The following is a 72,089-nucleotide window of genomic DNA, read 5'->3' on the forward strand; positions in this document are numbered from 1 at the left end:
ATTATGTTGTGTAATGTTACATGACTCAATCATTTTTTTTTTTTTTCTAAGTAAAACTAAACTATTATATTACAGCAAGAGCAGAGTTACATTGTGAAAATTACAACGGGGCCGCGGCCCTGTAAAATTTGTCCGAGGACAGACAGTAGACACCTGAGAATTCATGCCAGAATTACATAGGACACATGGATAAAGACTTAGAGCCACACTAATGTAGCTGACACATGGACATAAACACTTGAAGAACATCGACACAGAACAGAGATAACATAGAACCGACACAATTACATAGAGACAGAGTGACAAACTCATATATAACCGCATAGGAAGCTGACTGAGAAAAATTCTTGCTGTAAGACCTGGAGCGCGAGCTGGGCATGTCAATCTTCATCAGTGGTCTGCGGATCATCTTCTGCCTTGCAGCGTGGAGGCTGTAGGATAGCTTTACCAAGGTTACGCGCTCCACGGTCGCTTGGGCCAGCGCCTGAGCCACAAACAGGCTCTCTCAGGCTCGCTCCCGGGTCATGTAAGGGCCGCATCATCTCAACAGCAGGGAATTCCATATCGACCGTAGGAACAATCCCAGGAACACGCGGAGGGTTGGCCTGTGGGTTGTCATCCTCATCTTCCCAGGGATTGCTGCAATGCTCCACAGGAACAGTCACAAAGAAAGTAGAATTGGCTAAGGTGCAGGGGAGGCGGTATCTCACCATTGGGTGTTTCGTATGCCCACAATCCATGCGCGCAAAAGGTTCCCCCAATCTTCCTCTGCCCGGGGGCCTTCCCCTCGGCCTTCTGCATTCAGAGGTTTCCTCAATTGAGGAAGAGGTCGAGGGGGCTCTACCACTATAACCTCCCCTACCACTGCTGCCCCTTCCGCGATTGCGATGCATGCTGGTCGTATGAGCAGAGCACTCAATTCCACAATGTAACAACGTTGTCGGCACAGAAATACTGCCAGACCAGGTCTTTGTTTCCCAATTGCCAAGAGCAGTGGCCGCAGAGCCTTGACCCTCTTTCTTAATGCTTGATTGAGAGCTGAGACTCTGTGCCTCCACACCTTCTAACGAAGCCAGAACAGGAGCTGACAATAGACGCGGATAAGAGCTGAAACTCTGTGCCCCCACACCTTCTAACGAAGCCAGAACAGGAGCTAACGAAAGACGCAGACAGATAGGCGTTGCCAAATTCTCAGAGGCGCAATTGGCTTGCTTGTGAGCTTGCCAATTGCCCCACTCTTCAGCAGCAACACACCCACAATCACATTCTGGGCAAGAATGGCAGTCGGAGTTCAGAACCTCCGTCACCTCCGGCGAGAACAAAACAGTTGCAGAAAGGAATGGCGGAAGAATGTCCGAGAGAATGCGGTTATGAAACGCCATGATGCGCTTCTCAAGACTCGCCTTGAATGTCGACAAGACGCCTCTGTCAATCTTCTTTACTCCCCTCCTTAAATGCTGCAGGTTGGTGGAATGATGGTGTGTCCTCCCGTCATGCTTGGCTCGTCCGGGCGGACACCTGCCCTTTGGACGAGCCTTGAATGCCAATTGTCTAGCGACCACCCGCATCCGGGGACATGACTCAATCATTAATATACAGATAGTTGGGGTTTTTAGTGAGATGCTTTCCCAGGGATACATACTGTGTCAATGTGTGAATGTTCTTGATGTTTTATTGTTATTGATGCTGCTATATTGATGATCAACGTAGAGGAGCTTATGTATTGTGTATGTTTTCCGCAATAGTATATGATCAGGATAATCTCCATTGAATATGTGTTAAATTATTCAAAATTTCTACATTTTTGTGGTATGTAACATTTCATTGCACTTTAATAATATATAATTATTTCAATCATATTATATAATGGTTTTTAAATAATCCCTTCATTTATAATTGACATTAATCCATCTCTTGCATGCCTTCAAACAAAGGTTAAATTTGCATGTCTAGTTTGTGGTCCTAAGATGAAATATTGTCAATCAACAAGTTTATGAAAGGAGGCGTTTGATGAGTATAAGCACTTCCTATCTAAGAACCATAGGTATTGTGCTACCGAAAATCATATTTTCAATGGGAAAGAAGAGTCTGGATTAAAACCACGAAGAATGACACCTCATCTATGGAAGTTGGAATATAAAAGAAATCATCGTGAAGGACATGATGAACTTCCATGGGGAATCAAAAGTTATCCCGCTTAATTATTGAGGTTTCCTTACTATGAGCACCTAAGAATAATCCATTCGTTTGAGACAATGCATAACAGGAAGAATGTGATATTTTTTTTATGGTGGATCGTAGATTGCAGGAAGGATAAAGAAAAAATCCTCAAAATTTGTAATGACATTGTGGAAGCCAATCATACAATGAGAAGTGGGGGATACGATCAAATCATATTATCCAAAATAATTGGAATACTATATTTTTTTTTCCATATAGTTCTTTAAATAGACTCATTTTGTCCTCATAGCCATTGTTATAGAAGAATTCTGCCAAAGGTAGGTAGTATCCCCACTTCTTGGTCCGATGTATAGCATATATCCTTAACCTATCCTCCAACATGTTGTTCACCCTTTCTATTTTTCCATCATTCTTTTAGGATGATAGGTTGTACTAAATGCCAATTGTGTCCCAAAACCCGCAAAGAATATTTCCAAAAATTTGGAGTGAAATTGGCTTCTCGATGCAACCTAAAAAATTTCTTCATAAATAATGGGCAATATCCATTGCTTTATAGGTGGACTTCACAAGGATAAAGTTAGGTTTCTTGCTCAATTTATCCACCGCCACCATGAATTCATCGTGCTGCATGGTAGCCCTTGGTAGACCAGTGATAAAGTCTATAGATATGACTTTCCACTTACATTTTATTATTTGTATTTGTTGCAACAACCTTGTTGGATGCTTATGTTCAACTTTAACATATTGACATTCCAAACATTTAACAATGTGTTATCACTCAGGTTTTCCCCAAAGTTGTAAGAAAGGGAAGGATGCCGAGGTAACTACAGACCATTCTTTTAGAGCCAATCTGTATCTAGAGAGGGCTCTCTCTTTATGATTTAGCTTTGTTTTTTAAAGTTATTAGGCTAGTTATGAAGTTCAAGGGTTTTGATTGAGTTTGGGTGGTGAGATTCGATAGAACAGAGAGGTAAAACTGAGTAGTTCAGTCCATTGGGCTAATGGAGTCAAAGGAGATGGCTTTCTGGATTTAGTTTCTTAATAGAGGATGGCTTCACAGAGCAAGGTAGTCAAACAGGGAACAAATAGAGACTGGAAACAGATGGAATGGGCTCAAATTGGGTGAAGGGTAGTTAAGAATCCTTCAACCTATTTAAAGAGGGAAAATGGATGATTACTGGTAAGGAGCAGTTAAGTATTCTTTAGCAAATAAACAACATGAAATAATTAGGAAACAGGAGCAATTAAGATTTCACTGCTTATTCTAATTCTAAAGAAAACATAGAGAACAATAAAGATTGAAAACAGAGTGCAAACAAGCATATTCTGAAATTAACCTTTTCTTTATCATTCAGATTATGAAACACAGAGGATATATTAAACAAAAAAACTGTAAAACGCAAGATATAGAGGACTTATTGATCCAGTGGTTGATTCAAGAAGTTTGTGACAAGTCCTCTGCTTCAATTCTTAATCCAGTAGGCCATACAACAATTGATTTCAATGGCTCTTTATTCCAAAATTTCAATATTACAACAGAGTCTAGGAAATCCACACACCACCTCAATACTCTAATGGAGGGGGTATTTATACAACAAAATATGTACAACCTATATCTCATAATAGCTATGAGTTAATATCTAGGTTTAACCTAAAATAGTTAACAAGTGAAGATAGAAACAAATAGGAAAAGATATCTGATGTTGTGTTGGATGTAGGCCTTTTAATTCAGCTAGCAACTGTCTTCTGTAGTAACTCTGTGCCGGCTACCTGTCTTAACTATGCTCTTTAATTCTGATCTACTTTCTTTAATTCTGCTCTGACATCTTTATCGCTGATATGATACACTTTAATGCTGAACTGATACACTTTAATGCTATTTTGACTCCTTCTCATCGCTGTCCATTGCGTTCTAGTGAAACAAAAACAGCTAATGTGTCTTCTAATCATCTTTCCTCTGGCAATTTGTGTCTCTAAAGGTTCATTGGTTAGAGTAGCAATCTCCCTGTATATCTTTTTATTTCTCTCTTCTACAAGCTCGGAAGTCCCTTTGTTTGGTTTAAACTGTATTTAAAGAGGAAGAAACTGTAAAATGGCAATTTGGTTGAGGCCGCGAGCTCGTTGCTGGAGCTTTTCTGGTCAGGTAGTGGCGGAAACTGGAGCAGACAGTTTTTCACGAGAGCACGATTATGCAGAAAAATATAGTAAAAATGGCATTTTTACCCTTTTTATTTGACAAAATGGAGTTTTGGCGGGATTTTATGATTTGAAGGACGGATGACATCAGCGGAAGTATGGGGTAGGTGATGTGGCAGGTGACATCATTAAAGGGACAGATGACATTAGCGAAGGGTGACATGGCGGGTGATGTCAACAAAAGAACGGTGGTAAGCAGTTTTTCCCGCATCGCTTTTGGGGCTGGGCGGTTTTGAGCGAAGGGCGAGTGATTAGGCTGAGAGTGCGACACATGTCCTTGGTACGGCGGTAAAACCACAGCCCAATCGCGCGTTAACATTCGGCGGTTAGGGGGTCACGATATGGTTATCAACTGTTGGATGCATAGGTGGAGATCTACCGATGGACGGGCTTTGAACTTGGAGGGAGGTTAACCTGCGGGGCCGACACAATAAAATGTGTTTTTAATGGTTTCCAGGTGCAATTTTATTGGTCCGCGGGGTGTTTGGTTATTAATTAACCGGGGTTTAATTAATCACATTATCGAGCGGCAGGGAGGGTTTTATCAAGTTTCAAATAAACTTATCAATCCCGATTCTTACTGTGATATGGTCATATTTCGACCGGGGAGGGGATATTTAAAATATCGGGGTTTTTTAATGTATTTATATACAATACGGGATTGGGTAATTAATTTACATGGGATTTATATAATAAAAGTTAATGGTTAATATGAAATCGAAATGAAAGTGCTAAGTATAGTGTTAGAAATTTTACATTAAAACTTAGGCTAAAAGAAAAAAAGGGGGTTTATAAAAGAAATATGGCCATTTTCCTAAGTAAAATAGGAATTTACTTAGGCAATTGATGAAATGGAAGGAGTGGCTTTTTAGTGATATTAAGAACAGATTCTTAATATTTTAGGGGGGAATTAGTAAATGATTTAGGGAAAAATATGAAGGGGAGTTAGTTATGAAACCTTGCCTCGCTTGAGCTGCTTCAAGTATAATGTCTGCAATTGCACTTGTGATAGAGATAAATATTAACACTTTTTTAGAGACAAAAGTATATCACAAGTATCATTCTGCAACACCAATCTACCTACCCTGCCTACTTTGGCCTAGCATTTTTTCTTCTCTTTACTTGGGTGCACTTGGACTAGCAAATCCTCATCAACTTTTCTTTTCTTTGCATGGTAAGCCTATTGAGAATGCAACAAGATGATGGAGCTTAGTGGAAAGAAGTTTCCTTCACTAAGTGGACCCACAGGGTATTTTTGGCGCAAAGTCTATTTTTAGACTATGTCTATTTTTAGACATATGGATCATGGTCTATGAGTAACAGGATGTTGTTTATGGATGATTGGTCATGTTGGGAAAAATAGATGGACTTCTATTTTTGGTTCACAGCAGAGTGATCAGAGTCTATTTTTAGACTGCCAGGCTAAAAATAGAAACAGTCAAATATTATTAGCCCTTAGTAATATTTGGACTCTAAACATTATCTTATTCTCTTGGAGCACTTCAGTTCGAGCTACGGATGTGGCACATGCAGCTGATAGAAGGAATCACGTGGTTTCTTATGTGTTAGTTGAGCTATTGCATGGAGGACTTTAGTTAAAACTCATGCATGTGAGTTCTGTGGAGTTGGGTGTGGAGTTGATGGAGTTGTGTTCAGTTTGACTTAGTTGAACTAGTTGTATTTAGTCTAACTAAAGAATATGTTGGGTCCCTATAATACTAGTGATTACCCCATTACTATTGCATTTATACCCCTTATTAATATTGTTGTGCCCCTATTGCCCCCACATTGTTATTATTGTGCCCCATAGAATCCCTCTATTGTTATTTTTGTGGCCTTATATTATTATTGTTAGGTCGACTGGATTATATTGTGACTCCTTATACTCCTATATATAGAAAGGAAGTTTTGTCATTTATTTCATCCAAGAATTGTTCATTTATGTAATGTAAAGGAGGTTGCCCCCTCGAAGAGGTTGAATTCTAAGGCGTTGATCTATCTTTTCTATCTTTTCTTGAGCTGGTTTCATAACATTTGGTATCAGAGCTTTGGATTCTAGGGTTTCGGTGCTCCAAACAGGTCATCGTGGCATTTTCGCTATAACTTTTTTTCTGACATTTCAAAAGTTGCAAAAAAAACCCATTTGAGAAGAAATCGCTCTGAACCTCGGGTCCAAATTTCAGAGCTTTTCGTGCTAAATTTGTGGAGATATGATCTAAGGAAGTTGGTCTTTTTGCAGACTCCTGAATTACATTCCAAACAAGTGACCTGGGGAAAATCGTCATAACTTTCTCTCTGGGGATCGGATTGAAATTTCGTAAGAAGGTACAAAAACAGAATGGAATTTAGTTTCTTGAATGCATTTTTCAAATTCAAAGGTCGAAATAGTGACTCGTGGCACGTCATACAAGTTCGCTCTACTGAACTAGTCTATAATCAAGTCACTGTGGGAGATTTCACATAACTCTTCCTTGGAGAATCCAATTTGGGTCAGACTTGTGGCATTGGAAAGAGGACACAAAGAGCTACTACAGATCACAAATTCAGAACTAGATGATTGGAAAGTATAGAGATACATTACAGGCAATATCGAGCTCCTACAAAGAAGGTGTGTAGATTTTTTTTAATTTTTGCTTAAGCTTGGTTTGAAAATTTATTTTGAAGGAATTCAAAGGGCATAGTAGAGCATTATTATCGGTAACTGATGCCCCGAGGAAAGAAAATGCAAACACCTAGTAAGGAACCTGAAAGCTCTAGCATGACTCATGAAGAAGAGGAAGAAATGCTACATGATATATCAAAATTACAAGGACAAGTGCAACAAATGTCACGCTCACAAAATTTAACAGAAGCTAAGATAAATGGCGTGGAAGCTAAGATGAATGGCATGGAAGCTAAGATGGACAATTTGAAGATGGATTTGAACACAAATTTGAAGACAGGCATGGCAGGTTTGAAGACAATTTGACAAATTTTCTGCAAGAATACTTACTAATGGTGAAAAGGTAGTAAAGGAAACTCATGATGAGAACAAAAGAAATGTTAATCATGATTCCATAGACGCTAATGTTGGATCGAAGACTCACCATATTCCAAAAATCGATATGAGGAAGTTTGATGGCAAGGATCCCGCCACATGGATATTACAGATGGAGCAATTCTTCGATCTCAATAATGTGCAAAACACACAAAAGGTACGTATGGCAACTTTATATTTGGAACCAAATCAGTTCGTATGGTATCAATGGCTTTGCTCTCGTAAACAATTTATCACTTGGGCAATTTTTAGGGAAGAATTGGTAGCACATTATGAGGATACAAAACGCAACACTTTTTTTAGCCAATTGATAAGTCTCAAACAAAAGGGTTCAATAATGGAGCACATTGAGGAGTTCCAAAAATTGAACATAAGGGTAAAAGATATTCCAGAGGAGCATAGGATTGATGTGTTCATAGGGTCTTTAAAGGATAATATCCAACATGATGTTTGCCTTTGGGAACCTGATTCATTAGAGAAGGCATTCAGGTTAGCAAGAAAAATGGAAAGCAAAATTATGGCAACTAGGAAGCATACCACTTGTTACACAAAAATATTGTCACCATGACTATTTGCAGTCAGTATGGGTATATCATCACTTGTACTGTCCTCCTAAGCAAGTCTCAGACCTCAGCTCTTCAAGTCAAGCTTTGAAAATGAGAGAAAGACATTGAAAATCAACAAAGCTCTGGTTTCGCACTTTCTCTCACTGTTTCCTGCGGTCTCGCACCTCCTGTTTACAAAAACTGCAGACCTGCCCGCTCTGTCCCTAAAGGAGTGGGTGCGAACCCTTGTGAAAGTCAAAAAGGCACAAGTTTATTCTAAAAAACTCACTTTGTGTTAATTCTAGATGATTCTAGAAGAAATTTTAATGTGGATTGGTCGGTCTTAGGTGGTTCATGCATCCCAAAAGAGAAGGAGCTAATCCCTTGATGAGAGGAGCTATCCCTTTGAAGGAGGGCTTTATCCCTTTGAAGGAGGACCTAGTAACTTCCCTCCATTGCACTATAAATTAAGGCATTGGGCTGGTTACTAGGGAGGTTAGAAGCTGAACATTTTTTAGAGTAAATGCTAGTGGAATTGAGACTTCCTAGTTAAGCTTGAGAGGAGAGATCACATACCTTTTTGGCTTCATTGGGAAGAGAGTGAAACTTGTCAAAGTAGAGGAGACTTCTTGTTGGACCCTGGGAGGAGCTTGTACAGTGTCAAGGCACATGTTGTAAAGTTCTTCTTTGATTTGAATTAATACAATCAGATTCATTTTTCTCAACAAACTGTCTTATGTCATTTGTTTCAATTCCTTGATCTTCATGTTAAATATGTTTTATGATATTGGCTTTTCAGGTGCTATTTAATTTGTTTGCTTGTTTGTGTTTGCAGATTCACAACAAGGGAGCTCACTTGGAACAAAGGAGTGAGGCTTCCACAAACTTGCATTGGACCCAAGGTAGGCCTAAAACACTTGTTTGCCTTTGTTTATAAATGCATATTTAGAGAAAGATAGTTTTTGATTGGCTTGCTTGTCACTAGGTCCCTTTAGATTCTAGGAAGGTCTATCTTGTCTGCAAGATTGACTCATTCTGTGTGAAAAAATGGCGACTCCACTGGGGACTTGATTTTTTCCTTGTTTTTACTTTGACCTGAGAAACTATGTTTTTGTTTCTGTTTTTGGCTTGTTGTGTGTGGAATTGGGTAGGATTAGTAGATCCAGGGTTATTTTTTTTTTTTCATAACTTTGGGAGAGGACTGCACCCTAAGATTTTGACACAGTGCGTACCTATCCGCGCTTTTTCTTTTAGCACAGAGCGGTACCGCACCTGTGTTAACTGTGGGCCTGCGAACCCTGTCAAAATTTTGGAAAACCTAAGATTTCTCTATTAGTCAGCTTAGTTTTTGTTTAGAAGTTATTATTCCCTGCCCAAACCTGCATATAACCTGTCAGAAGCTTTCCTTAGGTTGATTTCATTGGTGTTAGGGTTTTAGGTGAAATTCCTAGAAGTTTTGCTTGTTGGGCTTGATTTTCATCTTGGTCTTGTAGTAGCTCTAAGCTTAGAAGTTGTAGGAACCTCAGATCACCTTGGTTTTTACCAGCCTTCTTATGAGTCTGACCATTTGCGAAATCTGCCTTTGTTGAGGAATCTGCCTTGTGTTTTCTCTTTACAAAACTTCGAAAAGCTTGTGTTTAAAAGTTTGGATTTCATTTTTAAAAAAGAAAACAAAAATTGGTTGTTTTTTGACTGATTTGTGATTCTGCATAAATTGGTCCTTAGTTTACATCTAGCTAAGTAAAACATCCTTAAAAAATACATCTTGTAGGCTTTGACTTCAAATAGGTTTTTATAGTTTATAGATATCAAAGTTAGTTGTTTCCATAGTTTTGAGTGTTTTATAAAAAATAAAAAAATCTCTTTTGGAAAAAGTTTGTTTTTGTAGTGGTTGAGTGTTTTGAAAGAAAAGGGAAATTTTTGTGAAAATAACTAGTTGTCTCGTTTTGAGTGCATTGGAAAGGACAAAAAGCTCTTCTTTTAATTTTTTTTGTTAAGAAAGATTTGTGTTTACAAGTATTTGCATTCTCAAACTCTTTCCTAGCTAGAAGTTCATTGAAGGGAAAAGATTGTTTAATCATCTTAAGTGCATTTTTTAGTGATTTTGAGTCGAGTCTTCATACCACAAGTTTCATCTCCGCATCTCTTGACTTAAACAAAAACCAATAAAAATAATGCTTAAAGTAAAATTCATCTAGTAATATTTTTATTTCTAGGGATCTGATACACCAACATAGCTTAGGCTAGTGTCTTGGAGTAGGAGAGTAATTAACTCTCCAAGAGAGTAAAACAAACAAGTAGTTGTATCTTGTGGTAGGGAAGAAATCCAATTGTTGCATTTATGCTCTGGGAATGCTCCTCTTAAAGGAGAAGCACAAGATCGTGTCCGAACCAATGTGGGAATCAATCCTTCCTCATTGGGAATGACGCCAGATATTCACGTATTAAAAACAGTAAACCTCGGATTAACCATTGTCAAGGAGCCTGGGGTCACTTGTTGGTAAACCTTGGATTATGTCAAGGAGCCTTCAAGGGGATTGAGCTTGCTACTTTGCCCTTGCGTGCGTATCGGATCGTAGACTGTTCCCCCAGGTATATTTGTTTCAGTTGGTAACCTTAGTGACCATATTCTTTAGGATTCTTCCTAAGGTGACAGTGGTGGGAAGATCCCACTGTACCTGGAGCAGACGTCGGCTAGACCCACTTGGATTTTCTGGGGGGTTCTCTTCACTCGAGACGGTTAAGTGGAGGAACTTGTGCCAGTCTATTCATTAAGTAGGTTGTCGGGGTAACTTTTCCAACCGCCATTTCTGTATTGAACTCTGCGATGTTGGGCTTCATCACCAACTAGTGTTTTCAGTACGGAAACTTACTGTTTGTGTGTGTTTGATCTCCTAGATTTTTTAGGCATGTGATTCAAATTTGTTTGGTTCTTTAGAGGATTTAGGTGGTTTTCATTGAGATTTTACTTTCTTTGCGTGTGAAGTAGTTAAAAATTTTTAATCGTGGCTGAATTACCGAGGAAGTCCCGTAGACTTCGGGGCCAACCTCCTCAGTTTTCACCGAGCCAACCTGAAGGGTTAAGAGCCCTTGTAACTCCTAGAGACAGTAGAGTTGGGTCACCTGAAGAAGGAGAGTCTTCTTTGGTGGTACATCATGATTTTCAAGCTTTAGTAGCAGACTATAATCCACAATTAGTGTCTGTTTCCGAAGTTACTGGCAGCTTTTCGTCTACTAGTGATATAGGTGAGGAACCTGAAATATCCGAACCTGAAAGTGAATTTGCTGCTACTCCAACATCGGGGTTTGCTTCTCCAGCTTCTAGTGGTCCTGGTTCACCTAGGGTAGAAAGAATAATTACCCAAAATCTTCCTTCTGGACTTATAGCTATCGAAGAACTTGCTACTCTGGAAGAAGAAGTAGGCATCCCTATCCCTGAAAATCAACCTGATATTGAACTAAGGGAGCGTGAATCAATTTTTTACAGTCCACCTAGGAGCAGTGCTTGGTATCTTTCTTTGACTAATTTCTTAGAAAACCCAGGGTTAAGTTTTTCACCACCTTGTGTTCCTTATCACCCAACACCTAGAGGTTACTATCCTCCGTTAAATATGTCAAGGCAGTCGTCCATGTTTACTCAATCGCCAGAATCCTTTTTGTACGGCAGTCCTTCTGTTCCCTCTGGGTATCAGTCACTTTCTGGTACTTTTTCGGGAGCATCTCCTCAACCCATTGAACAAGGGTTATTAACTGGAAGCAATGGTACTAAGCCGTTGAGTGTAGAAGATATTCTCATGATGTCAGGTACTATTCCTAATCCTCAACCTCAAGGTGGCCAGTTACCGCCTGGGGGGCAGCTTCAAAATCCTCAATTATCACCTGGGGGGCAATCTCAAGGTACCCAATTTGCGCTTGGGGGGCAACCTCAAGGACAGTACATACCTACGGGACAGTAAGTTCCTCAAGGTCAACCCCAGACTCAATATGTACCCCAAGGTCAACCTCAGTATCAATATGTACCTCAAGGTCAACCCCAGTATCAGTACGTGCCTCAAGGGTATCAACCCCAAGGTCAGTACTCGAACCAAGGTTTCCAACCACACTCCCGTCAATCATATGTTCAAGGAACGGGAAATGTACCTTTAAATTATCAATCCTATCCTCAACCCGGTTATGGTCCTCAATATTCTCAACCTGTTATGGGTCCGTACCCCGGAATGAATTTAGTGTGGGATCCATCGCAAACTCAACAGGTCTTGCAACCGAATGTACAGTTGTCATCTCAAACTGGACAACCCTTAGTTTCTAGTACACCCCAGCAACCTGTCCAGTCTACTATTCAAACTTCTATACCTTCGGTAGTTTCTCAGCCTGGGCCTAGTACACCTCGTACTCTGCCTCAAATGACTACTGCAACTGCCGCAACATCTGTTCAATCTACCCCACCTACTTCTGGAGTATCGACAACTCTGATTTCTACTATTCCTGTATCTACTCCTCAGACATCTTTACCTCTGTCTGGATCCACGATTCAAACTTCGGTTCAGATGCCTGTAGGACAACCTGGTTCAAGTACGGTTGTCACAAGTCAACCACAATTTACTTATCAACCGTACCAGGGACAGTACCAATTCGGTCCTACTGTGCAGCAGCCAGTCTATCAGTATCAACCGTACCCTGGGTACACATATCAACAACCTCAACAACCCCAGTACGGTCCGGTTAATCTTGGTTTTCCGGGAGGATATAATATCCCAAATGCAATTCATATTCCTAGTTATCCTGGATATCCTCCTCCTGGGGCTGGTCTCATGACCCAGAGTTTTAGGGACCCTAATTGTCAGTTACCATTTATCGCAACTTTGGACTTGCTTGACTTGTTGCGCCTAACGAACGATCCCATTAATTATCTTCCGTTTTGGCCGCCAATGCCGAATAAGTTGCCTAGTGATATTCCTAAGTTTGAAGGCAAATCAGGAGAGGACCTGTCAAACCATGTGATGACTTATCACCTCTGGTGTGCGTCTAACTCCATTTCAGATGATTCAATCCGTCTAAGGCTTTTCTAGCGCACTCTAATTGGTCTCGCGGCCAAGTGGTACATTGAGTTACCGTGAGGCACTTTTTATAATTTTAGTCAGTTAGCTACCTCGTTTTTAACTCATTTTCAGTTGCCAGTCAGATATGACAATGGCACGGAATTACTAACTTCATTAAAGCAATCAACGTCCACTTACATTTCAGATCACATTCATGAATGGAGACGTCGACAACGTTTAGTGAAGGTTTTTATTCCGGATCAGATCTTGGCTGAATGGTTTGTAAAATCTTTGTTGCCAAAGATCACTGAAGATGTAGCTAAGGCCAGAGTCGTTACTGAGGAGCAAGTAATTGCTCAAGCACAGTACCTTGACTTGGTCTATACTCAGTCAGGTACATTACACGAGAAAATCCCCTATCTTCCCAAGCAAAATCAAATCGCTGCAGCTCCTTCAGGGTCTCATGCCACTGATGGTATGATTGGTACGGTTAACACTAAAAGTAAGAAGAAGTCTTCCAAGAATTCTTCTCCTATCATAACCTTGCCTGATTCCCTGACAGGAGATTCTTCCGCAGAGATTTCCACCGATATTCACGTTGTAGAGTCATCTACAGCCAAATCAAAATCCGGTGGCAAGAAGAAAGGGAAGAAGAAGAATAAAACGGACAAAAATTCAAAAGAGAAACCTGAAAAATCGGAATCCAATGATGAAAAACGCAAACCTCGTTATCCTTGTCTCATTTGTGATGAAGAACATTTTACAAGAGACTGCCCTCATCGTGCAGAGGTTGCGAAGATTGTCAAAGGTTCCCAAACGCCTGCTGTTTTGAAGGATCCTTTTCCAAGTCAAGATAGTAAGATGATAGGTTCTTCCTCGAGTGCTAATGAAGAACCCATACTGATGATGTCCCATGTGAGGATTGCGACTCGATCGCATGATTATGGTAGTAAAATTCCTGTTGATGGTAAAGAAGTAGAATCTTCTCATTCTAACCCATCAACCTCAACTCCCGGTTCCGATCCACTACATATCGAGAAACCTAATCCAGACTTGGTAATCAAACCGCCCGCCAAGGGTATACTTCGAAAGTCAGCTTTCAATCCAAATGCGAGAGCGGCTCAGAACTATAATATTGTTGAGGATTTAGCTATTTCACCCTCAGCAATGTCGGCTTTGGAAGTGCTGCAATCATGTCCAGCACAGCGTAAATTAATTTTGTTGGCTATAGGAGCTGTTGACGTTCAGGACTCGAACCTAATAATTTTCGATCTAGAAAATAGTACACCGCGCTTACCTCATCAAATGGCTTTCCAGATTCCAGTGATAGTAAAAAACAGGCCTATTCATAGGACTGTGATTGATGAGGGAGCCTCAACGTGTATTATGTCGATACAGTGTTGGAGATCGCTTGGTTCTCCTTCGCTAAATCAATCCCCGATGATTCTAAAGGCCTTTGATGGCCGTGGGTTTCATCCTTTTGGCATTCTACAGGATTTACCTATAGGGTTTGAAGGAAAAACCGTTAATCTAGATGTGGAGGTGGTTGATGCCCCTCTAGATTACAACGTTCTCTTGGGTCATAGTTGGTCTTACGCTATGACAGCTGTCGTTTCATCAGTCTTTCAGGTTATAAAGTTTCCTCGTAATGGAAAGATCGTAACAATAGACCAGCTGGCTTACTTTTTATCTGACCCAGCTTCTTCTGAAATTATTCAGCATGTCGGTAAAACGACTATCCCGTATAAGGATGTTGGAGTAGGACTAGTTAAAGATGCCGGTTTACTGGGAAATTTTCCTTTTCCTCCGATCAACGCATCGTCTCCATTTGCAACCATTCATATGATTTCGTCAAACACCATTGTTTATGATGATCCTTGGATCGTTCCTTCTGAATCTGAGATAGACTCATTTCGTGATGTTATGCCTTTGAGTCCATATGAAATTGCGTATGAGGCCATGCAATCGTTTACCGACCCACCTTCAACCAAAATTGACTTAATGAATGTGGTCCGTGAGGAATCACTTTTCACATCAAGCTCAGATTCAATCATGTTTTCTGAACTTGTTCACTCTGATGAGCAAATTCGTGAAATCCTATGTGTAGATGATTTACCATGGGAAGATCTCCATCACAGATCTTTGTTCTTACCCGAGAATGATCATTTTGAAAATGATTTTTCATCAATTTTTACGACTGAATATGTCAAGGAACCTCAGAATCCAATGAAAAATCCTGATTCAGAGTTAAATTTGGGAAACATCTCTCGAATTATTCCTATTGACATTTCGGTTAAACCTGGAATTGTTGAGAACATTCATATAGGTTCCTCGTGTACAAAAGACAAAATTCAAATATATAAGGCCCTATTTCAAGAATTCCGCGACGTGTTTGCCTGGTCCTATGAGGAAATGCCAGGAATTGATCCCGCGATTGTTGTCCATGAAATCAAGACTTACCCAGACGCTAAACCTGTCTGGCAACGTTTGCGTCAGATTCACCCAAGAAAAGCTGCTGCTATTAAAGCAGGAGTTGAAAAATTACTTAAAGCAGGTTTCATTTATCCGATCCCGTTAACGGATTGGGTATCGAATATTGTTCTGGTTAACAAAAAGCAAGGGACAATAAGAATATGTATCGATTATAGGGACATTAATCGAGCCTGTCCAAAGGACAATTACCCAACTCCCTATATCGATCAAATCATTGATGATTGTGCCGGCAGTGAAATATTCTCCTTCATGGATGGTTTTTCTGGATACAATCAAATCAATATTCTACCTGCCGATCAACCAAAAACAACTTTCATTTGTCCATGGGGGACATTTGCTTATTGCAAATTACCTTTTGGGCTCAAGAATGCCGGAGCAACTTTTCAAAGGGCCATGTCTTATGCGTTTCATGAAATCAAGCACATTGTGCAACCCTATCTTGATGATTTTCCTGCTCATTCATTACATCGAGCTGATCATCTCATCCATTTACGAGCAATATTTATGAGGTGTAGGCATTATCGGATTCGGTTGAATCCACACAAGTGTGTTTTCTGTTTAGAAACGGGTCGATTGCTGGGGTTTGTTGTTTCAAAAGCTGGTATTCGCGTCGATCCCTCGAAGGTCGAAGCTATTGTCAAATTGCCTCCTCCTTCGAGTCTTCGCCAAATCCAAAGTTTGCAAGGGAAAGCAAACTTTTTATGACAATTCATTCCTAACTACGCCGAGGTTACCAAGGGTTTTATTCGGTTGTTGAAACAGAATACTCCATTCTATTGGGATGAGATAGCTCAGAAATCTTTTGATGCACTAAAACACGCGTTGACCCATGCACCGTTATTGCATCCTCCCAACTACAACCAGGACTACTTCTTGTATCTGGCCGCCTCTCATTCCACCATTGGAATGGTCTTAGTCCAGGAAGATGCATTCGGGACTGAACATGTGATATATTACCTTAGTCGAACTTTAAATCCAACTGAGCTAAAATACTCACATGTGGAGAACTTGGCATTGGCAGCTGTTCAAGCTGTCCAACGTTTTCGTCACTACATTTTACTACGTAAAACTACAGTAATTTCTTATTGCAACCCTATGATCTACATTTGGACCAAGCAATTGCTAGGGGGCAAGTACTCTAAATGGATTGTTATCCTGCAGGAGTTCGACTTGGAATTTGAAAGATCTAAGTCTAAGAAATCTTTAGCTCTTGCGGAGTTAATGTGTGACTTCCCGCGTGCTGACACGAAAACTGTGGTGGAAGAAGCCCATTGCGGACGAATCCTTGTTTCTAATTAGGGATATCATCATTTATCTCCAGACCCAATCCTTTCGGCCAGAAATTTCAAGGTCAGAACGTCGAAAAATACGATTCCAGTCCCAACAATTCAGGATTATTGGAGATACTCTTTATCGTCATGGGGCAGACTCCATTTTTCGACATTGTTTAACTCACGAGGAAGCTGAAAGGGTTCTAAATGACTGTCACTCTGGAGCGTGTGGCGGTCATATGTCTGGGTATGCCACAGCCCAAAATATATTGCGCACTGGCTACTTCTGGCCGTCTTTGTTTAAAGATTGTATTAACGCGGTCCGAAAATGCCACCACTGCCAAATTTTTGATCGAAAGATGCGCGCTCCACCTGCTCCTCTCCACCCTATAACTTCCGTTGGTCCTTTTGCCAAATGGGGTATCGATTTTATTACATGTAACCCTCACTCGGCCAGGGGGCATGCGTATATCATCCTTGCGGTAGATTATTTTACCAAGTGGGCCGAGGCGATGCCTACATTTGAGGCAGACGGCAAGACAGCTGCAATTTTCATGTTCAATCATATAATTGCTAGGTTTGATGTTCCACAAGCGATTATCACTGATCATGGGCATCATTTTCGAAACGTTATGATGACCGAACTTACAGGCCAGCTTGGTTTGCGTCACGATAGTTCAACTCCTTATTATCCACAAGCTAATGGTCTGGTTGAATCCATCAACAAAGTTTTAGTCATCATGATCCAACGAATCATTGGGATTCATCAGTCGAATTGGCATAACATTCTATTTTCAGCGCTTTGGGCGTATCGAACCTCAGTAAAAACATCAACAGGGTTCACTCCTTTCCAACTAGTTTATGGTCTGGAAGTTGTGTTACCCATTGAATGCGAAATCCCATCATTGCAAATGGCCATCGAATTACTTCCAGCTACTTCTGAAGAGGAAAACGTTTTTTATACCTGGCCCAATTAGATGAGAATCGACGTGATGCTGCATTGGCGATCGAAACTCACGCAAAACGTATGAAAGCTCAGTATGATCGAAATGTGACCCCTCGAAATTTTTCGGAAGGAGATCTAGTCTTAGTGTACGATCAAGCTAATGATAAATTAGGCACTGGAAAATTCATTCCTATGTGGCATGGTCCCTATGTTGTCAAGCGAAAGCTAGCAAAAGGGGCCTATGAATTGGTAGACTTTGACGGGGACTCTTTAGGTAAACCCAGAAATGGTCTTTACCTGAAGAGGTATTATGCATAAAGAATGGGTATGGAGATTTTTAGTTAGGATAGTTTTTCTTTCTAGCTGGTGTGTTTTACTTTAAAAAGTGTGAGAGTGTTTTTCGTCATCATTCCTACTTATCATGGTTTTACTCTTGGTATTGCAGATGTCGATGCCTCTCCAAACATACATTGGTTTCACTGATGGTGCTTGTCGTAATACATAGAACATTTCTTCCGCAGCTTGGGCTATCTATTTACCCTCTGACGAGTTGGTATCTATGCATGGGGTAAGCCTCGGTCAAACAACGAACAACATTGCCGAGTATAGTGCAGTGATTGAGTTATTATCTGAATATATTTCATTTGGGATTCGGAGTTTGATAGTGAGGTTAGATTCTGAACTCGTTGTATTACAACTTAATAGAGTGTATGCCATTAGAAATCCAGTGTTATTGAGATTATTTTTGAGAGTGTGTCTCTTGGAACGTGAATTTGATTATATTGAATATCAGCATATTCCAAGATCTTTAAATACATTAGCAGATGCAATTTCTTCTCGAATGTTAAGTAGACATTTGCAATAATCATACATGTAAATTTAAAACCATTCCATAACATGATTGACAAGATAAGCTGGTAATAGTGATATATATATAGGAGTGTGTCAAAAATACATCGTCCTCGATCATAGGTTGAAAAACACCTTATGATCGGCAAAAATGATAAGTACAAAAAGCAAAAATTTCATATGTGCCTACAATAGGCGATCATCCTATCACTGGTGATGATCTCGATAAGAAACCACTGCACGGGCCACCTTGCAAAGGAACCTCCTAAAAGGTCCTGGGACCCCAATCACATAGCGCTAAAGTCGACGAGGAATGTCATTTATGCTGGTCTCTGGAATATCTCCTGTCAAGCGCTCTAGATGACTCTCCAACTCGGCCAAAGTCTCTGTTGATTCGTCTTGTGGGGCTAGCGCGGCTGCAACTGGTTGTTTCCTCTCGTAAGGCCGGAGAGTGGCTGGTCACTGTGGACCCACATCTGCATTTGAAACTTTTACTATCAGTTTTGGGACGATAGAAAAATAAAATAAAAAATAAAAATAGGAAAATGTTGAAAATGGTTTTACCTGAGTCATCCCATTGCTCTCCTGGTGGAAGAGCCATGTCTGGGTCACCACGAAAATCTACCCCAGTGTAAGGGAAGTCCTGAATAGAAAAAACCTAGTTTTCCAACCATTGGAAATACTCAGGTTTGAATCGAACAACCTCTGTCCCCTCGTCCAGATGACGGGCCATAACTGCAACCCATCGCATCAGTTTGGGCTCTCGAGGAAGCCCAGCTCCAACAGTAAGGTGCTGCGGGATCAACATTGGAACCCTCTCCAGACCAAAGCTCACAACCAAAGCCCCATAACCAAAGGTCTTCAGTTGTCCGTTCTTGGTTCTAGTCAGTTGGCCTTTTACATTGGCCAACACAGCATCACACCAGTTGAAGATGGTGCCTTGAAAGTAGTCAACTGCCATCCGCATCTGGGATCCGGTGGCAATATGTAATGCATAACTCCCACAAACTCTGGTGACAGTAAACGCGATCACCATGAGTTCAGGACATATATTGTTTTAATGTCTATCCCTTTGTCTCTAGCATGGTTGTTGCAGAACTCTAGCCGGAGGCTATCGACAGACTGGCCACCTGGCCTAGTCCCAAATAGAGTCAAGTCTTCACCTCTCTTAGGAAAACCGGTCAAGAAGCCGGCTTGATTTCGAGTTGGTAGCCACCAATGAAGAAGCACTAGTCCTGTATGCTCCATCTGTCAACCAGCCACTGCAAGAAATCCACCTAGGCCCTCATGCCAGGTATGGCCCAGAATTTGTACAAGCCGCATGCCTTCAATGCATCAATCGAAGGTTGGTGATTCAACGTGGCAAGATCCACATCCTCATGCTCTCGTTCACGCCAATCTAGCATGATGTACTCTCTACATCCAATAAAAAGACAAATTAGAATGCTAGAAATTAAATTGTTTGGAGCAAATTTGAGAATTTTTGGGTTAAAAACCCTTGCTATGAGGAACGCACCCTCTGTGTTAGAGACAGTGCGTGGGTCTGCACCTTGCCTACATGGAAGGTGCGGACCCCTGACTTTTTCCTCATTGAGAAAAAGTCGGGATCCGCGGGCTGCCAATGTTACGTCTGCGGGCCCCCGTGCGCGGGTTTTTAGCCTAGAAACCCTCCAAAAAATGAAATAAAAACCTAAAACAAAAAATGAAACGGTTAAAAATGAAGAGTAGGATGATGTGGATTACCTGGAGAAGACGGCGTTCGATTCCGACGGTTGGATTTTCCGCAATATTCACGGGAAGTTTCTGAACAAAAGCACTATTTTCTCACCCAAATCTCAAACGGTAAAAATGAATTGACGAAAGCCCTTTTTATAAGTTTTTTGAGTAAATAAATTGCAAATTTGTTTATGTTTCACTTTGGAAAGGTAATTTTTGCAGAATTTTTATCCATTTCAAACAGGTATGAGTAATGTTTGCATTTTTGTTTAGGATAATGGATTATTCAAGAAAAATCTATCATTTTCGACGAAAAAACATTTAGAGTCACCTTTAAGCTCTTTTCTGACTCCTAAAACATGAAAAGATCGCCGAGTTTTTCTTTTTAAACTCGTTAAAACGGAACTAAAAATACGGTCCACTTACAGCTCTTTTCTGACCGTAAAAACATGAAAATATTGCCGGATATTTTTCGTTTCAAATTCGATATTGGTTATAAAACGACGTGTCGTTGATCGCTTTTTTACTTTTTCAGATCAGGGGCACTAATTACGAAAAGTACTCCTTGGTCGTAAATATCAAGCGGTTCTCTCAAGTATTATTTTATACTTTTTCGGGCTTGGGAGACACAAATTTATGAAAAAGGTCAACCCTGGAGTCTTCTTAAGTTTTTTCAGACTCTCTAAAATTGAAAAACGCCGAGTTTCTCCTATACTGGACTCGTTAAAATTTTACAGTAAAGGACCTGTTCATTTACAAACAGGAACAAACCACTCCTTCTTAGGGTTCGAATTTAAACTAAGTTGGACTCATCCGAAGGATGAGCTTATAATCAAGCAAATGTTATCCTCCTCAAGCTTGTAAAAAATAAAGAGGTACTTGCCAGAAATGGTGGGGGAAAAGAGAGAAAAATGAGCCTGTTTGTCGTACTTTGTAACCACTCTTGAACACGACACTTTTATTCACCTGGGTTGGGAAATTCGTTGCCTAACAGTTGATCAAACCGCATTGAAAGTCTTCAGCCGATTTCTGGGTATTAACTTGGGGTCAATTGTCACCAAAGCATCTGTTGTGTCGTTATGTGTTCAAGAGGTCACTGCCATTAAGCCATTCATCTGCAAAATATCTGTCATCCATCTTGACTATCCCTGAGTCAGTCCTTGCAACTAAATTTCTTCAACTTGATCTATGATTTCGTGTTGTAGGCTTGCCTGTGACGGATCGCTTTCTATCGACTTCAGCTCATTATCTAGAAAGATGATCTAGAAATCGTCAGTACCTTGGGATCTGCATGCCTCAATGGTAGGTTTCTCACCTTTGACGACATGTTGCATCATTGACCTTCGATCAAAGGATTCCATGACATGTTCGACATCAACACATTTATCCACATCTCATGGATTGTACTGGGTACTTTGAGAGCCATTGACATCACTGGTGGTTTCTCTCACACTTGTTAACAGTTTACATCATTGACTGGTAATCAAGTGGTTTCTACCATGTTCGACATCAACACGTTCATTCACATGGATAGAATCATACTGTTTTGAGAAGTAGAAATGAAGACCCTGGATCTAGTTTCTGCAATCCAGGTTGCGAGGAATTTTGTATTCATTATATGATGGACTATTCATAAACAGATGGCTGCGTCCATACTGTGTCCACATGAGTCTATACTTGTGATGTATTACAAGATCATTCCTGTATTAGAGCAGTAGATAGTTTTCTAAATCAATTTTGATCTGAGTATGGGAATGCCTACCTCAGCAATGATATGATCTCATATATATATCTTGCATTGAATGTTTTTACAGGTTCCGACCGGGCTCTCCACAAGATGATCCTCGAAATGATAAAGTACTTCACTCTTCCTAAATGATGAATGAAATCCTCATCTACTACAGACTTCGCACTTTAGGGGGCAATCTGTTACACAAAAATATCGTCACCATGACTATTTGCAGTCAGTATGGGTATATCATCACTTGTACTGTCCTCCTAAGCAAGTCTCAGACCTCAGCTCTTCAAGTCAAGCTTTGAAAATGAGAGAAAGACATTGAAAATCAACAAAGCTTAGGTTCCGCACTTTCTCTTACTGTTTCCTGCGGTCCCGCACCTCCTGTTTACAAAAATTGCGGACCTGCCCGTTCTGTCCCTAAAGGAGTGGGTGCAGACCCCTGTGAAAGTCAAAAAGGCACAAGTTTATTCTAAAAAACTCACTTTGGGTTAATTCTAGATGATTCTAGAAGGAATTATGACGTGGATTGGTCGCTCTTAGGTGGTTCATGCATCCCAAAAGAGAAGGAGCTAATCCCTTGATGAGAGGAGCTATCCCTTTGAAGGAGGGCTTTATCCCTTTGAAGGAGGACCTAGTAACTTCCCTCCATTGCACTATAAATTAAGGCATTGGGCTAGTTGCTAGGGAGGTTAGAAGCTGAACATTTTTTAGGGTAAATGCTGGTGGAATTGAGACTTCCTAGTTAAGCTTGAGAGGAGAGATCACATACATTTTTGGTTTCATTGGGAAGAGAGTGAAACTTGTCAAAGTAGAGGAGACTTCTTGTTGGACCTTGGGAGGAGCTTGTACAACATCAAGGCACAGGTTGTAAAGTTATTCTTTGATTTGAATTAATACAATCAGATTCATTTTTTCTCAACAAATTGTCTTATGTCATTTGTTTCATGAATTCCTTGATCTTCATGTTAAATATGTTTTATGATATTGGCTTTTCAGGTGCTATTTAATTTGTTTGCTTGTTTGTGTTTGCAGATTCGCAACAAGGGAGCTCACTTGGATCAAAGGAGCGAGGCTTCCACAAACTTGCATTGGACCCAAGGTAGGCCTAAAACACTTGTTTGCCTTTGTTTATAAATGCATATTTAAAGAAAGATAGTTTTTGATTGGCTTGCTTGTCACTAGGTCTCTTTAGATTCTAGGAAGGTCTATCTTGTCCGCAAGATCGACTCATTCCGTGTGACACCACTCACAACTATAAAGATGGAAGTGTTGTTGCCCCTAGTATTCAACAACCTATAAGGTTGACACCACAACAATTGGAAGAAAAAAGAGCAAAAGGGATTTGTTACAGTTGTGATAGCAAATACACTAAAGGTCATAAGTGTGCTGAGAAGAAATTATTCTACATAGATTGTGAAGAGGAAGAAGAAAAGGAGCAAGAAAGGTCAAAAGAAAAGGATATACTCCAGGAACAAAGCCTAGATGAAGAACAAATAAATCCGACCATATCTTGTAATTCATTGGCGGGAATTACCACTCCTCAAACCATCAAGATAGAAGGACAAATCAAGAAGAAAAAGGTAATAGTGTTGATTGATTCAGGAAACACCCACAATTTTATTCATTGTAAGGTAGCAAAAGAATTGAATTGCTTCTTATATCCAGCACCAGAGTGTCAAGTGATGATTGCAAATGAAGGAACAATAAATTGTTCTGGAAAGTGCCATAATATCAAGATATCCATGGGAGAATATGTAATGACTAGCCCAATGCTTTCCATTCCAATGGGAGGTGCTGATGTTGTACTAGGAGTCCAATGGCTACAATCCTTGGGTACAATAGCTTTTAATTTTCAAGAACTTTTCATCAAATTTTCTACGGAAGGAAAGGAAGTTGAATTAAGGGGTATTGCAGGGAAAACAACATTTAGAACTCATGAGGGACATTATGAATTTTTGGTCATGCCTTTTGGCCTTACCAATGCACCTTCAACATTTCAAGGTTTGATGAATTCAATTTTCAAACCATTCCTTAGAAAATTTGTGTTAGTATTTTTTGATGATATACTAATCTACAGCAAGTCTTGGAAGGATCATGTTGAACATGTTGAAAGGGTGCTACAACTATTGGAGGAGAAACAATTATATGCAAAAAGATCCAAATGTTTCTTTGGAGTCCAGGAGGTGGAATATTTTGGTCATATTGTATCTCATGAAGGAGTTGAGGTGGAATATTTTGGTCATATTGTATCTCATGAAGGAGTTAAGGTAGACCCTAGCAAAATTAAAGCCATTAAGGAATGGAAAATCCCCACATCCATAAAGCATCTGCGAGGATTTCTCGGGTTGACAGGGTATTATCGCAAGTTTATTAAGAATTATGGGAGAATAGCAGCACCTCTAACAACATTATTGAAGAAAGATGCATTTTCTTGGACACTGGAAGCAAAAAAGGCCTTTGAACATCTTAAAGAGGCAATGTGCCAAGCACTGGTCTTAGCTACACCAGACTTCACAAAAACCTTTATTGTGGAATGTGATGCTTCAGGAAATTGAATTGGTGTTGTTCTAATGCAAGATAAAAGACCCATTGCTTTTGAAAGTTGTCCAATCAAGGGAAAGTTTTTAAACAAAGCTATTTATGAGAAGGAAATGTTGGCAATACTCCATGCACTTAAGAAATGGCGACCCTACCTAATGGGAAGACACTTCAAGGTAAAAACAGATCATGATAGCCTTAAATACTTTTTAGAACAAAGATTATCCTCTGAAGAGAAACAAAAGTGGGTCACAAAGATGTTGGGTTATGACTTTGAAATCATCTACAAAAAAGGGAAGCAAAATGTGGTGGCAGATGCACTCTCAAGAAAGGATGAGGATGTGGAAGCATTGTTGTGCGTCATTTCTATTATCCAACCAGATTGGATAAACAAAGCAAGGGAGGAATGGAAGAATGACGAAGAAGTGTGGGCACTTATTCAAAAGTTACAACAAGATTCCAGTATGTCTGATACATTTAGATGGAAAAATGATTCGTTATGGTACACAGATCGCTTATACCTCTGTAAGAATTCCCAGCTAAAACAAAATATTCTTATGGAATTGCACACTTCTCCCTTAGGAGGGCACTCAGGATTTTTAAAAACTTACCACAGGGTTAAGAAGGAATTTTTTTGGGATGGTCTTAAATCAGATATTCAAAAGTTTGTGGCGGAATGTTTGGTTTTCCAACAAAATAAAGTTGAAACAATTAAGAGACCGGGTCTATTACAACCTTTATCCATTCCAAGCCAACGTTGGCAGGAGGTTTCAATGGATTTTATCGTAGGTTTACCCAAGTCTGAGAGAAAGAGTGTCATCATGGTGGTAGTTAACAGAATTACCAAGTATGCACACTTTTGTTCATTATCACATCCATTTAAAGCCAATACAGTTTCTACTGCATTTATGGAAACAATTCAAAAGCTACATGGAAACCCAAAGATTATTGTAAGTGACAGAGATCCCATTTTCACTGGAAATTTTTGGACAGAATTATTTTCTTGTCTTGGTACTCAGTTAGCTCATAGCTCATCTTATCATCCTCAATCTGATGGGCAAACTGAGATAGTAAACAAATGTTTGGAAGGATATCTTCGTTGCTTTGTATCTGATAAACAAACACAATGGGTCAAATGGTTGCCTCTGGCTAAATGGTTGTATAACACTTCCTTCCATACAGCAACAAAAATGACCCCATTTATGGCACTTTATGGGTATCAACCACCATCCATCACATCATATTTAAGAGAAAATTATAAGGTTCAGGCAGTGGAACATCACATCGAACATCAACAACAAGTCCTCCAACTCTTAAAGGATAACCTCGTGTTGGCACAGAATAGAATGAAACAACAGGCAGATCAACATCGCAGTGAAAGAAGTTTTGATGTAGGTGATTGGGTATTCCTACGGCTATAACCATATAAGAAAATGTCCCTCAAGCAAGCTAAGAAGGATAATAAATTATCACCAAAGTATTATGGTCCGTACAAGGTGTTGCAAAATATTGGTACTATGGCATACAAATTGGAGCTTCCTGTAGCTTCTTGATTGCACCTAGTTTTCCATGTTTCATGTTTAAAGAAGGTTATAGGCAACAAGCTCCCAGTTCAAAGAATATTGCCAGAACTTGACGAGGTAGGAAAAATTATATTGGAACCGGAAGCAGTCACAAAAACAAGAACTCGACAGCTACGAAATCGATCAATTTCAGAGTATCTTATCAAGTGGAAGAACTTATCCGCTGAAGATTCCACATGGGAGGATGAGAATTTTATTCAGAAGTATCCAGAACTACTCAAGCGTTGAGGAAAACACTTTTTTGAAGGAGAGGGGCATGTTGGGTCCCTATAATACTAGTGATTACCCCATTACTATTGCAGTTATACCCCTTATTAATATTGTTGTGCCCCTATTGCCCCCATATTGTTATTATTGTGCCCCATAGAATCCCTCTATTGTTATTTTTGTGGCTTTATATTATTATTGTTAGGTCAGCTGGATTATATTGTGACTCCTTATACTCTTATATATAGAAAGGAGGTTTTGTCATTTGAATCATCCAAGAATTGTTCATTTATGTAATGTAAAGGAGGTTGCCCCCTCGAAGAGGTTGAATTCTAAGGCGTTGATCTATCTTTTCTATATTTTCTTGAGCTGGTTTCATAATAGAATACACTAGTGATGAGTTGTGTGAATTAAATATTAATTAATTCACTAATTATTAACTCATAAAGGAACTAAATAATACATCAGTTAACTCAGTGCATGGACAGTTCAACAGAGACAGGTGTTAGAGGTAAGTGAAAGGGTGAGTTGTGACTATCAGTTGTGCATGAGACTTTGCACATGCATGGGATTGAGTTATGGCAATGAGGACTGTGCAGTGTGGGCCAATACCAAGGGAATTGTAACTTGTGTTCACGTGATTCTCTTGCAGGATTGTGCAGTGGAGGCAGGCAAAGCAGCGGAGGAGATTTGAACCTGTGACTTGTTCGGATCTGAGCTAGTTTTGTGTGTAACAGGTGGAGATAGTACTGATTACTTATGAAGAGTATTGTACTATGTATTGTTAGATGTTCTCAATCATTATAATATATAGATAGTGTGGGGTTTTCAGCTGTATGCTTTCCCCAAGTTACATACTGTGTTAATGTGTGCATGTGATTGATGTTTCATTGTTTTTTATGTTGCTAAATTCATGATCAACGTAGAGGAGATTATGTATTGTGCATGTATTCTGCAATAGTGTATAATCGAGATAATCTCTGTGAATAAGTGTTTAATTATTCAAAATTTCTACAAAGCCTACCTAAATCTGCACTTATTACTTCCAAGGGCTCAGATTAAACTGTTGAGCTTCTTTGCTTCTCTACCTATCTACTTATCTGCCAAGATTAAACAGTTTGGTCAGATTTTATTCTCTATCTCTAAAACAGGAAATTCAAATATGAGCTAGCCAAGATTAAGTTGTTTGGACATTCATCAATTGTGGCAAAAGTTTAACAAGCTGCACACAATGCTTTATTTACAGAAAATGAAAAAGTAGTGGCATTTTGGACTTGCACACTTTCCTAGTCTTTCTTTGTTTGGGGTTCATTTCTTTCACTTTTTTTTCTTTTTGACCATTATATTCTTTTTACCCTTTGATTTTTCTTTTAGGGTATTCCCTCTTTACATTTTTTACATTTTTTGATTTTTTGATAATATGGAAACCTTTACAGCAAGGAAAGGAAAGAACATATTACAGAGCTCATCAAGCCACATGAAATATGACACCTACTGGTATAGGAGCATAACAGTGGCTCCATTTGGGGATGGATTTCCCTGGTGGAAAGTCAAGAACAGTAGGTCAGATGGCCTTCTGCATAACTTGGACTGTGTTCTGAAATCTTCCTTTGCTGGTTGCTTTATTGCATATATGACAGCACACTTGTGAAGCTTAGGGCCTTCTCTTCGGGCTTCAACTGCAGCAAGTTACTATCCAATCCAAACTGTGACATTATCAAGGATATAGTATGTACATGTTAGAGTCAGAATTCATTAAAAAATTGGATCAAAGTAATGTTTCAGCATTCGACCATTCACTGGTCCTTCTTCTGTTTCTGTACCATCCAGGCTCTTTAGAAAGTAAGTATTGTTCCCTTGCAATGCATGGATGATAAATGGCCCTTTCCACAGGAAGTCAAACTTCCCATGTTTTCCTTTGTCTTCTCTCCTGGAATCCCACCTTAGAACTTTGTCTCCAAGGTAGAAGTCTTCTGCTTTGGTCCTTTTATCAAATATTTTCTTGAGTTTTTCTTGTAACACTTGGGATCTTTGGTGCACTTCTTCTCTGGTCTGTTGCAAATGGATGGTCTGATTTATTCTCCTTTGAATGTCATTGGGTTCCACCTGAGCTTCTAAACTAAATCATAAGGGCTAGTTCCAATAGGTCTCTTTGTAGTAAGTCTGTCTGCCCATAGTGCATTTATGAGTTTCTTGTGCCAGTTTTCTTGTTCTCTTCCAAAAATTTCTTAATAATATTAATCAGGATTTTATTGGAAGACTCAGCTAGACCATTACCTTGAGGGTAATAGGTTGTGAAATGGCCTAAAGTGATATGGTAATTGTTACAGAAATTTATCATTTTCTTGGATTTGAAGGCAGCAGCATTATCGATTATGATCTTTTCAGGACAACCAAATCTAGACAATATGTTGGTTTCTAAGAATTCTATAATCACTGTATCATTGGCTTGTCTGGAAGGAATGGCTTCTATCCATTTGGTGAAATAGACTGTAGCAGTAAGAATCCATTTATGTTGGCCAGAAGAGGAAGGGTGTATTTCTCCAATGAAGTCCAAACCCCATTGTTGAAAGTGCTTTTAAGTGGAAATTGGTCTCAAGGGTAGGGGTAACAGTTTCCTTTTGCCTTCAAAAATTTGGCATTTGTGGCAAGCAGTGACAAACTTCTTTACATTAGCAAACAAGGTTGGCCAGTAAAATCTAGCCCTTAGGATTTTATTTGCAGTTAATTTCCAGTAAAGGTGTCCACAACAGTCCCCTGCATGAAATTCTTTGAGAACTTTGTCAGCTTCTTCTTTTATTAAACAATTCAATAGAATACATTCATGATTTTTCCAAAAAAGAGCATTATCTAAAATACAGAAATTTGAAGCTTTCATCTTTAAAAAACCTTTTCTTTGTTCTCAATAAGCCTGGAGGAGCTTGCAAGTTAAATAATACATGAATTATATCAGCATACCAAGGTGATTCTAAGAAGGCCTGGCTGATTTGTGGAGTCGCCATCTTCTGTTCATTATCCAGTTCATTAATATCCAGGGCTTAAAAGTTTGTTTCAGTCATGAGTTTAGCCAACCCCTGTCCTTTTATAAGCTTTGTAGGTTTTATCTCAATATCATACTCCAATATATTAGCTATCCATTTACCTCGTTTGCCTTCAATTCCATCCTGAGTCAGGATGTCTTTAACAACAAAATTTGGTACATAAGCTACTACATGGGAGTACAATATATAGACTCTGAAGTCTTGAATAGCTTTCACAAGTGCAAAAGCTTGTTTTTCCATGATTTTGTGATTCAGAGGTGCATCTCTAAGTGCTTTACTAAAAAAGGCTATGGGTTTTTCACATCCTTGATCATCTTTTTGCAGTAAAACAACTGCTATAGTGTGTTCTGATGCAAATGAGAAAATTATGAAGTCTCTATCGAACTTTGGACTTGTGAGGACTAGTGTTCTAGTCAAAGCCATTTTAATTTATTCAAATGATTTTTTGGCTTCTACTATCCATTTAACCTTTAAATCATTTTTTAACATATTATTCAGCAATCTGATTAATTCAGCCAAATTAGATATGAATCTTCTCAAAAAGTTAATCTTTCCTAGGAAAGATTTTAGTTCTTTGACATTTCTGGGGTGGGGTATTTGCAGAATAGCTTCTACTCTAGCAGGATCAATTCTGATGCCATCTTTGGAGATGATATGGCCTAACAGTTTGCCTTCTTCTAGACCAAACAAAGACTTTTTAGGATTTAATGAAATACCATACTTTCTGCATTTTAGGAACACTTTTCTCAAATGATCTAAATGTTGCTGATATGATCTAGAAAACACAGTGAGGTCATCTAGATATACAACTAGAAAATCGTGAATTTCTTTTGCAAAAGCTATGTCCATTGCTCGCTGAAAGGTTGCCCCTGCATTCTTAAGTCCGAATGACATTTTAACATATTTGAATGTACCCCATGGTGTTGTAAATGCAGTCTTTTCTTGGTCATCAGGATGAACCAGATTTTGATTAAAACCTGAAAACCCATCCAAAAGTGAAATCCTAGAAGCACCTACTACTCTTTGTAAAATATGATCCATCTTAGGTAAAGGGTAATTGTATTTCAAAGAAACCTTGTTTACATTCCTTAAGTCAACACATAATCTGATTTCTCCTGTTTTATTCCTGGTGGGCACTAAATTAGACACCCACTCTGAAAATTTGATTGGAGCAATTATCCCTGCATCATGCATTCGTTTGATTTATGTTTCAATTAAAGGAAGCAGTATAGGGTTGACTCTTATAAGATTTTGTTTGAATGGTTTTTGATTTTCCTTGAGGGGTATCGTATGTTGAATTACAGAGGTGTCATAAGATTTCAGGTCTTCATAGCTCCAGGCAAAAAAATCTTGGAATTCTTTGATTAGTTCAACGAATTTAAGTTTTTGATCAGGGGGCAAAGATTTGGATAATTTTAACATTTTTGGATTCTCTTTAGTTCCTATGTTGTAGTCTTCAATGTCTGCTTTTAGAGGTTCCATCTGGGGTTTCTTTGGAATATCGTTGAAATCGAAGAGATCTTCCAAAGGAGTTAATCCTTTGGGAAAATGATTGTCTTTCAAATTGATAATTTCATATTCTCCTTCAATAATCTCATCAACATCTATTTATTTAAGATCCTGTATTTCCTCTTTGGTAAATTTCGTTGGATGAAGCATTTGAGTTGCATTTTCCGTTGAAATGTCTATTTCTATCTGATTTGTTGGATCAAACTCACTAACTGTATCTCCATCTACGTTAGTGCTATAAAATTATTCTTCTAAGGTTAAAAAATGTTGACCTGATTATCACTGTAAAACACTTGCCAGTTATTTACATTATCAGGTATGGCTAGCCTGTGTCTAATTTCAGCTGTGAATTGATGACTTGGTTCAAATGGTAATTTACAGGTGCTGGCAAACATTACTAGGCTATGAGCTTGCAAGTTATGTTTTCTCAGGATTTTGGCAAGCTGAGTTTCCAGAAATGTGTTGAGGATCTCTATAGTTGTTCCTCTGTACTCTCTTAATCTGGGATCATTTGTTAAGAACTTCCATTTTATCTATTGAATGATTAAATCAGAATCTCCTAGGACTGACACTCTAGTTGCTCCCAATTTTTTGAGCAGTTCAAGACCTAGCAATAGAGCTTCATATTCAGCCATATTATTAGTGCACCTAAAGTTTAACCTGTAGGCATGGCCTTCAGCATGATTGTTTTCAAGATTGTGCACCCAGACTCCTACTCCTGCTCCTAATTTGTTCACAAAACCATCAAATTCTAAGTACCAAAGGATTTCATGTTCATAATTAGTATATGGAGTTTCAAGGATCTGTTTAATAAGGAGATCTGGTTTTTCAGTTTCTTCTGGTTGATCTGATGTTTCATGATTTTCAAAAATTTCTTGGATTCAGACCCTAGACTTTTCATTTGCAATTTTTTCTGTTTCATCTGCTAGAAGTTTTATTTCATGTGGGGGATCAATTTCAACATTATAAAGGATAAAAGAATCCATATCTGAATGTACTGAGTAGATAGGGAAATTTTGGGGTTTCTCTTTACTACTTACTACATACTTCATTAAGGTTTCTCTGTATAGTCTCTTAGGCTGACAAAATACTAAAATAGTAGCGTAAGACATGTCTAGCTGTAGAGATCCTTGAAGCTTTGCACCCCAAGATCTAGACAATAATATGCCATACTTTGGTGGAATATCAACTACTACTATGTCCATTAGGATGGTTTTGGCAAGATATTGGACTAGTGACATACATAAGTCTTTGATTAAACCTAAACATTTGACATGAATTGAATCAAAAGAGAAAAGGTCTTTATATGGCTTGGTGATGTCAAGGTCAAGTCTCTCCATTACAGATTTAGGCATTAAGTTATGAGAAGCACCAGAATCAAACATGGCATTATGAAGTATTTTATCATGTATGTTTAAACCTACATAGAAAAGAGGAACTTCTCCCTCTACTGTTTTTCCATTTACTTCAGGGCTAAATATCAGTGCAGGCCGGTCATCAAAAACATTTACTGAACCTTTGTTCATAGAAATTTTGAGTGATCTGCTGATTTGACTTCTGTAGACATCATGTTTAGCCAATTCTGATAATGGAACAACTATCTTTAGTTTGCCTACTTCTGTCTCAATATTGAAAGGTTTTTGGGTCTGAGTTTTTGTATTTTGGACAACTGAATTTTCTGTGTTTCTCTCCTCTTCAGGAGTGGATTTATGGGCTGAAGTTGTTTCTAAATCGAGTTCTAGAGGCTCTTCTACGTTTCCTTTAGAAGGAATAGAAGTGGAAGGTTGTCTATTAGGTGATTGATTATCTGATACATCTTCAACAATTGGGTTATTAGGGTTAGGACCTGTTCTAGCAAGAATATGTACAGGGGGGGCACTGATCTTACCTTTATTAGTCTGCTTGGTATCTTTCTGTTTACTGGTTTCAAGGACATCTATCCTTCTGCTCCTCAGATTGTATTGTTTGTGGACTTCATAAATGGCTATATCATATCCCTCCCTAAAGTCAAATGATTCACCTGACTGAGTTTGGAATGGTTTAAGGATGTGAACTTCTTGATCCTCTTGGGTCAAGAAAAATTGTTGTTCATTGTTGAGTCCCATCAGATTAATTTGAGTTTCTTCGGTTGGTTCATCAGAAGTTAAGACTTTAGCATAATTTTCTTGAAATGGGGGCCTAATATTTTGGTCAGGCCCTGTCTTTCCAGTATTAGGATTTTGGTTCTTCCTGAAATTTGGATTTCTCCCAGTATTGCTTGGTTGACCATCCCAAGGGGATTTTCTCTCGATTGTTTCTACTCTATCTCCAATTCTATCCTTTCCTTTAATGATAGCATCTAGTTTCTGTTCAAAGGCAGAACGTTCTTCTTTGAAAGGTGTCCTCCTTTCAGCTCTGGCTCTAGATCATTTAGATATCAGGTTGGCCTCAACACTGACAGCTATACTCTGCATCTCTTCTAAGTTTCGAGGGGCTCTTTCCCTAGGTTGGTATGCCATATCAGAATCAAATGCATCAGGGAATTTGATCAAGGCCAAATCTGGAGGAGGTCTGAGATTTTGAGGAATAGCATTGTAAACATTATGGAATCTGGTACAATAATCTTGGATAGTTTCTTGTGTGCCTGTTCTTAGGTTTTCATATTCTGATAAAATGTAGAGAGGATCTTTCTTCTTTTACCATCTGTTCAAGAAGGTCTGATAAAGAGCTTGTGGGTCATTGATATTGTTGGCAAGGAGGGCTCTAAACTAGGTTCTAACATCTCCAGTTAAACTTTGAAAAAATACTTTCATTCTAACATCATCAGCATCAATCTCATAACTTTCAAAATAGTTGGTCATTTTATTGGTATGTTGTTGAGCTGTGTAAGTGCCAATACCTTCAAAAGAAGGGATTTTACTTTGATAGTCTTGGGGTAGACCCCCTAGATTGGCAGGTAAGAGCAAGGGAGTGTATCGGTTTTCCATGGTTGCAGAAATAGATGTGACAACTAGAGGAGTAGGGATAACAATGGGAATGTGTTTTTTCATGAGAGTACGATTATGCAGAAAAATATAGTTAAAATGGCGTTTTTACCCTTTTTATTTGAAAAAATGGAGTTTTGGCGGGATTTTATGATTTGAAGGATGGATGATGTCAGCGGAAGTACAGGGCAGGTGATGTGGCAGGTGACGTCATTAAAGGGATAGTTGACATCAGCGAAGGGTGACGTGGTGGGTGACGTCAGCAGAAGGACGGTGGTAAGCAGTTTTACCCGCACCGCTTTTGGGGTTGGGCGGTTTTGGGTGGAGGGTGAGCGATCAGGCTGAGAGCGCGATGCGTGTCCTTGGTACAGCGGCAAAACCACCAGCCAATTGTGCGTTAACGTTCGGCGGTTAGGGGGTCGCGATATGGTTATCAACCGTCGGATGCATAGGCGGAGATCTAATGGTGGACAGGCTTTGAACTTGGAGGGAGGTTAACCTGTGGGGCTGACACAATAAAATGGTTTTTTAATGGTTTTTGGGCCAATTTTATTTGTCCACGGGGTGTTTGGTTATTAATTAATTGGGGGTTAATTAATCCCATTATCGAGCGGCGGGGAGGGTTTTAACAAGTTTCAAATAAACTTATCAATCCCGGTTCTTATAGTGATATGGTCGTATTTCGACCAGGGAGGGGATATTTAAAATATCAGGGTTTTTTAATGTATTTATATACAATACGGGATTGGGTAATTAATTGACATGGGATTTATATAATAAAAGTTAATGGTTAATATGAAATCGAAATGAAAGCACTAAGTATAATGTTAGGAATTTTACATTAAAACTTAGGCTAAAAGAAAAAAAGGGGTTTATACAAGAAATATGGCCATTTTCCTAAGTAAAATAGGAATTTACTTAGGCAATTGATGAAATGGAAGGAGTGGCTTTTTAGTGATATTAAGAACAGATTCTTAATATTTTGGGGGGGAATTAGTAAATGATTTAGGGAAAAATATGAAGGGGAGTTAGTTATGAAACCTTGCCTCGCTTGAGCTGCTTCAAGTATAATGTCCGCCATTGCACTTGTGATAGAGATAAAGATTAACACTTTTTTAGAGACAAAAATATATCACAAGTATCATTCTGCAACACCAATCTACCTACCCTGCCTACTTTGGCCTAGCATTTTTTCTTCTCTTTACTTGGGTGCACTTGGACTAGCAAACCCTCATCAACTTTTCTTTTCTTTGCATGGTAAGCCTACCTAAGTCTGCACTTATTACTTCCAAAGGCTCAGATTAAATTGTTGAGCTCCTTTGCTTCTCTACCTATCTACTTATCTGCCAAGATTAAACAATTTAGTCAGATTTTATTCTCTATCTCTAAAACAGGAAATTCAAATATGAACTAGCCAAGATTAAGTTGTTTTGGCCATTCATCAATTGTGGAAAAAGTTTAACAAGCTACACACAATGCTTTATTTACAAAAAATGAAAAAGTAATGGCATTTTGGACTTGCACACTTTCCCAGTCTTTCTTTGTTTGGGGTTCATTTCTTTCACTTTTTTTTCTTTTTGACTATTTTATTCTTTTTACCCTTTGATTTTTCTTTTAGGGTATACCCTCTTTATATTTTTTTACATTTTTTGATTTTTTGATAATATGGAAACCTTTACAGTAAGGAAAGGAAAGAACATATTACAAAGCTCATCAAGTCAATCATGAAATATGACACCTATTGGTATAGGAGCATAACACAATGTATTAAACAATATCTTTCTTCATTATAGGCCAATAATATAAATTTCTAGTGGTTGTTATCATCTTTGATAACCTAGGTAATTGGAATAAGGCTTCTTATGGAGTTTGTCCATTATGAGCCTCTTCAACTCTCTTGAATTTGATATGTACAATCTACCCTTGTACATTAGTAAGCTATCCTCTACTAATTGATATCCTTCTCCCATTGGCCCATCCAAGTATCCACTTACATACTTGAAGTGTTCATCACTTTGTGTTGGAGGCCAAAATATTTTGGTGTTAATTCAAGGGACCACATAGAGGAGAGTGGCATAGAAGAAGAGCATCCAACGTGCAGTAGAGAGGCTAGCATAGGAAAGGAAGATGTAGTGCAAGGAGGCACCGTGCATGGAAGATCACAATGTTAATCAAGTGAGAATGCGTGCGAGTAGATCTTGGTAGTGAGGATTTTGAGACGATTAGTGAAGGAGAGGGAGGTCACCCTGGTAGAGGAATCTGAAGATATTTGTAGAGGGGAAGATGTGGCGGAGTGGTAACAAGTTGGTAGAAGATATTTTAAGCAAACATTATTAGGCAGTTGAACAACATGGGATGACTGGAAGGAAGCTGTCAGAGAATATCTAAATCATTATCCAACATGGAGGAAAGCCATAATGGAGGAGAAGTGTGCCAACGAGGGTCAAGAAGCTATCAAAGACCAATATGAAGGCTCATCCATCTCAGTTCAGGGGTTGGCTAGAAGAATGGAGGATTGTTGATGTTGTTTTTTTTGTTAAGTTGTTGTTAATTAGTCAACCTTAGTTAATTTTGTATGTTTATAGTTGTTGTGCAACATATGTGTAGATAAAACAATCTGTGTTAGAGTCAATAAGTTCATGCCTTGTAAAGACTTATGTGATGTGTTACTATTGGATATAGTAAGGTTGGTGAGTTGAGTTTTGGCGATTGTCTATTGTAGTGCAGCACATATGTTCGCTTATATTTGAAGTAATGAAATATCAATTGATTGACCCATATATGTTTATTTATGATTGTGTTATTATATTTTCTTACTACTCTCTGGTTATTGGCTATATAATTTTACAGTGTCAAGTCATTACTTATTAACATATTTCTTAACATGGGGAGTTGATAGTGTTGTTATCTTCTTGTCATGATACTAATGTGCATGTTTAATGGTAAGATGCTTTGATACAGTTGAGAATGTTGTTATGAATGAGATACTTTGGTCGTCATGGTGTTTGAGGTAGTGAACTATGAGTCAAATAGTTAATCTAATAACCTGCAAATGACTTCAAAATGGTTATTATGTGTCTGACTGTTAGGTGTCTGGACCTCCGCGTGGTAAGTTGAAATCATGATGTCACAAAACTGCAACAATCCCATCTAACTGGGAAACCTAGTTCCAACAATCCCCCATAGCACCTCGGGTGAGACTTCATCCACTTTGTGGATGATGCCAAAAGGGTCGTTGTTGACCGGGTTTGTTGGTCGAACTTCACACCAAACTCGGGTTTGTCATAACCTCACACGAAAAAATGGTTTTATTTTCAAGGTTGGGATCATTGTATGGTGGGATTATTATGTGACAGAGATGTGGAGACCATGGAATCCCACCAAAGAAGAAATTAACCAATGGTTTAAGTAGAAGGAGCATGATTTTCCAACAAAATAGAGCAGAGGTCAGAGACTAAGCATGGAGGATTGTGTTTACTGAATTCCATGAAGTTTTCTTTGCATAATTTCCAAATATTTTGACAGAATGGGTTTAGTGGTTGAAAGATAGTAATCCAAATTATTTCCATGATGGACCAAGATAGTAGATTCCATAGGAGGTGTGCCGATTGCAAGCAGTAAGTAATAAAATCTCACGTGCTACAAAGTTTTGGTTTGAGATTGTGTTAATAGGTTATATTGTTGAATTCACAATAGAAGTAGGAAATTCCTTAAGGGTCTATGAGCCATATTCATATGGTTACTACCATAATACATTAAGATGTTGTTGTCTTACCAGGAAATTCTTCCCTTGGAGTCAGATAACATGAGTAGCTAAACCACTCGCGTGCCAAGGGGAATGTGAGGGAGAACCAGGGGGTAGTTTGAGCAAAGGGGAGGTGGAAAAATAGTAGGGAGACTATAGTGAAGGCTAAAGGAAGGTACGAGACTAGATATGTGAATGTGAAGAGGTAGGATTGAGGTAGAGGACATAGAGGGTGACACATTGAGAAGTGGGCAGAGGTTGTAATGGAGTGATGTGGGAGGAGGTCGATCAACATTGATTCATGTCACAATCAGAATCCCAAGGAGAGGGGCATGAATAAAGGTCCACCAAAGGCTGATTAGCATCAATGATCAAAGTTATGAGTGAAATCAGTTTGATACGCCACATACTGAAGAAAAGGAAGAAGAGAAACTCAGTTAATGCAACAAAAAGTTTCTAAACCCTAGACAATAGAGTCAAACCCTACATGTTGCCGAACCCATGACCCCATATGCTTCTATAAATATAGAGGTAAGTAGTCAACACACTATATCGAATATTGTTAAAGTTAATCAAATTCAACAAGGTAGAGGTACTAATAGCAGTGGAGTTGGTTAGACAATAGGAGGAGTGTCGCAAGTTACTCATGCTTAGTTGAGTGCGTAGACCAATGCACAATTATCTAGTGGCACTTTAGGTGCATCTAGAAGTACTTCAGCAAGGAGTACTACGTAGATCATGATGGTGAGCATCAATCTAAGGATGTCTATGTTCCATGGTTCTAAGAATAAGGATCTATAAAAACATTTATTTGTTTGTGAGGTCTTCCAGACAACAAAGCAGGTCATTGATGAGGCAACAAAGATTGCACAGTTGGAAGCTACCTTTAGAGACTACACATTAACCTGGTATATGAAATATAAGAGCATGAATCAAACTAGGCAAAATAGGATGTTGAATTACATGAAGTAAGATCTAATCAAGGAGTTTTGGAAGTCTAAATCTGAGTCTCAATGTATTAGCAAGCTAAAGGAGATTAAACAAGGATGAAGTGGATTGATATGGGATTTCAAGAAGAGGTTCAATATCTTGAAAGATAGGTTGGAATTCAAGATACTAGACGCACAACATAAGGAGTGGCTCATTGTTGGCATACTTCCGCATATTAGGATACCCTTAACACAAAAAAGAATCATCTCACAGTTGAAAGCATTGGAGCTTGCATTGAAGCTATAAGCTTCTCTAGCAGGGATTGGAGAAAATAATGGTATGGAACAAGTGTAGTCTCACTTGGCATAATTGACTCTTCAGTTGTAGGATCTGACTAAGGGGAAAGTGAAGCAAGAGGAAGTGTGGTGTACCATCTATAGGACAAAATTCCACCACAGAAACAAATGCAAGTTGCTAACATACTATATGGTGATTAGTGCTACTAATATACTTACATAGGGTAGAGGTTTGTGGTGTGAAGTTTGCTGAGTATGGAGCCACACCCCACCAAATTGTCCAATGATGCATAAGTATGAGGTGACTGCACACACTCTATTATGTGATTTTTTCAAATTGGTGGGGCATGATATCCACCATTTATGTGTATTATAATTGATGTGAGAATGAACATTTGCTTCATTTTGAGTACAGGGACCTGAAGGAACTAAAGTTGTGATGACAAGATTTAATCAGAAAGGGTATAAACAAATAAGAACATACAATCAACCTGGGTGAGGAAAAGGAATGGAGGCTAGAGGTCTAGGAGGAGAAATGAGAGGAAGAGGTGGAACTGGAAGATGTCGGGGACCAATTTTTTGTTATAATTGCAGACAACAGGGACACTTTGTGCGAGATTTCCCTAATCCATGTTTCACTTGTACCTATTGTAGAGTGTTAGACCATGCAACTAATAATTTCCCATAGATGATTACTAAATGGAAGGAGAAGAAGGGGCCAATTATACAAATGATAGTGGTCGAGCCCTGTAGAATCCAACCTCGAGTTATTGCAATCACATGGAGGTGTCAGGATGAGAGTAGATGTTATGAAACTAGGAGCTCTATAGTTGAAATAGGTTAGAAAGGCACCCAAACCTCCCTCAAAGTTCAACCCATCCATTAAGAAGGAAACTTACAAGGAATCCTCAAGGGAGTTGAGCTTCACAAAATGGGATAGATTAGATGTATTTCGAGAGGTTGCAATGACATTTTTCTATGATGATACTACTCATTGAGAATCTGTGAGAGAGGTAGATCCATTTCAAAAGTTACTGTAGAGTTTCCTTGAGATGGTAAGAAATGGACAGGCACTAGAGAAATTCACGTGAATGGTAGAGCAATACACTAACGAGACTAAAATAGCTACCTTGCAAGCATCACCACATGCAGTAAACCAAGTAGCAAGAAGGAAGAGGATAAGCAAGGAATTTAGGTTCAGTGCACAAGTGGGAGATTATGAAATGGATAAAATCATATTGAACTTAGGGTCTAATGTGAATATTTTTCAAAAGAGAACATGGGAGATTATGGGGAGGTGAAATATTGCATGGTCTCCTATTCAGTTAAGACTAGCCAATCAACATTGTATCTTCCCAATTGGTATATTGACGAGTGTTCCAATAGATATTGATGGAGCTAGAAGTAATTTTGATTTTGAAGTTATAGAGATCGTTGATGACACCGATCCATACCTTTCTTTATTGGGGATTGAATATTGGCATTTTGACAATCAGGTAATTATTAACTTGGAAAAGAGACAGATTATCTTCGAAGCAGGGGATGTTCGAGTTATAACACCTTTGTGCCTACAAGAAGCAGGCGAGTACACTAAGGTGGTTAGAGGAGAGTTAAGCCAAAAAGAAATGGACAATATTTACAAATGTGACAACCCATCGAGGGGATTATGTGAATCCTACTACTGATGGAGTGTTGAGCCAACAAAGTGTGGGGTCTTGCACTTCTGACTCAAAATAGGCACTAGGAAAATCACAAATCATATTGCATGAAGTAAGCACTTGAACGTGTGCACACCTCACCAGCAAAGTAATGCGCTAGATAGGAATAGAGGTTCATAGCCCAACTCACTTTTATGGACTATCCAAAGTAATAATTTTTTTGTAAGAATTTGAGTATCATATACCTAAGCACGTGATGATTCTCATGTTGGATGTTGTGTTGCTCACAACGCCAGCTAGGTGGTGGACTACGCACAAGAGTCAGATTGCAAGATGGCAACAATTTAGAGAGTTCCTTTGCATCAGTTTTGGGACCGATTTCGAGGTCCTTCAAGAGAATTATTTAGGCATAGATTTGCTAAGGATTCATATAAAAAAGTGTGTTTCGGCCTGAACTAGAGGAGGTATACCATAACAAGACTGGTTACATGAAATTATAGATACATTAGACACCGTCCTCATGAACTGGTATATTGAGTTGGAGGATTGTAGAGAAAAAGTGGAATAGAACAGGATGGCACAAAGCTTCAAGGTTACCATTAGTGTTTAAGCATAGGAACCAACACTCAATAAGGCTATGAAATTACTGCAACAAAATATTTTTACCATAGGAGAGTCAACAATGTCGATGAATATACCATTGTGTCCTGGGCATAAGCATTTGCAAAATATACACGAGTTCATGGAATGTTATAATGTAGCATATTTGGAGAGAAGGATGATGATACAAGGAATATGCATGTTTTGAAAGTCAAAGGAGAGCATCAAATGAGTGGATTAGAGTTACAATCAGTTGATGTGTGTAGCCTATAAAAACCAGGAAGGTGAATATCAAGACAAAGGAAAATCCTAAAATGGCAATTTTAGGGAATTGTGGGATGATCAAATAGTAGAAAAGGTTGTCAATCTGCTGTGTGATTACCATTATTTATTCCCAAACATGTTTGAGGAAATGAAAGGAATCATAGGAGACTTGGATGAGATGAGGATCCTCATTGAAGCCCGAGGCTAAACGAGTAAAGCAAAAACCTTATTGATTGAATCAAATATATAAAGAGAAGGTTAAGTAAGAATTGGACAAAATGTTACAAGCATGAACCATTGAGGTCGTAGAAGTGTCAAAGTGTATTAGCCCCATGGTGGTCAAGAACAAGAAGACAATATAAATTAGAATTTGTGTAGACCTCTGTAAGTTAAATGATGTGTGTGCGCATGACCCCTTCTCTACTCCCTTTACTAAAGAGACACTGGAAAATGTGTGTGCATAGGAAGCCTATTCATTTACTAATGGATTATCCGATTATCACCAAGTAATTATTGCAAAGGTAGATTGACATAAAAACCATCTTGGCAATGGAGTGGGGGTGCTTTCAATAGACAATCATGCCATTCAAGTTGAAGAATGTGCCAAATATTTTCTCACGCATAGTGGTCATGTTGTTTAAGGAATTCCTCAATAAGCTTTTATAATTTTATCTAGAAGACTAGACTATATTTAGTCTGTTGAAGAAACACATTAAGGTTCCGCGACTAATGTTAGATAGGTCCAAATAGTTGCAAATTTCATTAAATATAAAGAAATGTATATTATGTTCACATTTTGGTATTATTTTGGAGCATGTAGTTTGAAATAAAGGTTTGTTGGTGTATCTAGACAAGATCGCGATGATGGTGAATCTACCACCACCTGAATCAGTCAGGCAATTGCGACCTATCTTGTGGCATACAAGGTATTATTAGAAGTTTATCCAAGGGTATGCCTAGATCATTGCCCCATGGAGAGGTTATTGAAGAAAGAGACCAGTTTTCTACGGGATGAGGATTGTCAGTAAGATTTGGAAACTTTAAAGGAGAAACTGGTGATTGTGTCAATTTTGGTGTGCCCATATTACCACAAGGAGTTCCATGTGCCTGCCGATGCTTCATCAATTTCATTGGGAATTATTTTAGCACAACATTGGGAGGGAGAAATAGATCATACCATTTCTTTTTCCAGTGGCAAGCTATCCACAACCAAGAAAAACTACACCACAATGGTGAGAGAAGGACTTGCTATGGTCTATGCAGTTCAAAAGTTTAAACATTACCTATTGGGTAACAAGTTTAAGTTGTACACATATCACTTTACGTTGAAGTACCTCATCTACAATCCCATGTTGGGGGCATGATTTGCATATGGTTGTTGTATTTACAATAATATGATTTTCAAGTGGTGGTCAAGCCTAGTTGACTGAATGTAGGGCTTGATCATTTGTTACGCATGGCCACAGGGTAGGATGCATAGAATCCTAAAGAGAATATGCCAAATGCATAAACTTTTTCTTTTACTATGGTAGATGATTATTTTGCAGAGATTGCAATATACTTGAGTGCATGTATAGTTCCAGAAGGGTATACTGTTGCATAGAATAAATAATTGATAGTAACAACAACAAACTATTAGCTCATCGCAGGTTCCTTATACAAGTTGGGCGCAAATGGGATTTTTCGCAGGTGTGTGTTGGAACATGAATGACCCATGATATTGACAGGCGTTGTTGAAGGAAATTATGCAAGATAAGCCATGCCACAAAATATCTTGCACACAGGGCTGTGGTGGCCTACTCTACATGGTGTTGCCAAAGAGTTTTGCTAAAATTGTGATGTATGACAATGAGTGGGGAATCTTCCTTGAAGAAGGCATGTACTTGGTTCCCCATCTCACCCTACATCCATTTGATAAATGGGAAATTTATTTTGTGTACCTAATCAACCCATCCACAATGAGAACTGGTGCACAATACATAATCAATGTTATTGATTATCTAAACAAATGGGTAGAAGCTACACCAATCAAAGACTACAACGCATAGACATCTATGTGTTTCTTATTTGAAAATTTAGTAACCATATTTGGGTGTCCAAGGATCTTGATGAGGGGTCAAGGCACTCATTTTTTGAAAAAGACCATTGCAACATTGATAGAGGAGTTTCAAATTTATCATTAGAAGAGCACTCCCGACCATCCACAAGTTAATGATACAGTGGAGACCTTTAACAAAATATTGGAGACAACACATACTAAGGTATGAAATATACAATGTGATGAGTGGTATTTGAGGATACCAGTGGTTTTGTAGGAATATTGGATGACATGCAATATGTTGATAGGTCAAACACCAATCTGGTTATTGTATGGGAAGGAGGAAATAATGCAAATGGAATTTTTGGTACCTAGTTTACGCATTGAAGTAGCCACGCAACTGATAGACTCTAGCACAATGGAGAAAATATTACAAGAGCTGCAACAGTCAGAGGAAGATCGCATAGTAGCCAAATTTCACCAGGAAGTATAGAAAGCCTGAGAGAAGGCATGGTGTGATAGAAGAATTAAGAAAAAGAAATTTCATCCTAGAGATTTAATCTTATTGTATGACAACAAATGTTTGCAACACCCAGGAAAATTTTAGATGCACTGGTTGGGGCCATACATTATCTAGCATGTGATGGATGTGAGAGAAGTACAACTGAATAATTTGGATGGTACCTTGTGAAAATGATTTGTTAATGTTAGCCAGTTGAAGTTTTACAAAGATGGATGAGCTGCTATGCACCAGGTGTAAGGAGACAGAAATAATTCTACCCTCTGTACAAAAATAAAGTATGTTGTTTCTGAATTACAATTATATTTGTGTTGTTTACTAGTGTTAGTAGGTAGTGGTTATTCTCTATTTTTAGTAATTATATAAGTTGTTTGGGGTGTCCTAGTTAGAGGACATTCATGCGTAGATGTTAGGTGATTGTACTACAACATCAAACAAGGAAGGTTATTTTAATTTGTGGCACAACATTCGGTAGTATTCTTTCATAGGCTCAATCCATAATCACAATGATGGAAGACAATGTTAAGTGAGAGGAATGATCATCCCTAGCCTAGTAATAATTCTCGAAGTGAAAGAAGTTGGTTGATGATACCCTAAATCATATTTTTGGAAATAGGGGAGAGCACATAAACCATTGTTTCAAGTCTTTGGGTGTTGAGGTGATATGATCGAAAGAGGTTATCGCTAAGGTGGTTTAGACCAAATGAGAAAGAATCAATGCATTATGAAATGTGGCACGTGTAGGTTATTTTTTCGAGCTGAAGATAAGAAGATCTCAAACAAGTCTAATGCAGAAGTGTAGTGATACAAATCTACAAATAATGATAGCAAGGTCAGTGCAATGAATGTGCATGAGAAGAGGTAATCAGTGTGATGGTTATAAAATACCAACTAAGGGATCAAGGGTAGTGTCGAGCAGTAAAAAGGGTCTTTTTCACCTCTATTTACCCTACATTAATTGTCAATACAGGAACGATTTGTTATTTCAAAGAGTGTACTAAGTCTGAGGTGGTCATTTGTCAGAGTAATGTTAGTAGTATAGTGCTCTAGATACAAGAGTAAGCAGATGCTTGAAATAAGATCTACTTACAGAAAAGAACCTTAAGACTCAAATCATACACTCAGAAAACTACAACAATTTATTAGTCAAGGGTACAGTAACGGTAACTCATCCCTTTGTAAACTGATGTTGTTAAAGACAATCAAGAAAAGGATCATCGATCTGGGAACTAGACAACAAATTTCAATGTTAACTACAGTCGTAGATCGTTCTGCACACCAAAGCAATGGTAATACAAAGGACAGGAAATGGAACATCAACTAGTCTTATAAACAAGATTGAACAGCGAAACCTTAGTCTACGGAAATAAATGCAGCAATTGTATCCGACGGGAATTAGATAACAATCTTTACTCTAAAGATAAATCGGACAACAATGGAAATGGAGCAACATGAACAGAGATGAAATATGGAACAACAACTAGAGTCAAATATAAATGTGCAATGAATATCACACACAGCACGCTTAAAAGGAACAGTAATCTAACTTCGATACAACAAGTATAAATCTTAGTTAGAAAGAATAACGATTTTAATTTATAATGGAACAACAATTCCAGTTGAACAAAAATCGTGATTAAGTGTAAACTGTAGATGAACAAAGTAATACAGACTTATGAATGTTACAGCACGGTTACTTTGTAATCGAACAACAATAGCATTTGTAAGGAACAACAACGTTATATCAATGGTTAAAGGAACAGTGATGCGTTACAAAGTCAGAATGAACAACACAGCATTCCTGTCACAGAGAACAATATTACTCAGTTGAGCATAAACAAAATATAACAGAACCATGATGTAAAATATCAACACACATCAGATTACTGAACAGAGCTAATAATGAAAACCACACACGAATTAGAAATAATGGTACAGGAGCAAGTGTTCCACCAGGGCCGGGCCCTTAGCCTCCAGGGACACACCGCTTGATATTACTCTAGAATCAAAGATGGAACAACAACCAAGTCTTTATATTAAAACATTAAATAGAGTTACAATGAATCGCTCCTCAAAGAGATTCGATAATCAAAGTTCAAGTATCACAGAAAATCTCATGAAAATAACAAATATTTCTCCCCACCAAGCTAACAATGCTACCCCTTTTTGTAACAGCTGAATGGTGATATCAACAATGTAGAGGATTGTTAAAGTAGCGATCCCTCAAGATCAAAGGATCCTGAGGGATTTTCCAAGATGTTAAATTGTAGTTATCATTTTGTTCTTTTGCGCTAATTGGAGATCTCCTTTTCCTTTTTCTAGCTGTTACGCTCCAATTTGGATCACCTTGTTTGAACATGGTTCCCTGTCAAAGGGACAACAATTAACTTGGTCTCGTTTTTTCCTTTGGGATGATAGTCTTCCATTTTCTCCTCTTTCTGCATAGAAAAAGGGTAATTATTAGCTATTTCATATTACATATAAATCTTCTAGATTCTATCATATTCTTTTGTCATATGCCTAGCTCATGATGTGAAAAGGTTGTGAGCTTTGAAGAAAAGATAACAAAGTAAGTGAGAATAACATACCTTCTCCAATGCCCAACACACCCCCTTGCTTACCCTTTTTCACGCCCTCATGAAAATATTGTAGTTGACATGCAAGGCCGTCAAAGAGTAAGCTGGAGATGGGATCTCATGAGGAGGTCTACAGCCATGATGCCTAGCTAGGTGCTCAAAAAGATGTCCTATATAACCCTCAAGCATTTTGTATAAGGCTTGGTATCCTGGTGCGGGATGCCAAATGACCGGACTTCGTAACCTACAACCTAACCAAGATGGCCCTTCCCTCAAAATAAGTTCACCATAGAGGCCCAAACGATCAACAGCTAATTTAAAGTTCTCATAATTAAACGATTCCCTGAGTTGGATATTCAGATTAGAAGTCTAAAATCGAAATTTAGTAGCTGCAATGGCAAGGTCTTTGATGGCGAAAAAGTATTCTATCCCTTGCCGATTGATTGCTGTGTGAATGGGTCCTAATTCTTCAATTATGCCCGGAGTCCTCATGAGGTTCCTATGTTTATTCCATAACTGCAATGGATCTCTAGGCTCAGCTCTTACCCATAAGTCTAATATGTTTTCTTGTCTTTGGAAGGCATTATAGGCTTTAAGCCATTTTATTTAATTAACTCCAAATGAAATAAATGCCTGCAATTGAATATCCCCAACGAAAGGGCCGAGGTTCTGCTCTGTTTCTTGATCTAACACAAGGTTGTGCAAATAGAACTCACATAATAATCTCTGAACCTTTACCCCATAGTGCTTACAACAATTTATGAAATCATCAATAGTGTTAATTTGTATAGGGGCTCCTGCTTTGACAACCTTAATTTTCAGTTGCAAATATCTTTCCATTAAAAACAAAGCATAATTCTTAGCAGGCGCTCTACATGCTAGGACGTCAGTGTATAAAGAGCATAAGGTATCCATTTGCTTGATAACTACATCTAGCCTATGAGTTACCTTTGCGACTCTTTCTTCTTCCTTTCGCCAGCCTTCAAAAGCCTGACTTTCGGATAAATTGACATTCCTGAGCTACTGTTGTAATTCTTCATACTTTTCTCAAGAGACAGTTTGTCCTATAAGTTTTTCTACTGCTTACTGAGCTTGCATCAAACCCTCTCGTAGGGTTACTGTCCTCGGGTCACTATCCCACATAGTAGTTGTAAGCGGGAGTTTCACTTGAATCTTCTTATTGCGCCATTCTGTAGTCATGGTTTGAATTTCCTCAGAGGACTGTGCCTCTGTCTGAATTTCTTTGTCATAGGCCGTTATGTCATCTGTTTGAATTTCAACATGGGTAACAACCAAATATTATTCCTTTTGACTTTGAATAGCAGGCTGGATCTCAGTCCTCTTTTTCCTAAGAGGTTTCACTGGAGTGGTTGCATGCCTTACCACCAAGGTCCTTTTTTCTCTTTTCCCCATCTTCAGAATCTTGATTTGTTGTCGAAGTCGTGCAATTATATTAAGTAGTCTTTGCTGTTCCTTTCGTAATCTTTTGATTTCTTCCATTTTATTGGAAGGAATATCCGTTCTCGTACTTGGGCCTGGACTCTCTCCTTGACCAATTTCTTGATTTTTCTCTTGGGGTGCTTCCTCATTGTTCTGTTGATCGGGTTGTTCAAGGGTAGAAACCCTAGATTGCTCTACAATCCCCTAGGTAACTTCTTCTGCCCCTCTCTATTCCTCATCACATTCTTCCGGTGTATTCTGGCTTGGAACAAATTGTTCCTCTTCTTCATATTCATCATTTTTCTCTCCATATGCACTTTCATCATGGCTGGAGTGATTTATTCTTCTTCTTCCTCTTCGCATAACTCCTCAGATGCACTCTTATCACGAACAGAGTGCTCTTGTGGCTCTCCCTCAGTGTGGAGCTTTAGTGGGCTGAGAGGTTGAGTATATTCTCCCATGTTGGCTAAAATCTAGGCCAATTCATCCTCTCGTAGTGGATTTTGCAACAGGATTTCCTCACGTTGCTTTGTTTCTTTTTCAGCCTGACCAAATTGTTTGGTCTCTTCCTCTGTTTCTCCCTCATCATTCAGAACTCTTTCATTCTCTTCTCCTTCCAATTACGGGGGTTGTTCATCCCTCGAATCAACTATTTCCACCAGTTGACTGGTGTTCCCTTGGGGATTTCCCAACCTCCCTCTGATCCATGCCAATCTGACGTATTTCCTCTGTTTCAATGGTCTATTTGATGTACTTGCAACATGCTTTCGTTTGGGGCTGGTAAAGCCAGTCCCCCATCTATTGTAAAAATTTGTTCTTCCCAGCTGCTCTGTTGCTAAGCAAGATTGTGGCTAACTATCAATCATATCAACCTGTGATGAATTACTACCAATTCTACGTGGCGAGATCTTTTCATGCTTCGGGCAACGTCATGTAGTAAAGAATTTAAAAATGCAGGCAAATTCATAGTGCATCTTTGCTTTAATATGGCTAAGAGCTTAAGGTGTCATGGTCTTACCACGTCTTTTCGGCCTTCACAGGTAATGTAATTCTGAAAGATCTTTGCCAATTTTTCCCACGGTTCTCCCAAAGCTACTGGTAGAACTCCCTTTCCACTACGAGTCAGGTTCTGACCTTCATCTTGGAAGATTTTGATGGCGTCTTGCAGTCTTATTTTCTTCAGAGTCCACACAGATCTAGTGGTTGGTAGTCCCGAGATCTCTGCAATTATGTCATCGGTGACTGCTATCTGTCTCCCTCTTACCGTGGAGTGATATTCTTGCAGGTTCTGCAAAAATTCAATTGCCACGGTCTCGTTGGACTGTTGCAGACAATCAAGATAAACTATCCATCCTGCCCTTGTTAGGATTTCTCATGCAGCATCGGAGACTGTCAACACTTGTGGTTCTCTACGAATTGATCTTCCTCCCATGCTTAGCAAATTGTAAAAACACATAAACGGCAATGGAATAGCAGGTTGTTCAAGTTGTTAGCAACCACAGAGAAAATGACGGAACGACAAGCTTGTTTAAAGTTCAAATTACTGCTAATTTTTGCAGAGCATAACACAGAAATAATTCTGAAATAGAAATCCATGTGTTAGTGCCTAGATTTACCTCAGGCTGAGAAAGGTAGGATCTAGGGCCAACATCAAACCACGCTTAACCTGGTAGCTAGCCCTACCAGTTCGGGAGAGGGCTCTCTCCGGGTCAATCTCAGCGAATGATAATCGATGAGGGCTTGAGATGACTAATAGGAATACTGATCTTAGGCTAGGTATATGTACAAGATAGTTTTATTTAATAAAATGATGTTTTGTTGGCTCAGATGGAAAGGTAGATTTTGGGTGCGGGGATTGAGGCTCAGTCCTGTAGAGATCTCAATGGGGCAAGGTAGACAATTGTGTTTGGCACTTCAATTTGAATGAGATGGAAGGATTAGACAGGTGAGGAGCTGAAGAGGGCAAGGAAAGTCATGGATCCTCTCCAAATAGCTGAAAACATCAAGAAACTAAAGCAAACCTCAAGTAGAGAACTGTAATTTCAATGGATTCTACTTACACTCTTGTTTGTTTAGTTAAGAAGAAACCATATATAGAATGGAATACGTAACACATAAGAAAATTCACAATTACAAAAGAAAGCACTATACCAATACAAATTTCCACATGGATCCCAAAGAGTGCTGCAAACCCTGGTCTCAATTCCTTAGCCAAAATGCTGATATGAGTGTACAATGAAGCTCAAGGCTTTCTCAAAAGCCCAACCATGCTAATGACCGGAAGATCACAAGATATAGACAAATCATAACTCATCCTAGCCTCTAGGGGTCAAGATCACAAGTTTAGGAGCTGTGCCAACTAATTCTAAACTGAGAACTAGAAATCAGGCAACAGAACAACATGCCTCTAGAAACAAGGGAACTCATTCATTCAGTTTCAAACAACTTTTTAACAGATCAATCTACCCCCACAAGTGAAAATTAGACATATTTACATCATGATCCATCAATGTACACTAAATTAAATAAAAAATTTGACACTAATAAGGTGAAAAAAGTCAAACTGGCAAAAGCTAGGCAAAAAACAAAGTATTCCTGGTCAAACTGGGCCAAATTTCCTCTATGCGTCGCGCCAAATTCTCTATGTGTAGCGCCTGTTTGAAGCCACTTTTGGAGGCCTTCCTGGTGTCCAAATTCACTCCAAGTGTACTTATTGGAAATTTATGCCTATCTACTTTCCAACCCAAGTGGAATTTTCCAATTTGGCCTCCATTTTTCCCTCCAAAGGTAAGTTCTCCCAACACTGCTTCCTGTGTGTCAAAATAGGGGCAGTAAGGTCATTTTTTGAGTGTTTTTGACCTTTTTGAGGGCTCAAAACCTGTCCAAATTTCTTGGCCATTGGTAGGAAAGCATATATTTTCATGCCAAATCCAAAAATGCTGAGTTTTTTTCATTTTAAGGCTCCCATCAAAAGCGAGCGCCAGGTGGCGCGGCGCATAGGGCAAAAAATTCTGTGTTTTAGTCCAAAATTTTCAAAAATGCAAAAAGTGTCCCAAATTTTTTGAAATTTGGGCTGAGACTTCTCCATCAAGTGCTGCGATGGGCCAAGGAAGCCTCAGCCAATATCTAAAGTCTGTTATGCTCCTTTCTCCTCCTTGATGCCCTTTTGAACTTTGCTTTCAAGCTCCTGATTCTTGCCTTGCAGACTTTGTTTCTTGCCATGTAATGATAAGCCATACGCCTCAACAATGTCTTCTCCCTGTTGGCCTTCTCTAGCATCCTTTTCCAAGTGCAAGTTTTTCCTCTCAAGCCAAGATTCACGCTCAGCTTGAATTTCCCTTTCAAGTGTTGTCAACTTGGTTTTCCTTCTCTTAGCAGCTTGTCGGTTGCTTGCATGTTTTTGAGCTCCATGGATGAGTGGGACTGATAAGGGGAGGATTTGATGCTAGCTGTAGGGTTTTGGGGAATGAAAGGGTTTAGGGGATGATATTTAGGGTTTGGGATGGCAATTAGGGTTTGGGGATTTGTAGTTAGGATTTGGGAAAATGGGAATTGGGGATAGGGATGACTGAATATGGGAGTTAGGGAATGGGTGGATAAGCTGAGAAAATGAATGGAGGAGTGAAAAAATGAGGGAGTGGTAGAAAAAAATTGGCAGAAAAATGAAAAGTACAAACCCTAGGCAATGGATTTTGAGAAATTGCAAGGTATTAGGGTTTGAATTTTCTTTTACACAACCACCATAAACTTTAAGAAAAACTCCTTTACTAGCAAGGAAAAGATCTTGACTTACTTTCACACTAGAAGAGTTGAGTGATTTTGGAAACTTGAGGGAGTTTTTGAGAGAATCGAGCTTAGAGGCTCTATGCGCCGAGCCTCAAACCCAACGCGCTGCGCCTTTTCTATGCGCCGCACTAGTGTATTTTTTGCACTATGGAGGGCAGCCCAATGCGTCGCGCCAGTGACCCAATGCGTAGCATTTTTTTAGGAGACTTTTGAAGGCCTTCCCGGTGTCAAAATTGAGTGCAGGATAGCTCGTTGGAAATATTATTGAGTATAATTTCCAATCCAACTGGAATTTTTCAATTTGGAGTTCATTATCCCTATAAAAAATCAAATCTCCCAAGACTAGTCAAAATGTGCCAAATGAGGCTGCCTCAAGGCAGAGTGCTATTGCAGTAAACTTTTGAAGGTCTTCCTCAACTCCAAATTGAGCTCATGATAACTCATTTGAAATCTATTTGTATCTAGTTATCATTTCACTCATCAAGCAAGTCATTTGGCCAATCAAGCTAGGAGAAAATTGGATTTTACCAAGGTCACTTCAGAGGTGTATCAATTCTCCTGAGGAAACTGTATTTTTGACATTTCTCTAAAACCATGACACCTGTCTAAAAATTGAAGGATTTTTTTCTTACTTAGCATATTCTGGACAAAAACCTCTCTCATTTTTCCCAAATTCATCGTTTCTTGCTCAGAAACATCATTGAAGTAAAACGTATCCCGATGTGTGGAACAGGGGATTTGTCAAAATGAAGCGAAATGAAGGGGATAAGGGGCTTCTAAATTCTTGAGAAAATTTTGGGAAGAAGGGAGGGATGTTAAGAAGCAAGGGAAATTGGAATTTCATAGATTGAGTGAGGGGAATAGGTCCAAAAGGGAAAAACATAGGCCTAGCCTAGAAAATTGTCAAGTTGTAGCAAGAAACTAGGGTTTGTGCGAAAATGAGGAATTTGAGGGATATCAGTGGTGGGAAGTGTTTAATAAGGTACATTAAGGATAGGGGAAGGTGCATGAACATCAGGATACAAGTTTTGCTGATGATTTGACCATCTAAGAGAAATTACCTTCAAAACCCTAGGAGAGGGAAATGAAACTTACCTAGGCGCAACTGAAGCATGAACAAGGTATAAAATGACCCATTGAAACCTGAAATGATGATGACAACCATCTGAATGATGGTACACTAAGCTGAATGTTGACATGGACCAACATTTGGACAACTTTGAAAGGAGTGAAAGAAAACCCTAGACCTAATACCTAGTGACCAAATTTTGCTTGAAGACTCACTGAAATGACAAAATTTGACCTTGACACCTTAAAATCGTTTTGTAAGAGCATGTTTGATCACTGGAGGAAGGCTGCAAATACTGACACTAACATTGGCTCCAATGGGGATGGTAACTCCTTGGAGGTGCCAAGAACTACAGATCTCTGGGAAAGCACGCGGTGCCTTCATCCATTGGGCTATGGAGTCAAAAACTCAAGCTGAAATGCATGACTGAAAACTGACGACTTGACAACACAAATTGAATCTCACTTAACTAAAAACTAATTCGATACTTAAACACAACCGATAAACTGGAAAATATGCTCAAAGTAGAGCTTATTCATCAAAACCTACTCTAACAGTGTCATTCATCACCTGATCAAGTGAAAAGAAACAACCAATGCAACCAAGTAAGTATTTCAGTTGCTATTTGAATTCTCCGCAAGTGTTTTTTTATGAACAACAAGAGAGAACTACTAAAAGGAAACTCCCATGAAAACTTGCAAATAGATCCGTTGAATTATATGGATTCTCTATCCGCCTCCAAAAACACTTCATAAGGATCTCGAAATTCATGCACACTGGGACTTAGCTCATCCAATGGATTACTTCTCTTTTCCTCATACCATGAATACAAACTTTATTTTTAGCTTTGTGACGAGACTCCTACTAAAAATGACAAAGAAACCAGCTGTCGGATCAAATTTATATCGGCACAAGTTTCAAGCTCACATGTGGTCAATGGAGAAGGACTTGGACTGTAGACATCATCCAACACATCAGCTATTGAATCATGAAAAACTTGAAAATATTGTTGCAACCCATTTTCTATTGGTTCCGATGAGATTCCACAATTTTCTACAAGCTGCTCATTTGAAGGTATACTATGCAATTTACCCTTCAAAAACTGAAATGATTCAAAACAAAATGGTACAGAATCATCTTGTATCATTTGATCATATGTGCTAGCTTCCATGTCTTCATCTGAAACTTGAAAATCAATGGCATTTGGGAGCTGCAAATCAAGATATGAGAAGCCTTGAACAAGGTTTTCATTGCCCTCAAGACAGTCCAAATCAAGACTTGTCGACAGTTGATTTTTGATTGCATGAATGTTGTCTCTGATGAACTGAAATGAAGCAAAACAAAAAGGCAAAGATCCTTCACTTACTTCAAAATATGCTGCACTTTCCTCGTCATTTCCATCGCTGATATGTGATGGATGAACATTGTATTCGAGTTGCTGAAAATGAACTTCCTCCTTCCACAAACTAGCTGCTGATTTGTCTGCAAGATTAGCTTCTGTTTGGAGAACATAATCATCATCATACTGGTCAAACTGAGGCAAATCATCAATATAAAACACATCATCAAGCATACATGTCATATCAATAAATCCCTCTTCTCCAAGATGATCTATAAAACAATCATTATCAGATCTATGACAACTAGGATAAGAAAGAAAATGTTTTGGAGCAACCATTTGTTCTTCTTCAATCAGCGAGCGATGGGCTTGAACATTATACTCATTCCTTGTGCTGATCCTTTGCATCATATCTTCTACTACACTTATCAAAATGTCAAGCTTTACCTCTAGAGATGTTGATTCCTCCGGATCTATGTTTTTCATCTTTTCTTCCTTCAACTTTTCCCTTCGGATCAGCAAATGAGTCTCTACATCTACTGCACTGTTCTGCATCTCTTCAAGTGTTGCAAGATTCCTTTATCTCAGCTGAAACTCCATTTCCGGATCAAAGGCACCTGGGTAGTGCAAGAGAGCGGATCTAGGAGGAGGTCTTATATTAACCAGCATCGATTAATAAACATGGTTAAATCTGGAAGAAAATTGTTGTATTGTCTCCCCTAGCAATCTTTTCAGCCGGTTATACTCTTCTATAATCAAGAAAGGGTTTTGTCTGACCACCCACCTGTCGAGGAAAACTTTGACGAGCTGCTGGAGATCTGAGATGCTCGCATCAGGCTGGGTTTTGAACCAACTCTTGACTTTGCCTTGCAAAGAAAGAGAAAAAAGCCTAATACTGACATCTTCTTCATCAACTTCAAAAAGGTCAAGAAAGGACTCAAAATTAAATACATGTCTCTCAGCAGTGATGTTGTCGCATTCACCATCAAATCTTGGTAGATAAAGATCATGACTTTTAGGGAAAGCATGGGATATAGGAGGTAAAATCAGAGGCTTGTATCAATTTGGAATTTTACAAGGTATAGGGGTATGTACAGAAGGTCTAGCATCAACCTTGGTCTTCTGAGGCTCATCAGTTTGAATATGGTCATCACAAGATTCAAAAAAAGGGTCTTCATCAAGCTTAAAGGCATGCAAATCTTTGGTATTCATAGTCTTCAAAGGGAAGGAATCAAATGCAGTCCGAGGATCTTTTCCCAAACATAGTATACTTTGCAAAGCCTTCTTGACATTCTCGGGAAAAGAGAAGAAATAATTTAGAACAAAGAACAAAATGTCTTGGATGAAATTCCAACTTGAATACCTAATCTTTCCATATTGTCCTTTCATGTTTCTGCTGGTCAGGTTCATCCTCCAGTGGAGTCCTTGGATCTGATCTCGAAACTGATTTGGAATCGCCAGGTGAATGATTTCAGCCTTTCCGGTGTCTGATCGTTGTCCACCATCAACAATCAAATATGAACTTGATACATGTTATTGGGGCAATTTGCAAGTCAGATGTTCAGCTTATAAGACTAGACCAGAGATTGACTGAAGTAGCTTTTATCTACTTATGCACTTGCAAAGCAATGTGCATTTCGAAGGCTTCCTGGCATAACTTCAGGCTCTGTATGTAGTTTATAAAGCAAGAACACTAACAAGCAAACAAACTTGTTCTTCTCCAGTATGGTCGCCACTATGTTAGTGCCTAGATTTACCTCAGGCTGAGGAAGGTAGGATCTAGGGCCAACATCAAACCACGCTTAACCTGGTAGCTAGCCCTACCAGGTCGGGAGAGGGCTCTCGCCGGGTAAATCTCAGCAAATTATAATCGATGAGGGCTTGAGATGACTAATAAGAATACTGGTCTCAGGCTAGGTATATGTACAAGAGAGTTTGATTTAATAAAATGATGTTTTTTTGGCTCAGATGGAAATGTAGATTTTGGGTGCGGGGATTGAGGCTTAGTCCTGCAGAGGTCTCAATGGGGCAAGGTAGGAAATTGTTTTTGGCACTTCAATTTGAATGAGATGGAAGGATTAGATAGGTGAGGAGATGAAGAGGGCAAGGAAAGTCATGGATCCTCTCCAAATAGCTGAAAACATCAAGAAACTAAAGCAAACCTCAAGTAGAGCACTGCAATTTCAATGGATTCTACTTACGCTCTTGTTTGTTTAGTTAAGAAGTAACCAGATAGAGAATGGCATACATAACACATAATCAAATTCACAATTACAAAATAAAACGTTGTACCAAGAAAAATTTCCACATGGATCCCAAAGAGTGCTGCAAACCCTGGTCTCAATTCCTTATCCAAAATGCTAATATGAGTGTACAATGAAGCTCAAGGCTTTCTCAAAAGTCCAACCATGCTAATGATTGAAAGATCACAAGATATAGAAAAAATTATAACTCATCCTAGCCTCTAGGGGTCTAGCTCACAAGTTTAGGAGATGTTCCAACTAATTCTAAACTGAGAACTAGAAATCAAGCAATAGAACAGCATGCCTCTAGAAACAAGGGAACTGATTCATTCAGTTTCAAACAACTTTTTAACAGATGAATCTACCCCCACAAGTGAAAATTTGACATATTTACATCATGATCCATCAATGTACATTCAATTACATCACAAATTTTACACTAAGAATGTGAAAAAGTCAAACTGGAAAAAGCTAGGCGAAAAACAGAGCATTCCTAGTCAAATTGGGCCAAATTTCCTCTATGCACCGCGCTAAATTCTCTATGCATAGCGCCTGTTTGAAGCCACTTTTGTAGGCCTTCCTAGTGTCCAAATTCATTCCATGTGTGCTGGTTGGAAAGGTCTACTTGTCTACTTTCCAACCCAAGTGGAATTTTCCAATTTGGCCTCTATTTACCCCTCTAGTAGTTAGTTCTCCCAACACTGCTTCATGTGTGTCAAAATAGGGGTAGTAAGGTCATTTTTTGAGTGTTTTTGACCTTTTTGAGGGCTCAAAACCTGTCCAAATTTCTTGGCCATTGGTAGGCAATCATATTTTTTCATGCCAAATCCAAAAATGCTAAGTTTTCTTCATTTCGAGGCTCCCATCAATAGCGAGCGCCTGTTGGTGCAGCGCGTAGGGTAGAAATTTCTGTGTTTTAGTCCAAAAATTTCAAAAGTGCAAAAAGTGTCCCAATTTTTTTGAAATTTGGGCTGAGTCTTCTCCATCAAGTGCTGTGATGGGCCAAGGAAGCCTCAGCCAATATCTGAAGTCTATCATGCTCCTTTCGCATCCTTGATGCCCTTTTCCACTTTGCTTTCAAGCTCCTGATTCTTGCCTTGCAGACTTTGTTTCTTGCCATGTAATGATAAGCCATATGCCTCAACAATGTCTTCTCCTTGTTGGCATTCTCTAGCATCCTTTTCCAAGTTAAATTTTGTCCTCTCAAGCCAAGATTCATGCTCAGCTTGAATTTCCCTTTCAAGTGTTGTCAACTTGGCTTTCCTTCTCTTAGCAGCTTGCCGATTGCTTGCATGTTTTTGAGCTCCATGGATGGGTGGGACTGATAAGGGGAGGATTTGATGCTAGTTGTATGGTTTTGTAGAATGAAAGGGTTTAGGGGATGATATTTAGGGTTTGGGATGGAAATTAGGGTTTGTGGATTTGTATTTAGGATTTGGGAAAATAGGAATTGGGGATAGGGATGACTGAATATGGGTGTTAGGGAATGGGTGGATAAGTTGAGAAAATGAATGGAGGAGTGAAAAAATGAGGGAGTGGTAGAAAAAAATTGGTAGCAAAATGACAAGTACAAACCCTATGCAATGGATTTTGAGAAATTGCAAGGTATTAGGGTTTGAATTTTCTTTTACACAACCACCATAAACTTTAAGAAAAACTCCTTTACTAGCAAGGAAAAGATCTTGACTTACTTGCACACTAGATGGAAATTTGAGGGAGTTTTTGAGAGAATAGAGCTTTTCAGCTCTATGCACCATGCTTCAAACCCAACGTGCCACACCTTCTCTATGCGCCACGCCAGTGTATTTTTTGCACTGTGGAGGGCAGCCCAATGCGTCGCGCCAGCTCTATGCGCCGCACCAGTGACCCAATGCGTAGTTCTTTTTGTAGGAGACCTTTGGAGGCCTTTTCGGTGTCCAAATTGAGTGTAGGATAGCTCGTTGGAAAGATTATTGAGTCTACCTTCAAACCCAGCTAGAATTTTTCAATTTGGAGTTCATTTGTGCCGTAAAAAAAAAAATTCCGAAGACTGGTCAAAATGTGCCAAATGAGGCTGCCTCAAGGCAGAGTGTTGTTGCAGTCAACTTTCGAAGGTCTTCCTCAACTCAAAATTGAGCTCATGATAGCTAATTGGAAAAATATTTGTGTATAGTTATCATTTCACTCATAAAGCAAATCATTTGGCCAATCAAGCTAGGAGAAAACTTGATTTCCCAAGGTCACTTTAGAGGTGTATCAATTCTCCTGAGGCAACTGTATTTTTGACATTTCTCTAAAAGCATGACACCTGTGTAAAAAGTGAAGGAGGTTTTCTTCCTTGGCCTATTGTGGAAAAAAACCTCTCTCATTTTTCCCAAATTCATCTTTTCTTTCTCAGAAACATCATTGAAGTAAAACCTATCTCGATGTGTGGAACAGAGGATTTGTCGAAATGAAGCGAAATGAAGGGGATAAGGGGCTTCTAAATTCTTGAGAAAATTTTGGTAAGTAGGGAGTTATGTTAGAAAGTAGTGGAAAGTGGAATTTCAGAGATTGAGTAAAGGGAAGAGGTCCAAAAGGGCAAAACACAGGCCTAGCCTAGAAAATTGTCAAGTTGTAGCAAGAAACTAGGGTTTCTGCGAAAATGAGGAATTTGAGGGATATCAGTGGTGGGAAGTGTTTAATAGGGTACACTAAGGATAGGGGAAGGTGTATGAACATCAGGATACAAGTTTTGCTGATGATTTGACCATCCAAGAGAAATTACCTTCAAAACCCTAGGAGAGGGAAATGAACCTTACCTAGGCGCAACTGAAGCATGAACAAGGTATAAAATGACCCATTGAAACCTGACATGATGATGAAAACCCTATGAATGATGGTACACTCAGCTGAATGTTGACATGGACCGACATTTGGACAACTTTGAAAGGAGTGAAATCAAACCCTAGACTTAATACCTAGTGACCAAATTTTGCTTAAAAACTCACTGAGATGACAAAATTTGACCTTGACACCTTAAAATCATTTTGTAAGAGCATGTTTGATCACTGGAGGAAGGCTGCAAGGACTGACACTAAAATTGGCTCCAATGGCGATGGTAGCTCCTTGGAGGTGCCAAGAACTACAGATCTCGGGGAAAGCAAGTGGTGCCTTCATCCATTGGGCTATGGAGTCAAAAACTCAAGCTGAAATGCATGACTAAAAACTGACGACTTGACGACACAAATTGACTCTCACTCAACTAAAAACTGACTCGATACTTAAACACAATAGATAAACTGGAAAATATGCTCAAAGTAGAGCTTATTCATCAAAACCTACTCTGACAATTTCATTCATGACCTGATCAAGTGAAATGAAACAACCAATGCAACCAAGTAAGTATTCCAGCTACTGTTTGAATTCTCTGCAAGTGCTTGTTTATGAACAACACGAGAGAACTACTGAAAGGCAACTCCCATGAAAACTTGGAAACAAATCCGTTGAATGATATGGATTCTCTATCCGCCTCCAAAAACACTGCATAAGGAGCCCGAAATTCATGCACACTGGGACTTAGCTCATCCAACGGATTACTTCTCTTTTCCTCATACCATGAATACAAACTTTGTTTTGAGCTTTGTGACGAGACTCCTGCTAAAAATGACAAAGAAACCAGTTGCCAGATCAAATTTATATCAACACAAGTTTCAAGCTCACATGTGGTCAATGGAGAAGGACTTAGACTGCAAACATCATCCAACACATCAACTATTGGATCATGAAAAACTTGAAAAGATTGCTGCAACCCATTTTCTATTGGTTCTGATGAGATTCCACGATTTCCTATAGGCTGCTCATTTGAAGATATATTATGCAATTTACCCTTCAAAAATTGAAATGATTCAAAACAAAATGGTACAGAATCATCTTGTATCATTTGATCATATGTGCCAGCTTCCATGTCTTCATCTGCAACTTGACAATCAATGGCATTTGGGAGTTGCAAATCTAGATATGAGAAGTCTTGAACAAGGTTTTAATTTCCCTCAAGACGATCCAAATCAAGACTTGTCGACAGTTGATTTTTGATTGCACGAATGTTGTCTCTGATGAACTAAAATGAAGCAAAACAAAAAGGCAAAGATCCTTCACTTACTTCAAAATTTTCTGCACTTTCCTCATCATTTCCATAGCTGATATGTGATGGATGAAAATTGTATTTGAGCTGCTGAAAATGAACTTCCTCCTTCCACAAACTAGCTATTGATTTGTCTGCAAGATTAGCTTCTATTTGGAGAACATAATCATTATCATACTGGTCAAACTGAGGAAAATCATCAGTATAAAACACATCATCAAGCATACATGTCATATCAACAGATCTCTCTTCTCCAAGATGATCTATAAAACAATCATTATCAAATCTATGACAACTGGGATAAGAAAGAAAATGTCTTGGAGCAACCATTTGTTCTTCTTCAATCAGCAAGCAACGGGCTTGAACATTATACTCATTCCTTGTGGTGATCCTTTGCATCATCTCTTCTACTGCACTTACCAAAATGTCAAGCTTTACCTCTAGAGATGTTGATTCCTCCGGATCTATGTTTTTCATCTTTTCTTCCTTCAACTTTGCCCTTCTAATTAGCAAATGAGCCTCTACATCTATTGTACTATTCTGCATCTCTTCAAGTTTTGAAAGATTCCTTTCTCTCAGCTGAAACTCCATTTCTGGATCAAAGGAACTTGGGTAGTGCAAGAGAGCGGATCCAGGAGGAGGTCTTATATTAACCGGCATTGAATAATAAACTTGGATAAATCTAGGAGAAAATTGTTGTACTCTCTCCCCTGGGAATCTTTTCAGCTGGTTATACTCTTCTATAATCAAGAAAGGGTTTTGTCTGACCACCCGCCTGTCGAGGAAAACTTTGATGAACTGCTGGAGATCTAAGATGCTCGCATCAGGTAGGGTTTTGAACCAACTCTTGACTTTGCCTTGCAAAGAAAGAGCAAAAAGCCTAATACTGACATCTTCTTCATCAACTTCAAAAAGGTCAAGAAAGGACTCAAAATTCAATACATGTCTCTCAGCAGTGATGTTGTCGCATTCACCATCAAATCTTGGTAGATATAGATCATGATTTTTAGGGAAAGCATGGGATATAGGAGGTAAAATCAGAGGCTTGTATCGATCTGGAATTTTACAAGGTATAGGGGTATGTACAGAAGGTGTAGAATCAATCTTGGTCTCTTGAGGCTCATCAGTTTGAAGATGGTCATCACAAGATTCAGAAAAAGGGTCTTGATCAATCCCAAAGGCATGAAAATCTTTGGTATTCACAGTCTTCAAAGGGAAGGAATCAAATGCAGGCAGAGAATCTTTTCCCAAACATAGTATACTTTGCAAATCCTTCTTGACATTCTCGGAAAAAGAGAAGAAATAATTTAGAACAAAGAAAAAAATGTCTTGGATGAAATTCCAAATTGAATACCTGATCTTTCCATTTTGTCCTTTCATGTTTCTGCTGGTCAGGTTCATCCTCCAATGGAGTCCTTGGATCTGACCTCGAAACTGATTTGGAATTGCCAGGTGAATGATTTCAGCCTTTTCGATGTCTGATCGGTGCCCACCATCAACAATCATATATGAACTTGATACATGTTACTGGGGAAATTTGCAAGTCAAATGTTCAGCTTATAAGACTAGATCGGAGATTGACTGAATTAGCTTTTATCTACTTATGCACTCGCAAAGCAATGTGCATTTCGAAGGCTTCCTAGCATAACTTCAGGCTCCGTCTGTAGTTTATAAAGCAAGAACACTAACAAGCAAACAGACTTGTTCTTCCCCAATATGGTCACCACTATGTTAATGCCTAGATTTACCTCAGGCTGAGGAAGGTAGGATCCAGGGCCAACATCAAACCACACTTAACCTGGTAGCTAGCCCTACCAGGTCGGGAGAGGTCTCTCTCCGTGTCAATCTTAGCAAATGATAATCGATGACGGCTTGAGATGACTAATAGGAATACTGATCTCAGGCTAGGTAAATGTAAAAGAGAGTTTGATTTAATAAAATGATGTTTTGTTGGCTCAAATGGAAAGGTAGATTTTGGGTGCGGGGATTGAGGCTCAGTCCTGCAGAGATCTCAATGGGGCAAGGTAGGCAATTGTTTTTGGCACTTCAATTTGAATGAGACGGAAGGATTAGACAGGTGAGGAGATGAAGAGGGCAAGGAAACTCATGGATCCTCTCCAAACAGCTGAAAACATCAAGAAACTAAAGCAAACCTCAAGTAGAGCACTGCAATTTCAATGGATTCTACTTACACTCTTGTTTGTTTAGTTAAGAAGAAACCAAATAGAGAATGGCATACATAACACATAAGAAAATTCACAATTACAAAATAAAACACTCTACCAAGACAAATTGCCACATGGATCCCAAAGAGTGCTACAAACCCTGGTCTCAATTCCTTAACCAAAATGCTGATATGAGTGTACAGTGAAGCTCAAGGATTTCTCAAAAGTCCAACCATGCTAATGACTGAAATATCACAAGATATAGACAAATCATAACTCATCCTAGCCTCTAGGGGTCAAGCTCATAAGTTTAGGAGCTATTCCAACTAATTCTAAACTGAAAACTAGAAATCAGGCAACAGAACAGCATGCCTCTAGAAACAAGGGAACTCATTCATTCAGTTTCAAACAACTTTTTAACAGATGAATCTACCCCCACAAGTGAAAATTTGACATATTTACATCATGATCCATCAATGTACATTAAATTACATCACAAATTTGACACTAATAAGGTGAAAAAGTCAAACTGGCAAAAGCTAGGCAAAAAACAAAGCATTCCTGGTCAAACTGGGCCAAATTTCCTCTATGCACCATGCCAAATTCTCTATGCATAGCACCTGTTTGAAGCCACTTTTGTAGGCCTTCCTGGTGTCCAAATTCACTCCATGTGTGCTGGTTGGAAAGGTATACCTGTCTAATTTCCAACCCAAGTGGAATTTTCCAATTTGGCCTCTATTTGCCCCTCCAATAGTCAATTCTCTCAACACTGCTTCTTGTGTGTCAAAATAGGGGTAGTAAGGTCATTTTTTGAGTGTTTTTGACCTTTTTGAGGGCTCAAAACCTGTCCAAATTTCTTGGCCATCAGTAGGAAATCATATTTTTTCATGAAAAATCCAAAAATGATGATTTTTTTTCATTTGGAGGCTCCCATCAAAAGTGAGCGACAGGTGGAACGGCGCGTAGGGCAGAAAATTATGTGTTTTAGTCCAAAAATTTCAGAAAAAAAAATGGTCCCAAATTTTTTGAAATTTGGGCTGAGTCTTCTCCACCAAGTGCTATGATGGTCCAAGGAAGCCTCAGCCAATATCTGAAGTCTATCATGCTCCTTTCGCCTCCTTGATGCCCTTTTCCACTTTGCTTTCAAGCTCCTGATTCTTGCCTTGCAGACTTTGTTTCTTGCCATGTAATGATAAGCCATACGCCTCAACAATGTCTTCTCCATGTTGGCCTTCTCTAGCATCCTTTTCCAAGTGCAAGTTTTTCCTCTCAAGCCAAGATTCACGCTCAGCTTGAATTTTCCTTTCAAGTGTTGTCAACTTGGTTTTCCTTCTCTTAGCAGCTTGCCGATTGCTTGCATGTTTTTGAGCTCCATGGATGAGTGGGATTGACAAGGGGAGGATTTGATGCTAGATTTATGGTTTTGGGGAATGAAAGGGTTTAGGGGACGACATTTAGGGTTTGGGATGGCAATTAGGGTTTGGGGATTTGTAGTTAGGATTTGGGAAAATGGGAATTGGGGATAGGGATGACTGAATATGGGGGTTAGGGAATGGGTGGATAAGTTGAGAAAATGAATGGAGGAGTGAAAAAATGAGGGAGTGGTAGAACAAACTTGGCAGAAAAATGACAAGTACAAACCCTAGGAAATTTCTTTTGATAAATTGCAAGGTATTAGGGTTTGAATTTTCTTTTACACAACCACCATAAACTTTAAGAAAAACGCCTTTACTAGCAAGGAAAAGATCTTGACTTACTTACACACTAGAAGAGTTGAGTGATTTTGTAAATTTGAGGGAGTTTTTGAGAGAATTGGGCTTGGCATCTCTATGCGCTACACCTTCTCTATGCGCCGCTCCAGTGTATTTTTTGCACTGTGGAGGGTAGCCCAATGCGCTACGCCAGTTCTATGCGCGCTAGTGACCCAATGCGTAGCACTTTTTACAGGAGACTTTTGGAGGCCTTCCCGGTGTCCAAATTGGGTGAAGGATAGCTTTTTGGAAATATTATTGAGTCTACTTTCTCACCCAACTAGAATTTTTCAATTTGGAGTTCATTTTCCGTATCAAAAGTCAAATCTCCTAAGACTGGTCAAAATGTGCCAAATGAGGCTGCCTCAAGGCAGAGTGCTGTTGCAATCAACTTTTGAAGGTCTTCATCAACTCCAAATTGAGCTCATGATAGTTCATTGGAAAAAATTTTGTGTTTAGTTATCATTTCACTCATAAAGCAAATCATTTGGCCAATCAAGCTAGGAGAAAACGTGAAACCTCTCTCATTTTTCCCAAATTAATCTTTTCTTCCTCAGAAACATCATTGAAGTAAAACCTATCCCGATGTGTGGAACAGGGGATTTGTCAAAATGAAGTGAAATGAAGGGGATAAGGGGCTTCTAAATTCTTGAGAAAATTTTGGGAAGTAGGGAGGGATGTTAGGAAGCAAGGGAAAGTGGAATTTCAGAGATTGAGTGAGGGGAAGAGGTCCAAAAGGGAAAAACATAGGCCTAGCCTAGAAAATTGTCAAGTTGTAGCAAGAAACTAGGGTTTGTGCGAAAATGAGGATTTTGAGGGATATTAGTAGTGGGAAGTGTTTAATAAGGTACATTAAGGATAGGGGAAGGTGTAGGAACATAAAGATACAAGTTTTGGTGATGATTTGACCATCCAAGAGAAATTACCTTCAAAACCCTAGGAGAGGGAAATGAACCTTACCTAGGCGCAACTAAAGCATGAACAAGGTATAAAATGACCCATTGAAACTTGACATGATGATGAAAACCCTTTGAATGATGGTACACTCAACTGAATGGTGACATGGACCGACATTTGGACAACTTTGAAAGGAGTGAAAGCAAACCCTAGACCTAATACCTAGCGACCAAATTTTGCTTGAAGACTCATTGAAATGACAAAATTTGACCTTGACACCTTAAAATCATTTTGTATGAGCATGTTTGATCACTGGAGGAAGGCTGCAAAGACTGACACTAACAGCAAGTTGTTCAAGTTGTTAGCAACCACAGAGAAAATGACGGAACGACAAGCTTGTTTAAAGTTCAAATTACTGCTAATTGTTGCAGAGCATAACACGGAAATAATTCTGAAACATTAAGCCATGAAAATTGGAAAACGATATACCGTTAAACCTTGCTATTCCCAAGTAAAAGTTATCCAAATGAAAAACTGACACATATGCCAGTGAATTATGAGGTCACCTGCTCCCCCCTGCAATGTGATAGGCCGTCCTCGGCCGTCAAATGAGGGAGTGGCGTGCTGGATTGACATGATATAGAGTCAGAAAGGAGCAGCGTATACCGAAATTCCATGTTTACAAGAACAAGCGGATTACCAAAATCGAGGTCTATCATAAAATCACTTAATAAATAAGAGAATTTTGTGATATGATGCAAGATTTGGAGGATAGGACAGCTGACATGCACAAAAATTTCAGTGTAGTCACGATCAACTTTTTCCGTCATGATTGATTACAATAGATTTCATGTATTAGAGGTTTGAAAGAATTATGTTCATAATCTTATTTGACCCATTACAAAGGTAGAAGAAGGGATTCATAAGTGATATTGGTGTATAAAGAATGTGACCTCAATACCATCAACAAAGCTCTGTTGCCCACAGGTGTCCATAACCTTGACAGAGTTGTTTATTTCACCCATGGAACCATGATCCTTTGTGTATGCTTAGGAAAGTGCTGTGGAGTGTCAAAATGGAGGCCATTATGTTGGCTTGGTAACCAGATAAATCATAATGCCATTCACTAGGAAGGAGTGAAAGGTGGGTAGGCCGGCTCATGATGAGACCTCCTGTTCCAAGGACTTTTTATTCTTTCTAATGTGCCTCTTAGATCATCTCCCTGGTGTGGTGGCCATAATGGGAATGCCACTTCACTTTCTTCCTTATGATTATGGTAGGTTGGCTCCCAATGAGACCCCCTATCTTCATTGACAAACCATGTTAGCAAATTATATGAACATTTTTCTTTTTATTACTTTTTTCTTTTTATAAAATATTTTTCCTTATTTATACACAAAGGGTGGTTCAGCACTCCTTAAGAGTAGGGATGGTGGAAGAATTCTTAACATCTCAATAGAAAAATATGCCCTTCATTCTTGTTCTTAATAGTGATCAAAGAAGATTATGAGATTTTAGAAGGAACCATCATGATAAAGATAAGCAACCATATCGGTATCAATAGAACAGTGACAACAAGATAATCAATAGTTGTGTCCTTTCCTCTTCTCTCTTATCAATTCAGAGCAAGTTCTTGTAAAGATAGTGACTTTTTATATAATTTGCTAATTTGAGCATCTTCTAGTTCTTACATTCATTGCATAAGTGTATAGATGTGTTTTAGAAGTGATCCGAATGATAAAACACACGAAGAGAAAAAGATAAAACAAGTGCTATATGTAAAATTGCAAGCAAAAAGAAGGAAAAATTTGAACTGTTGTACACTAAGAAGAATATCAACAAAGAAAACAAGCGCAAGCGAAATAAGGCAAAAATGTTGTATTTTTTGCAAAAGGAACAGCGGAAAAGGAAAATGTTGTTGCTCTGCAAAAAGGAACAGTAGAAAACAAAAACGCACTGTGTAGAACAAAAATGTTGTTCCTTCGGGAAAAGGAACAACAGAAAACAAGAATGTTGTTCCTTCGGAAAAAGGAACAGCAGAAAACGCAAGTGTTGTTCCACCTTGAAAAGGAATAGCAGAAAATGAAAATGTTGTTCCTTCGGAAAAAGGAACAACAAAACAAAAATGCGTCATTCCTTCGGAAAAAGGAACAACAGAAACACAAAAATGATGTTCCTTCGGAAAAAGAAATAGCAGAAAACAAAAAATGTTGTTCCTTTGGGAAAAGGAACAACAAAACACAAAAATGTTGTTCCTTCGGGAAAAGGAACAACGGAAATCGAAAAAAATGTTGTTCCTTTGGGAAAAGGAACATCAAAAAATGCGAGTGTTGTTCCTTCCGAAGAGGAACAGCAAAATGGTGGAAATGTTGTTCCTTTTAAAAGGAACAGCAAAATGGTGAAAATGTTGTTCCTTTCGAAAGGAACAACAAAGTGCAGAAGTGTCGTTCCTTGAAAAAGGAACAGCAGAATGGTGAAAATGTTGTTCCTTGCGAAAGGAACAGCAAAGTGCAAATGTTATACAACTGCAAAAATATATACAAAACAAAAGATTATGTACAGTGTATAAGAGTAGTGGGATTACTCAATGAACCAAAGGTGAGGAAGATTTCTCTTCCTTAACCAGAATCTGCATGTCAGAGTCTTCGCAGAGTTGCTGGTAAAAGGATTCTCACGTAAGTGGTTTGCGGTATAATCGAACTCGGTGGCTGTTTGCCTTAAAGGTATGTCTGAATCCATCAATGGTAGTTAAAGTAATGGTACCATTATCATGTACCTTCTAGATTTCGTATGGCCCCATCCAACGAGTCAGAAGTTTCCCGGCAAAATCCTGGAACCTGGAGTCATCTAGGAGCACCTAATCTCCTTCGTGGAAGACTTTCTTCTTAATGAGGGCATCATGCCATTTGGCTCGCTGTTTTTGGATTAACGTAGTATGTTGAAGGGTAGAGAGCCTGATTTCATCTAGCTCATTGATCTGTTGTAATCTATTAATCTGAGCCTCGTCTAAATCTAGACCGACCTCTTGTGCTGTTCGTAATGTCTACATTTCAAATTCTATCGGAAATGTGGGTTCCTTTCCAAATACTAGCTGGTATGGTGAATAACCAGTAGTATTTCTCCATGTCGTTTTGTATGCCCACAATGCTTCTGGCAGTCTTGCAGCCCTATCACGTATGTGTGACGCAATGGTTTTTGTCAGTATTGCTTCTATTATTCTGTTCGTGCTTTCTACTTAACCATTTGCCTGTGGATGGTATGGAGTAGTAATTTTATGCTGAATATGATAGTTTCTTAGTGTGGCAGCAATTTTATTACCAAAAAATTGAGGTCCTCGATCCATAATTATATCTCTTTGGAGGCCATATCGCACAAATATGTGGAACAAAAACTGTATGAAAGAATCTTCTGTAGCTCTCGGCAATGCCTCTGCTTCAAACCATTTGGTGACATATTCTGTTGCTACCAGAATGTATGTTTTCTGATTTGACGATGGTTTGATTAGACCAACAAAATAAAGCGCCCATCGTTCAAATGGTTCAATAACTAGCTGTGGGTTCAGGGGCATTTCATCAGTCTATCCAGGGCGTCCTGCTCTTTGGCAGCTGTTGCAAGCTTGAACGAACTTCTTTGCATCTTTGAAGATCGTGGGCCAATAATACCCCATTTGTAGCACCTTGTGACCAGTTCTCTAATCTGCGAAGTGTTCGCCACATGGTCCGTCATGACATGATTTCAAGATGTCAAAAATTTCATATTCATGGACTCATCTCCTGATGTGCATATCTGCCCCTATATGAAACAGGTAGCCCCCAATCCAAGAAAATCGAGTACTATGATGGACAATTTGCTTTCGTTCATTGGGGGTCAGATGTTTTGGTAATTTGCCTACTGCTAAATAATTTGCAACATCAGCATACCAGGGTGTTTTAACAGTAATAGCGAACAAGTGTTAATCTGGAAATTGATCTTCGATTGTTGCTACATCCACTAGTCTTGGCATTCGCGAGAGAAAATCAACTACAGGATTTTCCTTTCCCGGTCAGTCCTTTATTGTGATATCAAATTCCTGCAATAAAATCAGCCATCTGGTTATTCTACCGTTTTTGATTGGTTTATTTGCTAAATGTTTTATGGCAGAGTGATCTGTATATAAAATATAAGGATATCCAGTGATATAATGCCTAAATTTATTGACAACATGTATTATAGCTAAAAATTCTTTTTCAGTCACAATATAGCTTAATTCAGCAGGAGACAAGTTTTTGCTAATATAATAAATTGCATATGGTTTTGCATCTCCTTCTTGCCCAAGTACTGATCCAATAGCTATGTCTGAAGCATCTGATGAAATTTGAAATGGCAGGCCCCAATTTGGTCCTCGGAGTACAGGGGTTGTTATACAAGTTTTTTTAGATTCTAGAAAGCACGATCACATTTTCTATCCAAACAAAGTCAACATTCCGTGTCAGTGCATATAAAGGTGCAACAATATGATAAAAATGTTCTATAAATCTTCTATAATAACCGGAGAATCCAAGAAAACTGCGTACCTCTATCTGGGTGGTAGGAGTGGGTATTAACAAAATTATTTGAATTTTGGCCGGATCTACCTGTATTCCAGTTCCTGAAATATAATGGCCTAGAATAAGTCCTTCAGTCATCATCATATATCATTTTTCATGGCTCATACAGAGCTTAGTGGCAATGCATCGTTGCAACACTTTTTCTAGTGTATCCAATGCTGGGTCGAAATCGTTTCCGTATGGTGTAAAATCATCCATATATACTTCAAGCCCTTCATTTATTAAATCTGAAAAGATGTTGAGGATAGCCCTTTGAAATGCGGCAGGGGCATTGCATAGGCCAAAAGGTAAAACTCTGTAGGCAAATTTTCCCCAAGGACAGGTAAAAGTGGTTTTGTCTTGGTCTTCAGGGGCAATCTGAATCTGATTATATCCACTGAAGCCATCCAAGAAAGAAAGTAATTTCTTTCCTGCTAACGTATCTAATACCTGGTCAATGAATGGAAGGGGAAAGTGGTCTTTTTGTGTTGCTTTATTTAGTTCTCTATAATCTAATTTAATACCACTACAAGCAGAGAGACCCATTTGCTATCAGAGATAGGGTAAATAAAGTTTACATCTAAATTTTTTTGAAGTTTAGCTTTTACAATGTCTTTTAGGTGAGGGTTAAGTCTCCTTTGTGGTTGGTGAACAGGTCTTGCATCCTTTTCTATGTAAATGTGGTGTGTACATAACTGGGGATCAATGACTTTCATGTCAGGATAATCCCATGCAAATGTTTCTTTGTATTTTCTCAGTAGTTGGATTAGCTTGTGTTCTTGTTCTAGAGTCAGGTTGCCATTAATGTTCAAAGTTTTTCCTGGCTCAATTTCTACAGTTTTTCTATTTGATACAAAGGTATTAGGTATTGTTTGATCGTGAGTATCTTTGAGAGGATCTTCTTCTAATTCATTATCAAATGTTCCTTCTATCATATGACATTGGATGTGGGATCTAGATTTAGCCTGGCTAAGAAAGTTGTTAATGATTCTTTGTTTGATCTTTGAAATCGAGGGCATCTTCTATGGTTAATAAGTATCTAATATTTTCGGTGATGTATAATACAGGATGTTTGTTAGTTTTCATTATTGTGACACTTGGCTGGGCTGGAGGATACAAGGCTAGATTCTTGATATTAGCTCCTCTAGTTATGGTCATACTACCTTGTCGACAACTAATATAAGCGTCAACGGTTGCAAGCCAAGGTCTGCCTAAAATCAATGGATGTCCATCAAGTCAGTTTTTGGGATTTATTATCAGAAAGTCAACAGGATACTCCTAGGAATCAACGGATACCATGACATCATGTAGTGTGCCTTCTGGCCTAACCATAGATCGGTCAGCCAGTTCTAATAAAGTGGAGGTTGGTTCTACTAATGTAATGCCCAATTTTTGACAAGTGGTGATTGTTAGAATATTAATTTCAGCCCCTAAATCAACTAAGGTATTTGCAAAAGTTTTCCCGTTGATATGCACCGTTACTATTGGATTTCCTGGGTCTTCATATTTAACGGGTGTTTCTTTTCCTGATAATAGGTCGGATAAGGTGCCAACTACTTGGACTGTTGGGTTATTTGTTATTCTCCTCCTTGGTTTTTTTATACATAGCTCTTTGATGGTCTTTGCATATATTGGGATGTCTTGAATGGCTTGAAGGAGTGGGATTTTTATGTACAGATTTTTAAGTTCTCCCAGAATGTCAAAATCAGGATGTTGTATCGATCAAGGTATAGTTAATCATTCTGGGAATGGAGGAGAAGATGTGATTACTTGATTATGAGTTTGTTGTCTGATCACATCCTCTTCTTGCAGTGGTTGTTCTATAGGTAACTGATTTTCAACTTGAGCGGTTTTATCTCCCTCTATTTCAATGATGCACCCAGATCTTAATTGAAGGTCATTACACTCCCTTAGATCAGTTCCTATCTCTAGTGTTTCAATTATTTGAATAGATTGTATCAGTTTGTTATTCGGATTAGGGTTGGGTTGGGCTGGGAGTTCCGGTCTTAAATTAGACTGGGGGTTTTGTTGTAATGCTGGCAGTGTAGGTTGAGGGAGCGGAATGGTTCCTACTGGCTGATTTATCGGTCTTTGCCAGTTTGTTTGCTAGGCTTGAGTCTGTGAAGTAGGAGGGGACCATTGCGCTGGATATACATTTTTTTGCCAATATGGTGGGGTATAGGGAAAATTTGGCCAATTGGGTTGACTTGCTTGATTCGGCCATGGTGATGATGAAGAAAATGGTTGTTGTAG

This window comes from Pinus tabuliformis, chromosome 9 (assembly GCF_031772625.1).
Source record: "Pinus tabuliformis cultivar Carrire ecotype Pingquan chromosome 9, CPIR1, whole genome shotgun sequence".
NCBI classification, from domain to species: Eukaryota; Viridiplantae; Streptophyta; class Pinopsida; order Pinales; family Pinaceae; genus Pinus; species Pinus tabuliformis.